General features: G+C 32.8%; 4 protein-coding genes across 5 annotated transcripts; 2 read left to right on the top strand and 2 right to left on the bottom strand.

The window, feature by feature from the left end:
* The first annotated feature begins 25,895 nt into the window (after window positions 1-25,895).
* LOC123697965 (neuropeptide receptor 22) lies at window positions 25,896-31,350 on the top strand. The gene is made up of 7 exons (XM_045644538.1): window positions 25,896-26,024; window positions 28,256-28,559; window positions 28,864-29,042; window positions 29,183-29,305; window positions 29,668-29,862; window positions 30,639-30,812; window positions 31,088-31,350. Exons 1-7 carry the CDS (start codon window positions 25,953-25,955, stop codon window positions 31,304-31,306), a joined length of 1,266 nt encoding a protein of 421 aa, XP_045500494.1. The 5' UTR covers window positions 25,896-25,952; the 3' UTR covers window positions 31,307-31,350.
* A 124-nt stretch (window positions 31,351-31,474) lies between these two features.
* On the bottom strand, window positions 31,475-34,427 carry LOC123698164 (SET domain-containing protein SmydA-8-like). Its single transcript, XM_045644762.1, has 3 exons — window positions 33,035-34,427; window positions 32,710-32,894; window positions 31,475-31,726 (listed from the first exon to the last, which is right to left on the bottom strand). The coding sequence occupies exons 1-3, from the start codon at window positions 34,311-34,313 to the stop codon at window positions 31,595-31,597; spliced, it is 1,596 nt and encodes a 531-aa protein (XP_045500718.1). The 5' UTR covers window positions 34,314-34,427; the 3' UTR covers window positions 31,475-31,594.
* Window positions 34,428-35,039: 612 nt separating this feature from the next.
* Window positions 35,040-40,655, top strand: LOC123698060 (SET domain-containing protein SmydA-8). Of its 2 annotated transcripts, none has more exons than XM_045644655.1 (6): window positions 35,040-35,111; window positions 36,275-36,320; window positions 36,756-36,940; window positions 37,649-37,774; window positions 37,979-38,101; window positions 39,093-40,655. In XM_045644655.1, exons 2-6 carry the CDS (start codon window positions 36,279-36,281, stop codon window positions 40,192-40,194), a joined length of 1,578 nt encoding a protein of 525 aa, XP_045500611.1. In that variant the 5' UTR covers window positions 35,040-35,111; window positions 36,275-36,278; the 3' UTR covers window positions 40,195-40,655. The 2 variants fall into 2 exon arrangements, with proteins under 2 accessions (XP_045500611.1, XP_045500610.1); XM_045644654.1 differs by lacking the exon at window positions 35,040-35,111 and adding an exon at window positions 35,120-35,234.
* Window positions 40,359-47,397, bottom strand: LOC123698061 (transmembrane protease serine 9). Its single transcript, XM_045644656.1, has 6 exons — window positions 47,221-47,397; window positions 44,787-44,964; window positions 43,750-43,866; window positions 43,340-43,506; window positions 41,464-41,615; window positions 40,359-40,565 (listed from the first exon to the last, which is right to left on the bottom strand). Exons 1-6 carry the CDS (start codon window positions 47,282-47,284, stop codon window positions 40,359-40,361), a joined length of 885 nt encoding a protein of 294 aa, XP_045500612.1. The 5' UTR covers window positions 47,285-47,397.
* Window positions 47,398-64,469: the final 17,072 nt, after the last annotated feature.

Below are 64,469 nucleotides of genomic sequence, written 5' to 3' on the forward strand. Positions count from 1 at the left end.
GGCTATAATATGTAAGCTATACAAATGCAACTATCTAGCTTTGTGAAGATTTTACAATGCATTCGTATCTATTATACTATATAGGGTAACGGGTACTAACCTTGGCACCCCCCCAGTGATTGAGGTTTAACATGCAATTATTATGTTTCGCTGACTAATTACCAAAAATAAAATTTACCAAATAATGCCCCCATTATTTATGGGCAACACTAAATGGTAGTTATGAATTTTAATAACTCGTAACACGGAGAAAAAAAATCTTTTCTGTCATGCTTCCGAGCGCAACAACTTTATCGTTCAATATTTGTTTAATTTTATCATTTAAAGTCTTATTAATACAGCTAAATTTTGATTCCAAATGGTTCCTAATATATTTTACAATCAAATGCCATAAAGTGTCGGTCACTATTTTAAACGGTTGATTTTATTCAAGCGTTAAAAGTCAGAAAATTCCTCTAGGTGCCAATCATTGTACCTCTTACCCTACTACAACTGGTGTAAGACTGAGATGAAAAAAGGCAATGAATTTAAATGCTATATGGTATAAACAATTATAAGTTCACTTAATTATATAAACCAATATGATATTTTAGTAGTGTTTGAACTAGTCAAATTCACACATCGACTATATCGTCCACTACCCAAAAAAAAAAAACAAAGAACAAAAACAAAATTAGCAGTACATAAAGTGTAATTATAAATTCTCCACCCGGCAACAGGAACAATGAAGTTAATCCATCAGACCAGTACCTCGGGCGTGGGCAGATAAGACAAGCGCCCGTATTGTATCCCACCCCGTCTTGGCACCCGCTGGACATAGAGCAACCACTTTGTAGAACTGAAATTATAAGACTGGCAACCCTTTCAGTTGTACTGAACCTTAAATGAAGAACTAATGTAGAATTGTAATTGCAAAGTTATAGTGAATCTAAATTGTATATCACGCTGATTGTAGAACTGTTTTTGTATAATTAGAGCTCTTACAAGATTGTGTAGAACCTGATTTACTGTAAGGGTTAAACTGTACTGTCTCTTCTATAGTACAATATTTTTTACATTGAATAACTGAAGTATAACGTACCTATAAACAGTAAAAACTTGTGTGTAAATATAATAATGGACAATTATTTCAAATGTCGTCAAGGAATCATAATATGTAGAGCAATTACGTTAATACAATTATAAACAAGCAGGTATTACAAAAACTGTTTTAAAAATGTGTTTCCTACAAAATTCAACTCGTACGATACACATACAAAGCAAGTTCCCCTCAGAGGCACACCCTCGCTGGAATGAACCAAACCGCGTACTTGCATAATCTCCCAAAATAATCGCAAACCGATGTCCATTCCTTAAGTCCACCCTTCTCAGATTGTGACATTCACCTGGGCCTGCTATATGAATATTAATTTAAAGCATATCTTGACCCTTAGCCGGGTAAGAAGCCGACTTGTCGTATGAATTTCTTAGAGAATTATTAATTATAGGCGCTGTTTATTTTGTATCACTTCGCTTTTATGACCGGCTAGTTCGTGCACGCGGGTACACTCACGTAATTTTGAAATAGATTAGATATAAATGTAGTGTCGTAATAGGTCACCTGTAATTATAAAATATAGTACGAATGAAATTAAAACAAAGCATTTGCTATTTATTGCGTAATTTTAATTAATTTTGGGTTGATTGAGAGTTAAGTAATTGATGTAATGTAGAAAAAAATATAAACATTTTATTATAAATACATTTAAATGTGCTCTATTTCTTAAATAGTCACATGTTCATTTATACAATCAATTGAAGCTGATCCATTTGAGTAAAACTCTTTCAATCATAATTTGTATTTCCATCCATAAACTTTTTGAAGCATAGAAAGTCGGGTGTGACTCTAGTATATCACAAATCCTTTTCACTGAATGCGATATCCACGTTATCGCTGTCCACTCGCAAACTGTCAATATTAAACATTAACAATAGCGTTCCAAATTCGAAATATATGTCGCAGTTCCATCAAGTTCCGGTCGAGTTTGAATGTCCAAGTTGGACTTCCGGCCGCAGCCAACATGGCGGCGTTATCTGAAGAATTAACTGGCGATAGTTATTCAAATGGGCATAAGGGGTGATAAAGCAATTGAGTACAATGAACATTTTGTTATATTCAGTATAGTGTATAGTTTGTTATTGTGTTCTTTTAAAGAGCAATAGGTATAACTTTTATAATATTATGGAGGCAAGAATCGTTTGCTAGTATTAGATAAGCTCCGAAAGAATAGAACTGATTTTTAAATCTAATTAATTCTTCATCTGAAATTATTTCTCAGAAAAGCGTATCATTCTTAAGTTGCCTTAAAGGATCTATAAAAATAGTTATTAATGTATTTTACTTTCTAGACACAAGACTTCTAATACTTTAAAATCCATTTCAAGGCCTTGATAAAATTTATTATCAATATTTTGTATGTAGCTAAAAATTACTTTTCTCAAAAATTTCAAACCCTTGCACTGTGTTTCATTACATCAAAAAAATTTCCCTGTGCTGTTTATTGTATTTATCGATCAAGGGATGTATTTAAAATGTAAGAGTAGAACACCCACGTGTTAATTTCTTATACTTTTTTTTTGAAAAAATGGCAAACTTTAGGTGAATTTTTCATGAAAAATATTGAAATGTATTCTGAAATCGTAACGGTCTTAGATATTTATTTTAAATAAATATAGACTTATAAAGCATCTTTGGGCGCATATAATCCAGTTTTTATTTTTGGAAAACTACCTCCGAATACCGAGAAATATATTTTTTTCAGATTTTCGTTTTTATTTTTTTTCTCCCTAAAAACGCAAAAGTGCGGCTTGTCACTAGCATAGAATTATTGCTCGTAATAAGGCCTATCACTCATAAAAAAACCACGCCGCACTATTGCGGTTTTTAGAAGGAATCCAATTTCTAAACATAGTATAAGGGTTGTCAATAAATTTGACCATCATTATTATTATTTTGTTTTATACTATATTTTTTACCATATTACAATAAATGAGATATTTAGGCATGAAATCTAATGACCTGCTTGGGAACCCTTTTTTTAATTTTTTTAAAAATTTTTAAATTTAAATAAATAAATAAGTAATATATTATTATATTTATAATTAATATATAAATTCGGGCTTGCGATGTGATAAGTATGTAAGTTATATCTCTTTTTATTCCTTGTATATCCACACTTAGAAAAAAAAACTTGTTTGACCTTTTTGCGACAACCCTATGTTGTGTTTTTTGACCTTTTTGAAAATTGCGTATTATTCCCAAAAACCGCAATAGTGTGGCGTGGTTTTTTTATGAGTGATAGGCCTTATTACGAGCAATAATTCTATGCTAGTGACAAGCCGCACTTTTGCGTTTTTAGGGAGAAAAAAAATAAAAACGAAAATCTGAAAAAAATATATTTCTCGGTATTCGGAGGTAGTTTTCCAAAAATAAAAACTGGATTATATGCGCCCAAAGATGCTTTATAAGTCTATATTTATTTAAAATAAATATCTAAGACCGTTACGATTTCAGAATACATTTCAATATTTTTCATGAAAAATTCACCTAAAGTTTGCCATTTTTTCAAAAAAAAAGTATAAGAAATTAACACGTGGGTGTTCTACTCTTACATTTTAAATACATCCCTTGATCGATAAATACAATAAACAGCACAGGGAACTTTTTTTGATCTAATGAAACACAGTGCCTTGGTATATCTTATTAAAAAATAATTTGTACAATATAATGTTTCAGTCGCAACCTATGTGCACATAGAATAAATAAAAACAACGAAAACATTGACACAGTTCTTTTTCAGTTAATTTTCTTGGTTGCATTAATTTAAAAGAATAAAATCATGTCTTATAACAAAAACTTAATGATCAGATATAAAATAAAACGATATTCGCGATTAAATATAAATTTAAGCTCTAATTCACTTGTTAATGAAACAAGTTATAGATTAAGGAATTTGCCAAACAATTTGAGAGGTGCCTTAATTATTTTAATTACGAACTTACCTGCTCTATATAATTACATCCATAAGACAATTCAGGGGGCCCAATCCAACGATATTTCAAGTTTAAGTTAGAAAGGTGAACAGAAGGGTTATATATAATTGTCCGTTGGGTGGGGTGTCGTGGGGTGGTCAGTGTTTGTGATTTGTAAATGGGCTCGGACCTTAGCCCTTCTTAGACGAGGATATATCACGCGCTGCGAAGATAACTTTGTTACTGGATGTATATGGAGCCGATAATACCGCCTTACTTTGAAATCTTCCGAGTTAAATCCGTCATAATTTTGTTATTTGTAAAGATATTTAAGCAAAAGATGCATCGATATATTATTTGATATAATAAGATAATAAAGTGTGTTTAGTTAATTTTATCTTACAAAAATAAGTCAATTATTATGCTTAGCTAGCATTAATATTTTTATACAGATTAAAAACCTGAACCTTAGCTGTATAATTAAATACTAATATTATAAATCTCGAGAACTACTGGTCCGATTTGAAAAATTCTTTCGGTGTTAGATAGCCCATTTATCGAGTAAGGCTATAGGCTATATATCATCACGATAAGACCAATAGGAGCGTAGACACGCGGGTGAAACCCCGCGGAACAGCTAGTATTTTATAACAATATAATATGTCTGAACTGAACTTATGTTTAACTTTAAAATAATTATTGAAGTGTTTTAAGACGGAGCCTTAACGATAGCTTACTCAATACCTTGAGTAACATTATTTTGCGTATTTAAGAGAAATTTTCAGAAAATGATTGAAAACAAATTGTTTCTTTCCGAATAGAACTTAGCATAAGTAAATTCGAAACTTCCATACACATGAATCACTCGTAATCGCGTGTTACTTAACAAGATTATCATTTATCAGCTCTATATAGATCCAGTTAAGAAATAGTCCGCTACAATCGTCTGACGAGATATCTTGAAGGGCACAAAGGTTCCCGCAAATTGCCAAAGTAAGTGTAACGTCCGAATAGAAATACATTATCTGGATGGGAAGGTTGGCGATCGGGAGATTTATTAGTTTCGGACTCTGTAGGCCCTGCTCTATTTCCTATGGTTTTGTAATCTATGCTCTATATTTCATAGCTCTATGGTGACCAAGGTGAATTATGCAATGGTGAGTTCGTAAATAGGACACTATGTGAATATTAAGTAGAATTTAATGATATTCACGTGATATTGTATTTGTATAAGAATACGAAACAAAATATTACTGATAATAATTGTCAGTGTACATTTTTAATGAGAAGTCAGGTGTTAATAATAATTAATGATAGAGGAATAAATAATTAAGAAGACAATTAATTACTGCCCTGTAGATAAGTGTAAATTTTATGTTTACGTTTCCCAATTTTCTAGCATCCATTTCTTACGCAAAATAAATCATTTGAATCGTAAGCTAAAGTCTAAACATACTTTTTCATTTCTTTCTTTACGCTTTTTAAACAATTCCAAATACGACATTGGTGCCAAAATATTATCAACATGAAGGCATCGATCCAATAACACATTAAGTATTTAATATTATTAACTACTGAAAGTTTCTTCTTTATTAAAACCACCATCCTTTTGGCATAATCCATCCATTAATATACGTTAAACCTTTCTTACAAAACAGTGTACACCAAGCTCACAGCATTATAGTCGATCTAAATTCGTCATCATAACATTGCTCCCCTGATTCGATCCAATTCAAGCAGACGCACGCGCAGCCGCTCGTGACTGCAACAGACATTTTATTACCATAATTTAAAACAAATATCTGATTGTGTGTACTGAGCATTAAAGTGTTAAACGTAGGGATGTATCTTGTAGGTTAACTGACGTTTAAGTAGTTGGTTAAGGCCAGGTTAAGAGTTTTAAGGTTTGGGACAATTGAGTCTTTATATAGTTGTAAAAATATTTATAGAGAAGTGAAAATCGTGGTATTTGAAATCGTTTACGATTGCTCCAGTAGCTATCGATGCTATAGCTTAAATTTTTTCTTTTTGTATTACGTTGATTTTTTAAAATTTAAATAAAAAAAAATATTTTCTTTCTCAGCAAACATGTCGCCAGCCATTGGATCAAGATTGGTTCTTGATCCAATGGCTGGCGACAAATTGGCGGAAATCTTTCAACCAACTTATTTCTTATAAATATTCCTGTTAATCTGTAAACCACAGTTAAAAAGCTCATGGTACTGGTCCCCAATAAACATTATTTGCGCGAGTCACGCCGTGCAGCCATCACGGCACACATGGGGGCCGCGGGCACATATCCGAGCTTGTGTGAATTACAGTGCAGGGGACAGCGGGAGATTCTGATATATTATCTTATTTGGGTAATTGGGTGGGCTTCACTAAATTTGATTATGTCATCACCAGGTCGTTGATGTGTATTTTTTTATTTTAAGTTTATTATACACTTAACAGTCTAACAGTAGTGTGATAAATTATCTTCTAACCTTTTGATCTAAGTTCTAGTCATTTCAACTACTTACAACTTAAATCACTTTCAACTGACGTTAAATTAAATGATAAATATAGTAATAATAAATATATATAAATATGATAAATATAAAAATTGTTAGATCTATTGATACCCTGATCGTAATTCTTGTATGCAATGATATTTCAATAATAACATTTTAAAATAAATTTTAGCTTATCCAAACCAGCTCCCCGACTACACGAACTGTCGTACTAACTTCGTGCGGCATGCCCCGGGCGTGAATCTTAGACGCAATCTTTATAAGGTGGTAAAACATATATTTAATGGTAAACGTCTCACCAACGAGCTTTCTTAAACGCAACTGCGAGAGAAATTCTATGCGATTCGAGGTTTAATGGTATGTTAATGATTGGATACATGTTTGGTGTTTAAACGGGGTTTTAATTTAACTTTGTTAAAGCTTAGATCATTGTGACAGTGACATATTAATATGATTAAGTATTTTTTCATTATTCTAAAAAAGTGTAATAAAATGTTTTCATTTTTAAAGATGTTATATAGGACTATGTTTTTAATTACACACAGAGACATTATAGGCCGTTTAAATAAACAAACTAACATACTTAAAGTTCTACTTGAAATAATATTAGCATTTACTTTCATCCCTCTATTACTATTTTAAACATCTGTTAAAATATGCGTAAAGAAAAAGCCGGTAACAGGCATTGAGATAATATTACTACGTAGGTATGGAGGAGACACCACGAACAAAATCTGTGCGCCATTTTTTTTGCTCTAAGTTTTAAAAATTATTATCTAGTTAGGTACTTACCGATGAAAGTTATTCCTTTGCACTTTTCCGTATTATTTGTGCAATATCGTAACACACACGAAAGCATATTTGATGCGTTTCACTTTAAGACAAATAAAAAATGAGCGTGCAGTTACGCCATATGGCGTAGGTATTTTGAGCGGAACATAAGTGATGTAGGCGGTGTCGTCTCCATATGTTTAACTCAATGGTAACAGGCCTCTTAAGTGCGATACAAGATGATCTTTTCCTTAGTGCGTTATTAAATCATTGGTGTTAATATTTGTCATTTACCATTAGTTTATAACCACCACTTTTGGTCGTTGTTATCCCTTTAACGCAATAAATTTTAATATTGTATTGTCAATTTAAAAAAAGTTTCACTTCAGAGACGAGTGCTCGGCACGAGCACTCGTCTCTGAAGTGAAACTTCTTTGACAAGATTCAAAGTCACCAAATTCGTCGCCTTGCTTATCGTCGTCATAACGCGAACTTGAAATTTTACTTTATACTCGCCAAAGGAATTTCACTTCAAAAAAATTTAAAACGATTTCATACGAAGCGCTTACACTAGCAAATCAATGCATAAAGCAATTAAACAAAAGTGTCACAGACGTCGATAGCAAGATACGCAAGGTATATGAAGGCTGTCGCATACTTGGCGCGGCTGAACGGGAAATGCTGTGAGCGATAAGCCGAACGGACTTTGTGACGCTGACTGTCCGCGCGTCTCCGTCGGCGTTGGGATAGAGTGGACATGCTAGCTATTTATCTATTTAATACATTATACACCAATAAAAATTATGAAAAAATTATAGAATAAAAACACCTTAATAAAGAGACGCAGACAAGAATATAGTCTTTCCAATATAGTAATAATACAAAGCAATTGAACCAAAGCATTGACAAAAAAAAACAAAATCGGCGTTGAGATATTATAACGATATAAGAAAAAAACTCAAAACGTGAGACATAATATGTCATACAAAACATATTCAGTTGCACATACTAGTTACTAATTTTCTGTTTTGACAAAAATTTGTAAACAAAAATTTCATTCAAAAAAGTTTAACAGACATTACTTTTAAATAAAAATAAGCAATGAATAGAATTAATGCTCATAAGTTATCAACTAAGCAGCTATCGAAATAAGGAAGAGATTCAATCGAAAGATCAGCAACGTTTTTTTTTTTTTTTTTTTATACATAGATAGGCGGACGTTTGACCCCAGTCCCACCTGATGGAAAGTGGTGACGAGATCTAAGGTGGTAAGTCACGCCCGCCTAGAAAGTGCCTGTTAATTCGTCTCTTGAAAATTCCCATGTTATACTTCTCTGGAAAGACGGACGCCGGCAGAGAATTCCACTCTTTGGCAGCTCGCATTAAGAAGGAGGACGCAAAGCGTGCTGTGCGTGCAGTCGGCATTTCTACCAGGTAAGGGTGGTATCCCGCCGTGCGCCTGGACGTTCTTTGGAAAAAAGGGGAAGCTGGGATAAGGCCATGTAATTCAGTTGCACATTTCCCGAAATGAAGTCGATAAAAAACTGAGAGACTGGCGATTTTGCGGCGATGACCAAGGCTCAGAAGCCGGTTTTCGAATAGCCGGTCGTTTCCAATAATTCGCTTGGCGCGACGTTCCATAGCTTCCAGAACATCGAGGTGACATTTGGCGGTACCTGCCCAGAGGTGGCAGCAGTATTCCACACAAGATCGAACTTGAGCTTGATAAAGAGTTAAAAGCTGTTCAGATGTGAAATACTGCCGCACCTTAGCTAGTATGCCAAGTTTTTTGGCTGCGAGTTGAGCTTTGGACGTAATAAACTGGCCAAAGTTGAGGGTTGGCGATAGTGAAACTCCAAGCATTTCTAAGTTATCGGCTAGTTCTATCGACACACCGCGGAAAGAGGGAGTTAAGGTGAGGGGACTCCTTTTGGCAGAAAAAAGACACGCCTGTGTTTTGGCAGCATTAAACTTCACTAAGTTGGCATCTCCCCATTGAGATACTTTTTGTAGAGTCTGGTTTATTCGCTGCACCATGGCCTCTCTCTCGTTCTGGATGGTAACATTAGTTGCACGAGCATTTGACAGGTATCTCTCCACAACCGTACAATCGTCTGCATACCCAAAGATGTTTGATTGGAGAAGGTCATTTATATGTATCAGAAAGAGGGTTGCGGAGAGAACAGACCCCTGAGGTACGCCGGCGTTGATTGCCAATTGATTAGACGAGCAGCCGTCGATGACTACCCGAATAGATCGTTCCCTCAAGAAGTCGGCTATCCAAGCTGTGAGGACTGGAGGGAAGCCGTAGGAAGGGAGCTTGCTTAGAAGGGATTCGTGCCAAACCTTGTCGAAGGCTTTCGAGATATCCAATGATACAGCTAATGCTTGGCCATGGTTCTCAATGGCTTCTCCCCATAAGTGCGTGGCGTGTACTAGAAGGTCGCCAGTTGATCTTTTAGGGCGAAAACCGTATAGCCGATCGTTCAGTAGATCGTTGGCCTCTAGGTACGCGAGAAGTCGATAGTTCAATGCACGTTCCATAATCTTACATAGTAAAGACGTGATTGAAATCGGACGGTAATTGCACGGATCAGCACGGCATCCCTTCTTAGGCACTGGCTGCACGTTGGCAAGCTTCCAAGCCTTAGGTACAATTCCAGACGAAAGGGAAAGGCGAAATAGGCGCGTCAGAATAGGAGACAACTCGGGTGCACAGGTCTTCAAAACCACTGCAGGAATCCCGTCGGGCCCACTGGCTTTATTCACATCAAGATTTTGCATAATTTTTAATACTTCTTTGTTGGTAATACGAATTTTTGACATGTGTGAGCCACGGTGGGGTATTATCGGTTGACTTAAATTGGTATCGTCGAGATGTGAATTATTAGCAAACACAACAACGTTTAGGAAATTCTAAAATTAAATACCCTTCACAAAAATAATAGTCATAAATAGATAGTATAAATAAATGTTAATCCATCTTATCCACATTAATCGTACAGCATCCAATCCAGGGCGCATTGTTGCTCTGATTTAGAACGGCAGACATCTCCAAACTCTCTCACGTATTAATATATTCTATTCGATTCTATAATTCGCAGACGATGTATCGATTGAGATTAGAGTTTTGAGGCTTTATAGTTTGTAGTATCGAGTTGAACGTTTGTTAAATGGTAGGATTTTGATTGTAATGTGTTGTTGTTTATGGTTTTAGTAGCTAGGTAGTAAGTAAGACTTTTTTATTAGTATTGTCAATCGAGTAATGAGTTTAATTTGAACCTATGTTTGTATTAATGGCCTTACCGATCATTAGTTGTGTAGGTACTAGAATTTTTTTCCTTTTTGTACTGAATAAAAAGAGTGATCAATTAAAAATAAACTTTTCAGATCGTTAAACGAATTAAATGGAAAATATAAGTACTTAGTCCTGGAACAAAATTTGGAGTGGTAAAATATCAAATGGGCAAATGACAACTCTTTTCATTAGAATCTGTAAAGCAATGAAGTGATTGAATATTAAACAAATCTTTATGAAATTGATGAATTTGATTATTTATTACGATAATATTTGTATTGAAATCATCATTAATATCGAAGGTTTAACCAAGCTAAGTCCAAAGTCCAAGAACCTAAGAAATCTATACAATAGCAAATCATAATCAATATTCATAATTCATATCGCGGAAATGAAAATGAAAATTATTCACATGTCACTGTACCAAACAACAGACGATTTCCACCCCTCTCACCAGGGTATAAAGTCCAAAATCGTGTACCAAAATAATCCCATATCGTATTAGCATTCGCCGTTGTCCTAGATATTGTCTTTTCATATAAATCAATATGACACAGGCAGTATTTGTTGACTCGACATTTTCTTTACATTCCTTCTAACAAGATTGTTAACATCTGCTCAAATATCAAACACTCTTATTGCTATATGCGTCGAGTGCAAAATCGAATGATTTTGACATATTGAGGGTAGTTTTAAGGTTGTTTTGTGTGTGTTTTATCTAAATCGGTCAGTTGCCATCGTGTGGGGGCAGCGAATGCGATTTGAATATGTTATGCTGCTGTTAAATGCAATTATCAGGTGTTTTATTGAATTACCGTCAGATTACTATGATAATATTCTCAGTTCTTGGTAATTTTATTGAGTTTGGAATTTATGTTATTTTCATTATTAGAAGTAAAGATTTTTCTTTGTTATTATGAAGACATAATATATTATGTTGTATTCGAAATGGGATTATTTTATTGGGAAAATACATAACAACGTAGAAGTATTTTAGAAATCAGAAACGTACACAATAGTGTACCTACCTTTCTGATTTTTAAAATACTTATAAATTATAATATTTTTGCTACAATAATATCGGAAGGTAAAGGTAGGTAACTTTTCTGTAGTTTTACAATATAGAACTTATATTTTGTTAAGTTATTGGTAAATATACCTATATACAGAGGCCTTAAAAAGTTTTTTCACTCAAAAATTTCTGAAACAGAATGTCTCTTTCAAAGATAGCGTTATATAGATAGCGTTGAGAAACGTTTTCTATCCAACAAAAAAACCTTCCTTTTCAAATGCAACTCAAATCCTTCCACTCCATCACAACTAAATGACTAAAAACATGACTCCACCATTTTAGCAGATATTAATCTTTAATTTAAACTTAACCGCAGCATTCGTAAACAATTTGATTGTATTATACATTGAACATTCGCCATATTCAATGCACGACTAAGCCACGCCTATTAAACGACAATAATTATTATAACACACATACAAAAACACTCACACAGGTATATATAATGTAAATATACTGATTTGGTAATGGAATAATTTAACATATATCTATCTTAGATTATTAAGGGCTAGAAGTATTGCAATGTTATACGGTCCGATAGTAAAGTGGTAAAGGGGCTATATTTTTTCTCCCTCTCAGAAAATTTGGTCACCTACTTATCTATACATAATTATAATAAATCTGTAGAAGGGTCAAGTCTGTACATTGAAAATGTTGAAAAAATAAATGGCGGGGGATGTTACTGGATCGATACCAAGCCCAAATATGTGATTAAAAAATTTTTTGTCTGTCTGTCTGTCTGTCTGTCTGTCTGTCTGTCTGTCTGTCTGTCTGTCTGTATGTTCAGGCATCACGTGAAAACTAACGGTTCGATTTCGATGAAACTTGGTATAATTATACCTTATTATCCTGGGCATAAAATAGGATACTTTTTATCCCGGAAAAATACATAGAAAAAATATCTTAATTTTTCTTAATTTTTCCGCGCGGACGGAGTCGCGGGCGGAAGCTAGTAAATAATAAAAATACTATGAAATAAACGAATCACAAATGCACAGAGTTGAGAATTTGTTTCTTTGTTCATGTAAAAAGGCCTACAGCTGTAATATTGGTATATTATAGATATATTCTTATAATAAACGTAAAAAATAAAGCTTTTAAATATTTATTATAATAGAAATGTGCATTCTTCTATGGAATTGAGGTAAATGATAATGTATGTAGATTTGCAATATTATTATGAGGTTTCATATTATTATATCACATTATTTGTTTATTTAATTCAGATTCTTGGAACGAAATGAATTTTGCCACTAGGGTAGTGCTATTATTTAATTTCAACATATTAAAATCATAGTACCTAGTTAGGTATACGTAGATATAATATATTAACAACGGCTGAAAAGAATCATTAAATAAAAAAAAAACAAACCAATATAATTGTCCGATTTGAAACAGTGTTCGAAATTCGAAAAGCGCGGCAATTTAGCAATTAACGAGGTCACAGATCACTCGCGTGACATCGATGAAATGCAAATCCGCTACCGAACTACGCAAGGCCCGTTATTGCAGGTGTATTGAACCTTTGTATTACTGCAGTACTTTTATCCTTTACCTAGTAAAAGTTACCTTAAACCCAGTGTGAAACAGGTATCTAATATATATTTTAAAATAATTATTGTAGATGCAAAGGTATAGAAGGTACCTAGGTAGGTTTTGATTAAGTACAATATTATTATTGTCTAGAGCAGAATAAATTAAATTAAATGAATTAATGAAATAAGCTAAAATAAGAGTAAAAAATAAGCTCTACTTTTTTATGTTTATATATTATTGTTATTCGGATTAAGATTACCTAGTTGATTAAACGTTTTTCTACGTCAATTTAAAATAGGTAATCGTCTTGTTTCATAAAGTTCTCTTTTTACTTTATAACATGAACTAAATACATATTGTGTATTTCCAATCTAGTTAATAAAGTTTAGTGGGAAAAAAATATGAAGTAAGGTCGCGTTTATGTTTCTTAATAAATGGTTTAAGACCCCTGTCCGATTAACCGCGCTATGGTAAAAACGTAATTATACACACGAATGCTCATGATTCACGAAATATTTGAATACTGTTTTACATACATTCGCTACGCTGAAACGGTCACAATCCCGTTAAATACAACCAAAAATGAACCAAAAACACACACAATAAAACTTAAATTCAAACAATTTTTAAACTACAAACTCGCCGTAAAAATATCGTGAACGCATCTTTAGAACGTGTTTTCAAATTTAATTTTTAATCTATGCTCGTATAATAGAGTCCGTTTTGGTCTGTGCTATTTTAAAAAAACGCGGGAGGATTGTTTTGTAGTCTGTGGTGTGGTCATAGAGTTGTATTTAGTCTGTGCTTTTTGACGTTTCTTATGGGATAGTGACGCGTGGGAACGCTCGGGAGCGAAGAAGCGCGCGTGAACCAACGATCTGTCCAAAGATACAAAATTGTAGCAGGTTTGTTCTTGCAAAATAATAAATGTTTATGGATTCGTGTGATTAGATACGTTGCTCGAATTATGAACATGCTCTATTGTGCTAAGCAAATGCTCGACGGTTGGTTTTGTTTTATTTTTTATCGCAATCCTTCACATAGAAGTTGAAGGGTCGTGACGTCGTTTAAAAAACAAGCTTAACAGCAAGTAAATACAGATAACATTATTTTCAAATAATAACAAACAAAAAAAGGTAAATAAAATATACAATACTAGTGGTCCGCCCCGGCTTCGCCCGTGGTACATATTTCGTAATAAAAAGTAGCCTATGTTCTTTCTGAGGGTCTAAAGATTGTCTGTGCCAAATTTCATCAAAGTCGGTCCAGTAGTTTTTGAGCCTATTCATTACAATCAAATAAACAAACAAACAAACAAAGTTTTCAACAAACAATCAAAGTTTTCCTCTTTTTAATACTAGTGTAGATAGTGTAGAATGTAGATTATACTATAATTATATTTTCTCTGATTGTTGGGTGCCTGGTAGAGATCGCTACCTAGCGATAAGGCCGCCCTTTGCTGTTTCTGTAGTCTTGTCTTTGTTATATGTATTTATGTATTTTCAGTGCAATAAAGTATAATAAATAAATAAATACAATTGTTATTCATTTATCGCTTTAATTCGATTATAGGTACTTTTCGTTGAATTAAGAAAAATATCAGTAATTTTAAAAAGTTTTCAGCTTTTCAATAATCATCATTACTTATTCTTATCATACACAAAATAAATATAACTGATAATAATTATGTAATAAAATGCAAAAATGCATGAAATATACATAATAATTGTACAAAGCACCTCTTTCTCGCAAGTCGGTTAAAGGCAAGCGCCTTTGATGTTTGATCGGAATTCAAGACCAATCATATGATAAGTGGATAAATAAAAAGCATCCACACAATTAACAGTCTCTGTCTGTTTATCCTATTATCTAGATTCGAGAACAAAGCCACTGATTAGTGTTGTGACGGGCTGACATCTTATTATGTCGATATGTTATCTGTAATCAGATATGTTGGTACATCACTAGAATTGAAGCATTATGATTTTGTTAAATGGAATATTGTTTTAAAGCGTGGGATATTGACCCGTTCATTAAGGAAGATATTATTTTGCAAAGTTATAAAATACTAGTGGTCCGCCCCGGCTTCGCCCGTGGTACATATTTCGCAATAAAAGGTAGCCTATGTCCTTTCTCGGGTATCAAAATATCTCCATACCAAATTTCATGCAAATAGGTTCAGTAGTTTAGATGTGATTGAGTAACAGACAGACAGACAGAGTTACTTTCGCATTTGTAATATTAGTAGGGATTTCAAAAATGTGATAAAATGTTTTAAATTAAAAATATATTTACTCGTTGTAACAAATCAAATATAGACTAGATAGGTACCTAATTAGATTAATTAGTTTTCGAGTATATTATTGAGAGTAGGAAAAATAACATAGCATTAAATTATTTTATAATAACTTAAAGAACATAATTAATATTATTATCTCAAGTGATGAATTTCCAAAATATAATATAGTTCGATGAATATTCCTATAAATATTAATTTCAAAACACAATTGTATTTTTTCCCTTGTCCTTGCATTTCTTACTTATATTTTTAACTGATATACATATTTTTATTTATTCTCTGATTAAGGATCAATACATATAAAATATAATAGTGAAGGAAATACCAGCAATATCCACAAAGCCTCCTATCGAATGTACTAGCGCCATCTAGTGGAGAGTAGCCGAACTATTTCATGAATTTTACAGGCTATTGTTGCGTTTAAGTGCTATTGTTTCTTTTAATTATTAAAAATTGTGCCGAACCTCTTTTTACATATTTTGGCGCGAATATTCATTTTTGTATCAATCGATGAATGATGAATTTTTTTTAGAATTTTAAATATTTCGTCTAAAATGTACGTGACCACATGTTATTTTTATGCCAGCTAAAGCAAATAAAAAGAGATTTATCGGATTACATATTCAATTAAATCTACCTTTATAAATGTAGATTTCCCTTTTCAGTTCCTATTACCTAAATGTTCATCACATTATTGGAAGGAAGGAAAATTAATTCAGTTTTCATTACAACGAATCCAAATATATTTTAATACATATATAATAAGAATATTAGAAGAAGAGGCGAAGAAGAAGAAGAGGACGATATACAAATATTTATTGACATAGAAATAACTTTTTTATAATTTTAACTTAAAATAATTAATTAATGTAGGTAAAGCTACAATAGAAATTGAAAAAGAAGAGGATTTTTCCTTTTCCAATGTACATACATGTATTTTCCATCTATTATACCAATAGTCTCATAAACGCGAAATTTTATGTTGGTGTTTGTAATTTTTACACAAAAATGACTAATCAGATGTGGATGAAATTTTGTATTAAAATAGATTAGTCTGTATATGAACTAATATTATCAAATATCATACTCTCTACTACATATCTCTATTCTCTTATCACGCAAGTGAAAGGGCAGAAGTTGGTGTTTTAAAAGTAACTAGCTGCACTTCGCGGTTTCACCCGCGTGGCTCCGCTCCTGTTGGTCTTAGCGTAATGATATAACTTTCCTCAATAAATGGGCTAACTAACACTGAAAGAATTTTTCAAATCGGACCAGTAGTTCCTGAGATTAGCGCGTTCAAACAAACAAACAAACTCTTCAGCTTTATAATATTAGCATAGATTATCCAACCATCCTGTATACTTGTTTACTATAATTAAAAAATTGAACCACCGTATTTTTGTCTAATTCCACATAAATTATAAAGTATAAAGATATATTTACACAAATAAAGACTTATATTTACCACAATTCCCGCGCCTTAAGATTGAAGGAACACTGTTAATACGCACTCACCCGTTTTGAATACGTCTTCGATTCACGCTTAATTTTCACATTGTGTCTCGTATACAGGATGATTTATTTTTTATTGTGTAATTAAAATATTTCGTGAATACATTTTTTATTTAAAAAAATATTCATATGATGTGTGTTATTAACGTTCATAGTATTTTCTTAACAAATTTTTCATATTCTATAATATGCATTATGTGTATTTACATCATCTTATTCGGTTAAATTATACATCATAGTTCAAATTTAAATATTAATGTCCTGAAATCTATAGCTATATGTAGTTACATAATTATAGGTACATATAGCTAGAGCGAATTTTCATAATTTAACTAAATTGATATATTTTTCCATTAAATTTTTCTTATTTATGTGTGGCATAATTATAATATGTTTATTCCGCGCTATAATATATCAACTTCAATACTTACTCATAAAGTGGAGTCCCCTTACCCCGCGGTGGGGTAAGGGGCAGATGCATTATGCATACATCTGTTTCATTGAACGATTTTCTTTAGGGACAAGTAGGTGATCAGCCTTCTGTATCGTACCAGACCGAGACATTTTTTTTCTTCGTCTCCACCGGGAATCGAACCCAGGACATTTTGGTTCTACGCTCACGCGTCAACCACTGTACCGAGGAGGCGGTTATACTTACTCATACATAGCGTAATTTACTCCCTTAAAAATCACATACATCCATAAAAAAAACATAAACACAGCTTACAAAAACCTACTTTATACAAACTCAGAGACCATAAAGCAGACAAACTGAAACGAATTTTTCTCAGCAGCTTTGAAAAACGTATGAACGTAAAATATGTTATTTGTTTAGCGGAATGAATTTAGATCACCCTTGAGCTGGTGTTTTCTTAGCATTAGCGTGAGACGGTTTAAATCCCGCGACTATGCATGATAGGGTTGTCAAAAACATATTTATTTGTGTTCGAATTATGATTACGCATAATTAAAGTACATAGAGGTTGGCAAAGATATAAACTAAACTTATTGTTATTTTATAATGTATAGCAATCGAAAAGTAGTGATTTTCGACAAACAAGTTGTGGTATTGCAGAAATTGCAAAGCTCAAACCATCAATACCAATCTAAACTGGATTAACTTTCTAAGAATTATACTTTTGCCTCAACGTATATAAATGACAACCAATTTTCAATACTTAAACGACACACAACCTACCTATCTCCAAAAAATTTACGGATATTATCTACCTATTCTTAACAATCCATTGTCCATCTTATTAGCCACATAATCTTCAAAATCGGATAATCTGTTCCCTTAAATATAGTCTGTTTTGACACACTAGTTAACAGAAATGTATTTCTAGAAAATGTTGTATCGTTTTCCATTTAAAAACGTTCGCTATCGCAGCCCTATAGCCACAAAATTCGCCACTTATTCCGCGTCGCCTCCCCTCACAATAGCACTGTATGTTATAATTTTTGCTTTCCCCAAATATATTTGAACAAAAGACGCCGTAATGAATGTATAGGAAGCGTGATTAAGCATTGTTACGTTCGAATATATTCCTGCTAAGATACTTTTATTTCTTATTTCGTATGCAAAATAATGGACTGGATTGGAATTCTCACTATTCTTGAGTTTTTTTGTTCAATGTAATAACTGCAATGTGTTCGCGAAAAATTATTTCGCGTTTTAAAATAAGATGGTATATTTTTATTATCAGTGAACGATACAATTGATACCTATATATTATTATCTTCTATAAGATCCTGCGTAGAGATTTAAAAAAGGCTCAGTATAATAAAAGGCGGATAACCTAATGATTGAAAAAATTATGTAAAATGCATCTTGTTTATATACCAAGAAAACATGTCTATACCTGTGACATTTTTGAATAGAAAAGAGGAAATAAATATTTGCATGGCATATCGATAATATTAAACTTACTTTTGAAAATATCTGCAACCAGGCGCTCATTTCATGCATATTTTAAGTTCGTGAATCATATGTTTCTTTATATTAATAAAACTTCCTCTCTTTAAATCGAATTAATATTTTCAACATCAATTGAAACATCATAAAACTTTCACACGAATTAAAAAGTACATAAACAATTCACAACAGACCACCTCTGACGAAACTTTCACAGTATTACAGATACTAATTCTTTTTCAATTGTAGCTTAATTTGCAATCTCATTATTGTTACAAGGAAAACGTTAATACAATACGCAAATGCTAGTACATGCATTGTATTTAAAATTAAGTAATTTGGTACGTTGTTAGTTTAGTAATTGTGATATACCCAGTTAGGCGCCTTTTTAATGTTTATCATATTTCTCAGAAGCTCGATTGAAAACTGTACCTACATAAATAAATTATTAAATACGGTGATCTGTGTGGGAATGAATTACGATGATACAGATAATACACACACATAGGTACACATCGTAAACACATAATATTATACGAATTGTTTGTATATCACCCATTGATTTTTTAGAGGTTAAAAATAAAACCATCAAATACGTACATACAACATTATAATACTCTAGCTGTGCCGTAAAAGAAAATATATTTACATCTTACGTCTTGACCGCACAGGAACTAAGCCGATGGCACAGGATCGATACCACAGTTAATTTTTCCTGCCATTATGCATATTCAAAATATTAAGTAGTTCTAATAATTATTCCATATTACATTCGTTCATACTCAAAAATATAGGTAGGTAATAAAAATAATCAACCATAATATAAAATACCGATCCTCTAAAATATGAAAATACGCAGAAAACATAATAATTAAAATAACAATAAAAATAAATACCTTATCACTCTCTCCCACGTCTCCTTTCCATCACAAACTCGGATGGAGAGTACACGTCCACAAAATATGTACTTGAGATTAGGGTGACCATTATGTGGAAAAATAGGGTATATTGATTTTATTCTGTTTCTTTAAATTGCTACGTTATAGTTACTTTACAGGAAACGATGATGAAATTAACTATTCAGAACTTTTACTTATATCTACTGTTTTAAAAATAATTGTTACAAAAAGTACCTAATAACCCTGAACAGCAAAATAATCATACCAACTGCTGAAAGCCGCTGCCAGCTGCTGCAAAATGTTTGTGCATACATGACGATAAATTACATTTCAATTTTTTTGTGACTCTGCCATAGCTACGTGTCGTTTAATTTGACCTATAAAGTAATTTTGAATGAGTTTCTAGTGCATCCTTATGCAAACTTTGCTACTAATCATCACATTACATCATTTAACATCCCAGCCAATTCATAATTTGTTTTTTTTTTATTTTATTTTAGCAACCACAAAACTATTACTCCTTGTCGCTACAGTAAAATTATTTCTGTATTATATTATTATTATCCATAAAATCCAAAACGAATGTACACCACACCGAAGTAAGAAGGCAATTGTTCTCAAGATTGGTTTAAGCCTCCGCATGTGATCTTAATTAATGAATGCGAACGAATGACTAAGCTTATTTCGTTAATTTATTTATAACGGAATGAAAGGAATGAGGGAGCCGACACAATGTGTAAAATTGTATACGATTCCACATTTTGAATTTCGAATCGTTCGAGAAATTTCCAAGTTGTCGTAATGGTGGTGTCACACGATATTTAAAATTTAAATGTATAATATACAGTGGCAAAAGTAAGATGTTTCCTTTTTTTGGTAAATATAACTATTTTAATTGCATTTTAACATTTTTTACATAGGTACTAAGAAACTTAATCCACTATTGATTTTTTTTTTTATAAGTACAAACCTTGACTATTACAAATACAAAATAATTATCCAATTCGAACACAATCGCAATCGTGACTTACATATACATAAATTTGGCGAATTTTATACCTACTGGCTACTGATAAAAATAGATTCACAAATCAAGTTTCTTTATTCAAATCTACTATTTATGCATCACTCAATGGAGCTAAAATATCTGACTCACAGGTTAATATTTCTGCAGCGATAACTGATAAGGCTTCGTTGAACATTAATGCTCTCTAGTTACCGTATGAATATTTCAAATGAACTCGATGTGCCGATAATGTGAGCTTTTTGTAGCGTCAGCAAAATATTGCCTCGATTTTAATGAATTTAAATTATAGTACCTACTAAATAATAAAATAAATCATAACATTATATATTATCGTGATATTCCACATGATTTGTAAATAATAGCGAAAAAAGTGAACAGGACTCAAGTAATAATTATGTAAGCCTAGCTCATATTTATAATAGTAATAGCAGACTGGTAATTAGGAGCGAACGAGGATAATGTAAAACACAACAAATTTACGGATATTTAATTAATTATTTATTATGATTAACTCGTCTTTGAAATTTGTCTAGTACCTACAATGCACGATATCTAGATTCGTTGTAATATTTCAGCTATTTATTATTATTCCTACTATTGTACCTACACATTATGTGCACATTTTATGCTTTTTTAGAAAAAAAAAAATATTTACAATTTACCTACAGCAGTTTTTTTTGCTATCGGTGTTCCTTACAGACTGCAGGTCTAGTGATAAGGAGCGCACACACTACCGCCTCAGAATCCAGACATATTTTAAGTAAATTTCCAGATAAAATATGAAAAAGTCAACTTGAATGGTTGGTTGGAAATATAGAGAATTTTACGCTTAAATATTTCTTACTTTACCGCGAAGTTGTTTTGTCTTTCGTTTCGAGTGTAGGTATTTAATGGTATTGTTCTTTTGGTTCTCTAAAATATATGAAATGTATACATAGGCTCTTTGTGATACAATTATAATTAATAAGTCACATTTTAAAACCTTCAAAAATACCACTACTGTAGTTGACACGAATACAGAAGTCTCCATATCATGTCCTTTTTTGGGTTGTAAAATAAATGCTGGGTCTGGCCCGGCATTACCCGCGGCGCAAGCCACCAGCAATCAGAAATCACGTAAAATTTTACAACAAATAAATATTTTTTGTAATCATTCCTAAGATTACCGGATTCAAATAAACAAACAAACTAAGCTAATAAGCTCTATATTATTATTACTTTTACATCTCAATAAAGATGTGCAAGTCTGTCTCTCTATAATTTTCAATCGCAACTGAACAAAACCTACAACTGAACGAAATCAGCATAACTCACGTACCTACCCAGTTTCCACTTTACGTCATTTCATTCAATTATATTTAATTTCTCGTTCCGTGTGTCTCTCAAGATTTTTCCCGTCTTATTACATTCGGTCTGTGGTTCGCATTTAGCATCGTCTGCTGAAAGTATGTGCATAAATATTACGTTCATATCTCATTGTCTTGCTTCATTTGTTTTGCGAATCGTAGACGATTTATTTAAAGTGACTTTTCTTTAGGTATTGATGGTAATAAGACTACTTTCATGTTGTTAGTTTGGTTACGTCTTATATATGTAATTGATAGATTTATGTATAGGTATTAACGATATATATTGGGGCTGCATATTAATTTTCCATTAGGTTATAAGTAAGATCTTCGTATTCGTTATGGACTTCGTATTTGGATTTGTACCTATTATATACAATTTTTTAAACGAAACAATTCATTTTATACCTACCTAGATAATAATCTGCTTCTTTTCTTCGAATCTGTAAGGAATACTTAATTTTCTAACCAGATTTTCGATACCTGCCTTTAACGGCTCGATGAATTTAAACTGAAAGGAATAAGCTGAAGTATGTATGAAGCAAAATAAAAATAAATCGATCCTAATATAATTGAAAATGTTAAAAAGTAATCACAATGGAAATTTAGTTTTGAATTTTCACGATATCAAGTTTCTTGTTCTTTAATAATTGCTTGTTAGAGTTTTAAAATAACATAGATCTATAAATATCTAGACAGAACCAACCTAATTGCGTAAGAATCTGTTTTACACTAGAGGCTTTTTACTCTTCTATTATTAGTAGATATAACAAAGCAATGTTTATCGTTGATCATTATCATATAGATCATTCAATACACATAGGTAATATTTAGTTTGATTACTTATTCTGAAGGGATGATATATTTAAAATTCAAAATAAATTCATATGTTAACATTTTGTAACACATTTTGCGTTCAGATCAGATTTAGTACACAGTAAAGATTGTAAATAAATAAAATTCATGTACTTAATGTATAAATTAAGTAGGTAACAACTTTTTGCAAAAACTGAAGCTAATAAAACATTGAAGATTTATCTTTTCTTTACTAAAGGTAGGCTTCGTACATAACTCTAAGGTACATAATTATGAACGTAGTGCAAAATCCCCAGTTCCCTTATGAGGGGTAGAATTTAGCATCTGTTTCACTGATCGATTTTCATTACGAGCAAGTAGACAATGAAAGATGCAATAATCGCCTTTCCCTTTTTTATTAAATTTCAAATCGACCGATCGAACTCGATTTTTTATTTTTTTTTTATAAACACTAGACATGTAGCAAGGTATATTATTTCTATCTAATAAAGTATATAACTAAACTCTTTCGTTAGGACTTGACTGATTTTTATGAAATTATCCATTAATAAATAAGGATGCATATTGCATAGTGTGTTTATTAAATTAGAGATTGACCACCGAGCGGCCCAATGAGACCGCGACACAATAGATTTTCTATTGTGTCTGTGATTCCGGGGGCTGATGGGCAACATAATATTAACACTATTAGCCAAATGAGGCATTGCGGTACGTCTGTCTGTCGCAAATTGACTGCAATTTTGTGTGAGGAGACATAAATTATACAGTATGTAGATTTAATTATGGAAAGCTAGCATTAAAATATGTCTAGACAATGTCGATTATTTTATGTTTTATTTAGCTGAATTGTTTATTATATGTATAAAAAGTGTATAAATATGCCAGGTGTTATACTTAAATTTTAAACATCTGAGCTTTCATCCATAAAATATTATGTAGAATTTATAAATGAATTATTTCTATTAGTATTACTAGTATCTTTAATAATCAATATCTGGTGGACAGGATTATTCGACTATCCTAAATAGTTGCAAATAATATATGTTTAGAATAATAGCAGTACATATTATGATGACCATAGATTTAAACAAAAGTGCCCACTATATTACCCATTATGCTTTCATGTGAACAATAGATCGTATAAATAATAAGCAAATAATGCATATCAAACTTAGAAACAATGTGATTTCTCATGTAATTTGTAGATTGTAGATATACCAAATTAAATCGCCATTAGATATGTATATGTGTGTTTTGAATCCGGTTGGAGAGATCTTAATCTTCGTAACTCTATGGTAATTTTCACTAAATTGTACTTTTTTAATGGGAATTAAATGTTGATGCTGTTTTTATTTGATTGGCACTTGAATAGATAGAGTGAAGAAGATTATCATAAACACTAACCAAACTGGAGGACTAATTGAAAAAAAAAATTATTAACAATAGTACTTAGAACAGTTGTATAATTTTATAATATGTAGGTATATTATTATTACCACACCACTTGGCATTGCGGTTTTTTATATAGGAATTCTTTAACAACCAAAAAAACATCGATATAAATTATAAACTTACACTACACTATTGGAATAAAAAAAACAAAGAATATAATTTATCGAACTTGAATTTTAAAAAATGTCATTATTTGCATTTAAAATTTGAGCCATCTACAGGAAACTGTTGAAAACACTGAAACATTTTCAGGTCTCACGCCTTTGAATGCTTCAATTAAATTTCAATAGATGGCACTTTTTCAAGTTTTATTGTTATATTGATTATTTTATAAAGAACATAATTTTTACATTGTAATATTACAAGTTTTTTTTGCTTTACTTTATACTTACTTATAAATTATTAGTTTTCAGAGTAATTTTTAACAAAAGCCCAAAAGATTAAAAAAAAATCTTAATTAAATGGCACTTAAGTAGGACATTGAATTTTATTTTTTTCTTATACCTAGGTAGGTAACGAGAATTCCGCCCGCGGCTTCGCCCGCGTTTTCTAAGGAAATCCCGCATAGTTCCCGTAGGGTTTCCGGGATAAAACCTATCCTATGTGTTAATCCAAGTAACCCTCTATATGTGTGCTAAATTTCATTGTAATCGGTTTAGTAGTCTTTGCGTGAAAGAGTAACAAACACACACACATCCTCACAAACTCGCATTTCTAATATTAGTAGGATTCGCACAAATGTAAGGAAATTAATAATCTTGAAACTAACTAGTATGTTACGTAGGTATTAATCCTTTTTATATAAAAAAATGCCTTCATAGGAATCAGAATGTAATAAATAAATACATCGATTCTATTAATAAAATGTGTCGTCTTATCTATCCTTTGTATAATGTCCCAAAACAATACATTTAGCTACAACATGTTGCAGGTAAAAGGGAGGTGTTGTCTTTTTAGGAAATAAGCAAAGTTTTAAATAATGGTAATGATTTTGTGTAAAATTATTGATATTTTTGTTTACAAACAACAATTAAATCTCCATAATGGACTTCTTTAAAAACATCTTCCAAAATCGCCATGTAGAATGATTCCAATTATTACAAACAATAACTTTTTTTTTTTAACTTAAAAAGATATTATCTGGATCCAAAAACGTTGTTATTGTCTTTACTTTTTACATAGGTACCTACTGCTTATATCTATAAAACTATTAGGCCACTCGGCGTTTAGTATAGTGTGGCTTATAAGCAATTCTACGATACATATCTAAATAACTACATGTGCATAAATCAGTGTCTTCACTGGTTAGCTACCTAGTAAAAAAACTGTATTTCACCTATCTACAACACACGTTGTCAACATTATTAATCCTGCGATAAAAATCCTTTCAAACTAATGGACTACTGTATTATCTCGAGTGCGATTTCACTTACATGTCTCAGTTCGTTTTTGTGTGAAAATATAAACGGTCCAATGTAGTTCGACATGTATAGCGACAGAGGTATAGATGTAGGTATACCGGCGTTTCTGATCAATTGGACTGATGAATTTGTTGACGTGAGTATCAAAAAGCTATATTTAGAATAGGAATAAAACATATTCAGGTAATTTATATTTTTTGGTTTTTATGGCATTCAAATGCTTTATAAATATAAATTTATAAAGAATAGAAAAAATTCGATCACGAGGCGGGACTCGAACCCGCATCCTTCGCGCCATTCCGGGGCGGATGCCTAACCAACTCAGCCACTCGTGACCCGCCTGAGTAATCGAATTTATTCTATTCTTTCAGTTTTATGTGTCTTAAGGGACACACCGCGCGCCATCTATTGAGATGATTTAACAACCATCTCAACTAATATGAAGCACTTTTCAGTGAATACAATATTGTAACGATGGAACACAACCTTTTCTTGAATTTATATTTTTTGGTTTTTATGGCATTCAAATGCTTTATAAATATAAATTTATAAAGAATAGAAAAAATTCGATCACGAGGCGGGACTCGAACCCGCATCCTTCGCGCCATTCCGGGGCGGATGCCTAACCAACTCAGCCACTCGTGACCCGCCTGAGTAATCGAATTTATTCTATTCTTTCAGTTTTATGTGTCTTAAGGGACACACCGCGCGCCATCTATTGAGATGATTTAACAACCATCTCAACTAATATGAAGCACTTTTCAGTGAATACAATATTGTAACGATGGAACACAACCTTTTCTTGAATTTATATTTTTTGGTTTTTATGGCATTCAAATGCTTTATAAATATAAATTTATAAAGAATAGAAAAAATTCGATCACGAGGCGGGACTCGAACCCGCATCCTTCGCGCCATTCCGGGGCGGATGCCTAACCAACTCAGCCACTCGTGACCCGCCTGAGTAATCGAATTTATTCTATTCTTTCAGTTTTATGTGTCTTAAGGGACACACCGCGCGCCATCTATTGAGATGATTTAACAACCATCTCAACTAATATGAAGCACTTTTCAGTGAATACAATATTGTAACGATGGAACACAACCTTTTCTTGAATTTATATTTTTTGGTTTTTATGGCATTCAAATGCTTTATAAATATAAATTTATAAAGAATAGAAAAAATTCGATCACGAGGCGGGACTCGAACCCGCATCCTTCGCGCCATTCCGGGGCGGATGCCTAACCAACTCAGCCACTCGTGACCCGCCTGAGTAATCGAATTTATTCTATTCTTTCAGTTTTATGTGTCTTAAGGGACACACCGCGCGCCATCTATTGAGATGATTTAACAACCATCTCAACTAATATGAAGCACTTTTCAGTGAATACAATATTGTAACGATGGAACACAACCTTTTCTTGAATTTATATTTTTTGGTTTTTATGGCATTCAAATGCTTTATAAATATAAATTTATAAAGAATAGAAAAAATTCGATCACGAGGCGGGACTCGAACCCGCATCCTTCGCGCCATTCCGGGGCGGATGCCTAACCAACTCAGCCACTCGTGACCCGCCTGAGTAATCGAATTTATTCTATTCTTTCAGTTTTATGTGTCTTAAGGGACACACCGCGCGCCATCTATTGAGATGATTTAACAACCATCTCAACTAATATGAAGCACTTTTCAGTGAATACAATATTGTAACGATGGAACACAACCTTTTCTTGAATTTATATTTTTTGGTTTTTATGGCATCAAATGCTTTATAAATATAAATTTATAAAGAATAGAAAAATTTTTTTTTTCTTTATTAGGTTGTGTTCCATCGTTACAATATTGTATTCACTGAAAAGTGCTTCATATTAGTTGAGATGGTTGTTAAATCATCTCAATAGATGGCGCGCGGTGTGTCCCTTAAGACACATAAAACTGAAAGAATAGAATAAATTCGATTACTAAGGCGGGTCACGAGTGGCTGAGTTGGTTAGGCATCCGCCCCGGAATGGCGCGAAGGATGCGGGTTCGAGTCCCGCCTCGTGATCGAATTTTTTCTATTCTTTATAAATTTATATATTCAGGTAATCTTTCATCCATAAGGAGCCTTAGGTTTGGGCCTTGCAGTCATGAACTATAATTTGCGACTGAACTGAGCAGAATGTTGAGTAGCATGCCCGGTATGTGACTAGTGTCACATGACACATCCTTTATAAAATTAAAATGAGAAAGAAAAATTTATAACCCATGGGACATAATGAACATGCGTCATAATATTATAACAAGTTCTAATGTTTTGCTATTAGGAAACATTATAATGTAGTTTTTTGCACTCTTGGTTGAATATTACTCCTACAAATTACAGATAGACACATCCCGATACCCCTTCCCGAACACACTATGGTACGTGAAACCAGCCAAGGAGATAATCCTGAAATCCTCAGCGATGCTCATCATCGGCGTCATTGGGATATTCCTCAACTCCATCATCCTGATCATCCTGGTGAAGAACAGGTGGCTCTGGACAGCCAGCAACTTCCTGATAGGAAACATGGCCTTGGTGGATATGCTGACATTGCTCTTCTGCCCATGGTTCATGCTGGTTAGGGATTTCTACCAGAATTTCGTTTTGAAAAACTTCGGCTGCCGCTTCGAAGGGTTTTTACAAGGTATTATTATGTAAATTGTTAGTAGTAATATGAGTTGAACGATATCATATAAAAATGGTTAAGAAATATACTAGTTATGTCTTTGAAAAAGAAGTTAAAAAATATATAATTAAAAAAATGGGCGAACGATGTTCGATGGCAATGATTTTACATGCATTGCAGTGTTAATTCAAATAGATATCTTATAAAAAATAGCACTCTGCAAGCTGCAACCCAATAAAAAATCTGCAATATATCTTTAGTACAATAGGGCCCGTATCTTTGAATAAAGTTAATATACACAATCTACAAATATTGTTTCCAGCAACACTTCTGCTAGCCAGCGTAGGTGCAGTAATGCTTGTGTGTTACGACCGTCTGGCTGCAGCCGCGCTGACTTCTGAAGCCAGAGTCACCAAAGCATTTGCTCCCAAGTTGATCATTATAACCTGGGTCGTGTCTATGGCCATATCATTACCCTGGATTTTGAGAAGGAAGTACATGGTAACGTTTATCACGCAAAATTAGTTCCTGCTTGTCTCTTTGTTAATGACTCTACCCATCTAGACTAGAGGATGCAAAAAGGAAAGGATAGCAAGCATAGCATAGTATGTTATAATAATTTTACACTAATTTGTTTTTAGGAACGTCAGTGGATTGATTTTTTGGAAATGTATTGCGTTGAAGATAGAAATTTCTTAGAAATTTATTGGCATTTTATTTTGCTGTTGTTGGTGTGGCTTCCACTCGGAGTAATGGTTATCACAGTAAGTATTCAATAAGTAAAAAAATGCTAATATTATATGCAATTACATAATATTTCCCTCAACATCGCAAGATACAGTGAAGATTTGTCGAAGAATACAATAAAGGACGATTTTCGAAGGCGCTGATACTAATCAAGAACATTTTTTTAATTGTATCTATTACTGTAAACTTTTTTTAATGGTAGTAAGCTCATAAAAATATCTGCAGTGTGCTTCAGGACGATAAACGGAAACACTATGATGCGATACCTCATACCAGCTTTTCTCTCTTCTATGATAAAAATGCCTAGAATTCTAGGAACGACAATTACTTCGAGGAGTTATATATTTTTATATATTTTCCTGATTTTACTTTTTTTTAGTATGGAGGTATAATCTGGCGTTTAGAGTGGAGTGCCCGGGAGCTGTCCTCTCGCGGAGGAGGTCAGATAGTTTCTAAGGCAAGGGGAAAGGCTATGCGCGTTACTGCTATGGTTCTACTGGCCTCTACGATATGCAGAGTGCCGTATACTGTGCTCGTTTATTGGAGGAATAATTTATCAAAGGAGATTAATGCGGTAATTTTCATTTATTGGATTAATTAATTTATGACTCTTCTTATCACAATATTGCGATACACGGATGGTGGATGGTTATTACATAGACTGTAAGCTGTTTACATTTTCTCAGGAAGTTAGGACTGGTTACTGAGAAAAAGTCATTTCAGATTTCATGTTTATTTTTCCTATAGTCTTGATATCCTTACCTATAATATAGGTAAGGAAAGCAAGCTATGTGTATCTTAGTTACCTGTATCTACGGCAATGTCCCAAAAAACGGACCAGCTATATTTCAAATATTTTGCTATAGAATTAATTGAATATTTCATAATCTTTATAACAAAGACAACATACTTAGTTTATCTCACCTGAAAGTTTAATCAATAGAAATCAAACCCGGAAACTATTTCATTTAAGCTATTATTGACCAGAAACACAAACCATCACTAATTCCGGGAATAAGGGATTCAACAGTCACCTAGCACACGAATTAAATGTTCTGTATAATTGGCATGTAGGAGAAAAATAAAGGATTGTTATCGTACTTTCGCCGACGTAGTCAATTTTCTAGAATTTTTGGAACGTTAAAGATTTACACGGCAATAAGTACATGTATAAATACTAAAAAAGCTTTACGGACAGAAAAGCTTTAAGGGCTAAAACGTAAAAGTGTTTTCGTTTGTTTAATTCAATCATTCCTTAATTCTTAATCTACCTATCCATTGCTGGTATTATCGCCAATAACATTGTAAATGTTTGTTTGAATTCAATATAGGTAATATTAAATTTTTTAGGTGCAAGGTGGCTATGAAATCATGTGGTTCCTAGCAAGCTATCTGATGTATCTAAACTGTGCTATCAATCCTTTGATCTACGGCTTCACTAATGTCAGATTTAGGCACGCTATGGACAGAACCCCAGGTCTTGCCTGCTTTAGGTTTGGCTCCTGGTGTTGTATCTGCACTGTAGTGAGTATTTTTTAAATATTTCTTTTACATTATTGGATTGGTTTTTCATCCATTGTTGTCTAACGATAGCTACATCTTGAAAATAGTTTAGATATGGAATTAGTTACAGAAGGAGACCAAACAAGAATAGATGAAATCTTTGAAAAATGTGCGGCTTTTCTACGGCTACGCCTTTTGAAATATGACCCAAAACACTTATTAAATCTCAAAATGAAGTGTGGAATTGTAAAACAATTGATTTGGATAAGAAAGTAAATCAATATTATTTTTTACAGGTCGCCAGAGACTCCAAAGACTTAGATGTAAAAAACGTTGAACGAATCTACGTTATACAAGAAACACCTGTGCCGAATAAGAGATTTAGACACGCATTTAAAAACTTCCTGCACATTCATAAGCAAACATTGGAACTAAGCGTTCTCAGAGTAGATGAAGTAACGACAAAGCCTACGAAAGTAACTCCTTTGAAAATGGAGCATTGTATCGAAGTATAGACATTATTATTATTATTCTACTTTCTATACCTTTTGGGAAAATCTTTTGAGATGTTTATTAAGGATCATTTCATCTAGGTTTTACTGTCTTCATGTATTGTTATTATCAAATATTTTTATATAATAACACGATTGTTTAATATTTTAAACAAATAAAGAAGATACGAATCTAAAAAAATCTTTTTATTCATGTTATTAGAAACAATCCGTTGTTTAATTTACAAATTCCTTATATTTTATTCTGTATCATATAAAAAGTGAATACTGAAGATGATAGGAAACTTCTAATCACCCGGATGTTGTATCTATCAAAGAAGACAGTGTCTTCACCTTTTCTTCTAAAGTATCTCTCATGTGAGCCTCAACCTTAAGAATATTTGTAGCCTCTTGGAGCAGCACCATGCTTTCCATTAGTTGATCCTGAAAAATATTATGTAAAGTGTTAACTTGTATCAAATTAGCAATTTGTAGTAACTTCAGCTTCTAACTAGATACTTTTTATTACTACTACTTTAGCACACATCAAAGGACTTTTTATCATAGACTTGAATGAGTATTTTCACATAGAGGTGTATTTGCTTACTGTGTCATAAAATATTGGACATTGGTTTATACTTTATTTAATAAGCATTTCTGGAGATGAAGAATTTTCGAGAGAACGATGCAATTTCGTTATCAATTTTTTATTCTTATCTATTGGGCGTGGTTTGCTTTTGCAGTTATGAATATTATTTCCATTACTCGTCGTATTTGTATTATATAATGATCTCAAAGATTATGTATTTGCCACATTACATGGGTCTGTTTGTATGTCTGTCACAAAGTTTACAATAGTACAAGTGTTTTGCTATCTGTCTCAATTTTCTTATGGTGTCTATTAATAACAAATAGGTTAACTTCGTCCATCATGCTTTACGTTTGGCAAAATTCCAAAAAATTTCGTTATAATGTATTGGACATCCAAATAATTGAATTTAAATGTATAACACGTGCTTTAAATAATGTTTATGCTCTTTAAATCTTCGTCGAAACATACGGCATGGAAACAGTTATCTATATATATAAAACTTAAAGGTGACTGATATAGTGATCTATCAACGCACAGCCTAAACCACTGGACGTATCGGGTGGTATCGGGCTGAAATTTGGCATGCAGGTAGATGTCATAACGTAGGCATCCCCTAAGAAAGGATTTCCCGAAATTCTTGCGGGAACGGGGAAAAACGGGGATGCACGTACAAAGTCGTGGGCGGAAGCTAGTTTTAAATAAATCGCGTTTCCGCCGCGGATTATTGGCTTTAAAGAACAAATGTAGGTTTTGTAAAACCTACCTATGTGTGTTATCAGAATAGTTAAATAATTGTAGGTTTTGTCAAAGTATCATTATTGTTTAAAACTATTACCTGAGCTCCAGCTTTAGTCAGTTTATCAGCTTCAAATTCTCTTTTAGTTTGCATGACCATAGCAGCCTGCAATTCTAAAAGTATTGTTCCTCGAAATTTGGTCCAACCTGGTTCTAGTTTATCTGCTACTTCAAGGAGTTCATGACAAATGTCCACTTTCCTTTCTAGTAAGTCATCTGATAGATCTGTGAAACATATTAAACAAATATTGTTAATAACGCTACATTTTATACGATGAATATAACTGGAATCATTGGTCAATGATGTTTAAAACTGGAACAAATAATCAATATGAAAGTACATGAACAAATGTTTTGTCATTTACCTGATAATGTATATTTCTCATAATTTCCATAAATCTGCATCAACGCCAACTTTGATTGAATGATCAAATGATTTTTCGGATGTAACGTATGGCTGTACATTTTGATAAAGTTTTCGTACTCCTCAGGATCGTTCTTATTTAACTTCTTCAAGTCTTCTTTCAATGCGTTGTTACCCCAGAACATTTGCCTACTCTGAATACAGTATCCACACGATTCACATTTCCATGGAGCTGTCTCATTCAAAGGATCCGTTGATACCATCATTGGCTTATTTTCTAATTTCCCCTCCGCACACAGCGAACAATAAATGTTTCCTGTATATGTCCCGAATTCAGTTGGATCTTTACACCTTTCACATGTACAATCAAAGTGTTTGGTACTCTTCAAATGTTTCCGTCTATCCAATGTACCCCACAAGGATTGAGTGTACGTTGCAGTTATCATTTCACCTTTTGCGATAGGCACAGTTGCAATTAAGGCAAATATATAATCGTCTCCTATAAAAATGTGCCTGGTATTTGGTTTACAATTATGGTTTATCATCGATGCTCTTGTGTATATTGCCCTGAACCTGCTACTACCATCGGCTGACCTAACATCAAACGAATTTATATCAAATATCGATGCTACCTTCAGTATTGTTTCATCATCATAGGGTAATTTTAGCACTTGTTTAACAAACGTCACTAGATTCGTTTTAAACACTTGATACAGCTGTGTGTTAATCCGATCTTTCAAATGGGATTCCAAACTCATAATATTCTGGAATAGTTCAGGATTGGATTCCTTTAACATCAAAGTTCTTAGAGGAGCGATCACACAATACGCAGCCTCTGCTCGACCTGGGGCTACGTACTTTATATTACATTTGTAGTTATTTGCTGTCATAAGCTTACACTCCCGTCTATGTACTTCCGTAGACTCACATTCAAATCCACATAAAGGCCAATTGCACGAAGAGCATTTGTAATAATCTAGTGACTCCCCATCTTGTATCGGATTCAACTTTTTATTACACGACAAACAGTGAGGCGTGCTAGCAATTCTGGGACCACTGATAGCAGGCTTCTCTTTCAATATAATCTCTCCTTGTTTTATATCCCTTGAAGCTACTAAGTATCGTCCTAGCGCTTCCGAATGGTGTATCTCGAAGGTCCGGCATTGCGATTTGTGTTCTTTCCACGCGCATTTTTGATGAGCTCTTGAACAGTAGAAGACGGATTTGCACCCACCACACGTCTGGTTGGCGGGCTGTTGACATACCTCACATGCAGGCATTTTACATTACTCTCTTCACCAAAGGTCAAAACACGTTCACCGCGAATGGTATCTGATACAATACTCGACAGAAATAGATTGAAGTAATTATCACAGAGAACTAAAGACTCGGCCGGTTGCCAGAGAAATGAATTATTTCGAAAGTCGTGCTCGTCAGACGCAGCAAACTTTACGATCGTCAAGCAGAATGTTTATAATGTTTGGCGTGAGATGAATTAGAGCTTTCCGATTTCGTCGAAATAGTAAATCGAATACTATAATTATGTAACTTTATGGATACTGGTACGTTTACTGTTTAGCAATAGAACGGTAGTAGAATATTAAAGGACGTGCGACGTAAAGTAAACGAAAACGCTTTACAATATCATAATGTGTTGAAAAACATGAAATGGAGAGTTAGGTACTCGTACAATAATATTCAATTTAAATTTAATGAAAAATTAATGCAGTGGCTTTTGACCTAAAATATGTGCACAATTGAAATTCTTTATAGTTAGTGAGAATGCGGATAATCTAAAATTGAGAACCGGATACGCTAACGTATGAATAAGTAAATAAATAAATACCTATAGAAATAAGTTACACATAAAAAAACATACATTTTAAAATTATGAATGAATACCTAAAACACAGTTCATCGAAAAATGAATGAATGAACAACGTAATATATTCAGAATAGCTTATATCATATTAGCGGTCGTTATGTAAACTCTTTAGTTTTCAGCGCGACAGAGAGCGGTGCGCTCGCGCATGTTCAGAAGAACTCTACTTAATAAGTGATAACTGATAAGGGATAATGTAAGTAAATTACATTATCAATTATTTAAACATATAAACGAAATCGTTTGACAAAACTAAACAATGTTATTGAGACTTAAAACTTCTGCGCATCTGGACACTTCCAGCCATACTTTTCAATAGGTAATTTTAAATATTTTCAACCAAATGCCTATAAACCTATTTGAATAGAGACATGAGTCCTACATAGAATAGGGAATTTTGTTGTAGATGCAATTTTTTCCTGGGTAGAATATTCTGGATAAATTTTATCGTTAAGCTTTTTTTTGCTTTTGTGATCGAGATAGGTACACTTGATGAGGAAGCCAAATCTTTTCTTTTCTGATTCGAAACAAACGGTCTCTAGTTTTCGTTGAGTTGTGATGAATAAAAATTACCCTAAACATAACCATATCTAAAATTATATTCAACTATGTTTGTTTATTTATTTATCGAGCAAGGCGTTTGGTTGCGGTCTGCGGACCAGCAATGAAAAATAATGTAAAAGCGGAAAAATGTCTATATATTTTGGATGTAAAATATTATGAAGTTATAGGGATCAGATAATATCCATGCACATTATAATATAAACATTGGTCTATATTTATAAAACGCAGTCCAGATTCGCAAGTAGTTAGGTAGTTCGAGTTTCATTACAAAAATAGACATCGAATACACTGGAAATTATGTTGCGAATAGCAATCATAAATCATTTCACATGATCTTTTCTCAATATACCTATTATTAAACTGAAGAGTATGTTTGTTTGAATGTACATATTATAATCTCAATAATTGCTGGTTCGCATTGAAAAGTTTTCTCTGGTATTGGATAATCAATTTTTAGGGGGCATTTTCGATTAATCTGGTTATGGTTAGGTTATATTTTATTTTTTTATTTTATTTTACATACATTAATTATATGATGAAAGTCTAGCATTAACAATATTTGTTGTCTTTGGCAGGATGCCACTGCTAAACTAGGAATACCAAATAGATCAAAATGCCTTAGGGATTAGATTAGAGAGAACTCTTATTACCTACCTACCTAAATATTAGGTACAAGGTTTAAATTACAATGCAGCTAACAAAATATCAGCTAGCGAAACCATACAATTATACCGAATGTAAAATATGTAAAACATTTAATTAACCTTGTTTTAAACGAAAATTTTTTTTTTTCAGAATTATGGGTCAAACCAAGGGTCAAACTAAAGATTTGCCTTATGAGGTAAGGACAAATTACTTTTGATTTACCTGCCATCTAGTGTGTTTATTTGAAACTATTGATACCGTGTGAATGGTTCACTGGAACATGAATTACACGTACGTAAAACTTTTCATAGATGGCGCTTATTAAAATTTTTAATATTTGGTTTAAAAACAAGGAAAATAAACGAATTAGTTTTTTTATTGATATCGTTATAAATTTTATAATAATATTATAAATAAGTACTAGTATTATAAATGAGAAAGTTTGTGAGGATGGATGTATGTGTATACTGTATGTGTATGTTTGTTTGTTTCACGCAAATACTACTGAACCGATTACAATGAAATGTAGCAGACATAGGTCTTATCCCGGAAATCCCACGGGAACGGATTATAACTGGGTTTTCTTTCAAACATTTACTAGTATTTATTTTAAGAATATTTTCGTTTCTAGGTTAAATCATCTGAAGAATTAGGGCGATATCTCGTAGCATCTCGAGATTTAGCCCCTGGTGAGATTATCCTCACAGAACCTCCAATTGTTTTTGGACCCAAAGCGATGCCGGATCCAGAAGCTAAGATGCCTTGCGTTGGTTGTTATAAACCTATATTTACCGATGTTGGAGAGCGGTGTTCTAGGTAATATCATCAAATTATGTTAGATAAATATTATAATTCAGTGTTTTCAATTAATTATATAGGGTGTCCCACTGTTGGTATACTAAGCTCAAAGAAAGTTATGCATACGCTGAGTTCGTAAAAAATACTTATAAATTCCAGACGCGTTTTTTTTTCAAATAGATGAATTCTTAAAACTCTATGTGTACACCCGTAACAAGCAACCCGCCCAACTTTGCCACCAGCACGTGTATTTAAAGATTATGATTTACATAGAGCGAAGCGGTATATGCCAGCTGCGCGAAGCTAGTAAAGAAAACGTCATGGATTCTGGTGAAAAATTTATCAAAAAATTTTAACGTAATTATGTTCTTTAAGTGTTTTTTTCGTGATCAGTGTATGCAAAACTACAAGTTCCTTAGCGCTTATTATACCAATAGTGTGACACCCTGTATAGAACCTAACTAGTAGCTCTTCGTCAACTTTGTACAATACACAACTAAAATAAAACTATACATCTGTTTTCCTACCATTGTATAAGTAACGAAGTATACCATAAACTATGTATTTGGACTTCTCTATTTTTTTAGGTTCTTGTTTTCAATTACCCACTACCCAGACCTACATTCATTAATAATAAAAAAATTCACCCCTAAAGGTTCTTTAAAATAACCAAACAATAGAAATCAACAAATAAAAAATAAAAAAAAACATTTATTTATTTTCCAGTTGCGGCTGGCCAGTATGTTCTGGTAACTGCCCAGGTCTAACAGACCCTCGGCATCACGGCCTCGAGTGTCAAGTGTTGAGAGCAAGACCTGAATGCGTACTTGACAATATGGCGGATTATTATAGGTGATGATTTTTAATTAATGTATTCAATCAAAGAAAAAATTGTCGATAGGGATGCGATGCGGGCTAAGATGGCACTTCGCACGCACTTCCATAGTACCCGTTCACTCTAAAAGTAAATCTACGTTATATTGTGCAATGTCTGTGTCTGTGTCTGTGTCTATATCTGTGTTTGTGTCTGTATTTTATTTATTATATCCTTTACAGGCACGACGCCCTCCTACCACTACGCTGTGTCCTACTGCAGAAGACTGATCCCGAAAGATGGCGACTGGTGCTCGACCAGCAATCTCACATGGAGAGCAGATTACCAGGCTCGGAGGCATATGAGTATGTGATTTTTGTAGCTGTAGATATAACTGAGGTTACCATACTAAATCAGTATTCATTCCCGTGTGTGAAAATGACACAACTATAAAGGTCCTCTATCACCATCACTTTCAGACACTGGTATTAATACTGCTTTATAACCTCATGGTATCCCTCCAGTATAGAAGCTGCCTTCTAATAGAATTTTCCTGTAGCTACTACATATACAAATTTATATGGCCTATATCCTGATATTTCCGCACAACAAGAAGCCTGTTTCTTACTAGGTAACAGATTTTATTCGAATATATACATAACATTAACTTGTAAACATTTTGTCATGTATTATGTAAGTAGTTGCTACCTTGAACAGACCTCCTAAAAATTTTCCATTTCAAAATTGCGAACACTCAATTCATCATTGAGCGACTTATTGAATTTTATATAATTTTATTATCAAGTTACTGTCGAGAGAGAGAGAAAGAAAATACCTGGTAGAATAAGAAAAGTACCTTTAAAATACAGCCTTCGATAACTATCGATTTTCAGTTTCATTAGATTTATTCTAATTGATTTGGGAACATTCCGTTGTTTACATAGGTACTGAGTCTATTATTTTCCTCAAATATACTTACTGTACCTTTCAAGTCCTTATCTATAACTACGATAAAACCTAGTCAGCCGAAATAAATTTCATCAAGGCCGGTTCATTGCTCGAAGTCGTAAAAAGGGAATAAACTAACGCACTGTGACTCACTATTAACTCACTTTATCTATGATATTGACCGATTTTTATATTTTGATGATGAATGACGACACTGACTGTAGATACTTTTAGGGTGTTTTTCCACTAATAATGCTAAACGCTTCAAACTAAATGAAGCGATCCGATTGGTTATTTACAAACACATTCTTCGCCAAACATTCTCGCACACAATTGATGGAAAGCACCAATATGTAGCTATATATTACATACATACACTTTTAAAAATACTTATTATTTTATTTACAGGGAAGCGAATGAATTCATCGTCGAGTATCTCATCAACAATTTCATCGATAAACTCGATAGCGGCGTTAAAGCAAAATATCTTCCAGAAATTTCCAAAGAACTGTTACATAGAATGTGCGGTATTATCGATACAAACGCGCTCGAAATACGGCTGCCTGAAGGAAGTGAACTTAATGGATTGTACGCTCAGACAAGTATAATGGAACACAGTTGCATACCAAACACAAAACATACTTTTACCGTGGATACCAAAGATAAAAACAATCTTTACAATATATCAGTAAAAGTGGTCATTCCTATATTAAAAGGTGAACATATAGCAACTATGTACAGTCACGCGTTGTGGGGAACACAAGCAAGACGACAACATTTACGAGATACCAAATATTTTTCATGTAAATGTCCACGATGTAGTGATCCTACTGAACTCGGTACTTATTTAAGCGCTATGAAGTGTATGGGCGATGGTAAAGAAGTGTGCGATGGGATTCATTTACCAGAAGACCCGTTAGATGACGAAACAGAATGGGCCTGCAGTAAATGCAAAGTGAAGTTAGGTAATTCTCAAATCAACGGTTTAATAGCTCAAATGGGAGAAGACGTGGATAATGTTCTTATGATAGGTGGATCGGTGCCGATGTTAGAAAATATATTGTGTAGGTTATCAACGTTTTTACATCCGAACCATTATCATATGTATTCTATAAAACATTCACTCGTTCAATTATACGGAAGACAGTCCAGTTACATGACGGAAGATATACTAGATAAAAAGATTAAAATGTGTAAAGATCTTATTTTTATAACTAAAACATTAGACCCGGGTAACGCTAGACTTAGCTTATATAGTGCTGTTTTACATCATGAGCTCCATTCAGCGTTAGTACTTAAATCTAAAAAAGTTAAGAGTGATGGAACGAAAATAACAGTTGATGAAATTAAACAATTATTAGCAGAAGCTAATAATTCTATAAACATAGCATTAGACGCACTAAAAGATGATATTGAAGAAGCATCAGGTAAAAAACTAATTGACGTTATTGCTAAAAGCAAAAGTGATTTCGAAAGGTTTTGCAAAGAAAAGAACATAGATTTGTTGTAACATTTATTCATTGGACAAAAACATTAAAAATAAATAACATTAAAACTAATATCACAGTTATATTTGTTTTGATGGTAACTAAAAGCTCAAATGACTACTGTTGACTGTAATTTTAAAAAGAAAAATCTTAGAAAACTAAACTAGACTAGACGCTAAAACTATTGCTAACTCCTAGAGAACTTAAAGAAAGATTTTAAAGACCTAGTAGAATCATCAGCTACGCTTTCTTGGATCCACGCTGTGTATCTAGATATCCTTGTGTAGATACCAGGCATTCTGACTCTAGCACAGCCACTACCAGTCGAGACTACTCCAATAACCATGGTCCTGCCGCTGTCGCTCTTCATCATGAGGGGACCACCGCTGTCAGCCTGTAATTGTGATTAGACGCATTTAGTACGCATTGTAAATACTTTTATGTTTGTGTTTGTAATTGAAATAAATCTTAAGAAGTATTGAAATTGTGTATTCATTTGACCACCTTTGTCTTTGTGCGCTTTAGGTAATGATAGAAATTATTTAATAACATAATTTTTACGAGGTACTTTTAAAAAGCTCTCATTTCGTTGTTTAACTTCACGTTAACTTATTAATTACGTAGATTACAGAATGAAAACTTAAATTTCCATATAACTATTAATCTTATATATAAAAATGAATCGCAAAATGTGTTGGTAAGCGCATAACTCGAGAACGGCTGAACCGATTTCGATAATTCTTTTTTTATTATATTCCTTGAAGTACGAGGATGGTTCTTATGTAGAGAAAACGTAAATATATACCACGGGCGAAGCCAGGGCGGACCGCTAGTTAATAATACAAATTCCATTATTAGAAGATACAATATATTCATTAAGAGGCCTACACCACCGAAACTAGCGCCACCGAACATTTTATTTTTTTACTCCTTAACCAGATCAAATTTAAAAAATCTAGCTCGGTACTTTGCTAGTATATTACTTGTAGTATTTTTGGTATTACTTTTCACTATTCTAACTGTTCATTATTCTAGAGAACTTTTGATTATCAAAAGTTCTCCTAATTTACCGAATGCAAAATAATGAAAAGTAATACCAAAAATACTACAAGTAATATACTAGCAAAGTACCGAGCTAGATTTTTTAAATTTGATCTGGTTTAGGAGTAAAAAAATAAAATGTTGGGGGGGCGCTAGTTTCGGTGGTGTAGTCGCCTTAAGAGATTGAGTAAAGCTGTTATTGGCAACTGTGACCCGCATTATCTTTGTCTGAAAATATAATAAATACTTACCCAACAAGAGTCCCTTCCACCTTGCTCATGACCTGCGCACATTTGTGTACCGATGATAGTGACCTTACTGCCTTGGGACTTGTACCAACTGTTGCAGTCGTCGTTGTCAACAACAATCACGTCAGTCTTTTGGAGGATGTTGGGTCTTTCACCTGTTGAAACATACAACAATTTATAAGTTATGATGGTGATGATGCATGATTGATAATAATGCCTATGATATCAAATGCTGCAAATTTCTAGGGATATGTATGTGCAGTTTAAATGTAACTGTCCCTTTAAATGAAACTGGTACCTGGTGCATTCAATAAGTACCTAGCCTCATCACCAGGGGGCGCTATTGTTTCAAAATAGGTTTACCACAATGTAGCTCATTCTTTTTTAAGTATTTTTTTTAATTTTCATTCCAATCCCTTCATTTGTTTTAATTTGACAACCTATGGAAGCGAATGTATCGATCGGTTTTACAAAAATGGAAAATGAGCAATATCGTTCGGTGATTTGATTCCTATTTTTGGACGGGAAAGAGCGTATCGAAATCAAAGGCCGCTTGGATGCTGTGTACGGTGACTCTTCTCCATCGATAGCCACCCTCAAGAATTGGTTCAACGAGTTTGCACGTGGCCGTACGTCGGTTTTTCATGAACCACGTACAGGTGCACCAAAAACAGCTGCTACGGAGGAAAACATTAAAAAAATCCATGATCTCGTATTGACAAATCGCCGATTGAAGGTTCGGGAGCTAGCTGAGACTGTAGGCATTTCAGAAGGAACAGTCAATCTTATTCTTCACGAGGAACTCGGCATGAGAAAGCTGTCGGCGCGATGGGTGCCGCATTTACTCACACCGGAAAACAAGCGCAACAGTGAGCCCACGTCGGAGACGTGTTTGGCGTTGTTTAAGCGGAATCCAGGGGAGTTTTTGCGTCGATGAAACCTGGATTCACTGGTACCAGCACCAGAGACCAAGGAGCAATCAAAACAATGGATCCAGACCGGGGAACGTACTCCAAAGAAGGCGAAAACTGTAAAATCGGCCACAAAAGTTATGGCCACCATTTTCTGGGATTCACAAGGAGTTGTCTACATCGATTACCTCGAGAAGGGTAAACCAATTACAGGGCTTTACTATGCAAATTTATTGGACCGATTCGACGCCGAATTAAATAAAAAACGACCCCATCTTGCTAAGAAAAAGGTGCTGTTACACCACGACAACGCACTGGTTCACACGTCTGCCGTTGCCATGGCCAAATTGGTCGAATTATGCTACGAATTGCTGCTTTATCCACCGTATTCTCCAGATTTAGCCCCTGGTGACTTCTTTCTGTTTCCTAATCTGAAAAAATCCCTCGCCGGGAATAGATATGGATCAAATGAGGAGGTTATAGCTGCCACGGAGGCCTATTTTACAGAGTTTGAGAAAACATATTTTTCGGACGGGTTAAAAAAGTTGGAGCATCGCTGGACTAAGTATATCGAACTAAAAGGAGACTATGTTGAAAAATAAATTGCTACTTTTCCAAAATTTTCGTATACTTTTTCTAGGCTAAGTATTTATTGAATCGCCCTCGTCTTTCATTTATGTTTAATTGTATAAGTGTTATTAATGCGAATGTTGTGTACACCTATAATTATTGATAACTAACATTAGATACAATTAATTAGATAATGTCTTCTTATATATAATGTAATGTGTATTTATTGTTGTGTGTTCCATAAATTAAATAAATAAATAAATTCTTATATTTGCGAATTTATATCAATTATTATTTTAGTTTTCAATTATTCGGTGATCCGAAACTATGGTATGGTAATTAGGCTATGTGGCAGACAGCAGATAGGACATAAACAATATTATGTAAAATTGACGTACCGATCCCTCTATCTTCATTAGTAAATCCCCATCCAGCAACTGTAGCTAACTTTCCACTAAAATCTGGAGCCAATGGCTGAGGCAGGCATGCCGGTCGAAGCAGATTACTCCAGACCAGTTGACGAATGGTTTTTAGTAGAGCAACGTCGTTGGTCTTTTTCTTACATCTGGAAATTATAAGTTCTTATGTAGGTGGTTAGTTCTGACGCTATAGTTATGTGTGTCAAAGATTATTTCCTTTGAAATTATTTTAAATATTCGTTAACTTCAGCTTTAGCATGAAATCTGAATGTTCATATTGATTTAATCTCAAAGGAATAACTTTCCCTAGTCTTTTGTTTATGGTTCATTTGTATGTGGTGTAAAGAGAAATTTAAATTCATAAATCTCTTTTTGTGTACAATACTTACCTGTATTCAGGGTGTGGAATAATTTTTGACAAAGCTTCGTTTCGTTCTGACGTGGATATATCAGTGTAGCCCACGACAGCAGACAGTTGTTTCGCCTTGTAGAATTCATCGAACACACTGTAATATGTTTTAATCGGCTTAGTAGTTAATACAATTACATTTACAAGTTGTTCTAGGTATTGGCATGATGATCTGGATCAATATATAGTGTTTCTTGTAATAAGTTATACACAGCCAAAAGAGTAACGCCGTGCATATACAAAATTTCTCGAATACAAAGCGAGACAAAATTATTGTAATGCATTCGATTCTGAAGCTATCCAAATATTAATATATTTGTACAGCTTCTGAATCGAATGAAACTTGTGTTAGCTGTAAAATTACCCCTATATAGCCCCAAAATTGGCACAAACATCAGCCTCACATTAGTCAATCCCACCTTTGGAAACTAGTATTGGCCAGGATCACGTGTAGTGACAGATTATGTGATAATCCTGCACAAACCTTAGTAGATAATAATATATTAGTATAATTACTATACTTATCAATAGAAAATAAGAATTGTAAGTACCAAAGGACTGATAATAATTTTCCTGTTCTAACATCAGTTCTCACTACTATTGCACAACTTAATTATATCTAAATAATAACAATGATAAATAATTTATTTGTGAAGAATATTTATCTCAATATCAAAATAAGACATAGGGATTATAATAAATAGACAATATTATTACAATATTATTACAATAAATAGACATTTAGCACACCTAAAATAATAAACAAAAACGAAAAGCAGCAGAATCCATATCTAACTACAACAATTGCTATAGGTACTAATACCGTAACTCTATCGGTATTAGTACCGAAGGATAGCCCATATCCTTCCTCGATAAATGGGCTATCTAACACCGAAAGAATTTTTCAAATCGGACCAGTGTTCCCGCGATTAGCGCGTTCAAACAAACAAACAAACTCTTCAGCTTTATAATAATAGTATAGAAGTGTAGATAATAAGCATTGATCAATAAGCTCACCTGCATACACAATGTCCAGCTGTCAACAGCCACCTATCACTGATGACAGTGGCTCCACACTGGTGTGTCCCCTGTCTCCAAATACTGGCCGCCCAGGGGAACTCCGCGGGAAGACTGTTAGTACCACCCACTATCCGAGCGCTACGGAATGTTTGGGCACCGCATTCTGTGTCCGCCACTGTGGAAATGTATTTTTATTTTTTATTAGGGTAGCAGTGCATAAGCTTTCGGGTAAGATAATTTTTGAAAGTTTTGTCACCCTACCGCACAACTGTTTCTCCCGAAAGCTAGAAAGTAGCTGAACCGATTTGTCTTATATTGATATTGAGATAAATATTCTTCACAAATAAACTCCTACTAATAATATTACTTTAAGATTAACGCTTTCTGAGCTTCATAAATTTATAAAAAAAGCAGCTGATAACAAATGAAGGATGTTTTCAATAACGAACGGACCAATTTTTAAGCATTAATAGCTGTAAAGGGCTGAAAATGTGTAAAATTTAAAATATTTTTTTTACAAAACAGTAAATTCGGATCTCAGCTAATATAGTTAAATGAAAAAATATTTTGTAGAGCCTTTTTATTCTACCTCTTGTTTTAATTTAGTTACAGTTATAGCATTTCTTACGTGTGAGATGTATATTGTACCTGCTTTTTTAACCGACTTCAAAAAAAAGGAGGAGGTTATCAATTCGGCCGGTATATTTTTTTTTTTTTTTTATGTATGTACACCGATTACTCCGAGGTTTCTGAACCGATTTACGTGATTCTTTTTTTGTTCGATGCGGGATGGTGTCGAATTGGTCCCATAAAAATTTTATTCGGCTAGGCCTAGTAGTTTTTATTTTATGAGCATTTTTGTCTGTACTCGATGACTTAATTTCAATGTAGCAAGTAACTTTGATTCACTTCCCGGTAACCGATTGAGCTGAAATTTTGTATACGAATGTAAATTGGATAGCGATGAAACATTATCATGACATGGAGCTGATCTGATGATGGAATCGGAAGGTGGCCATAGGAACTCAGTAATATATTGACTCAACTTTATCGAGTTTGGGCTCGTTTGATTCGTGTTGAAAAATACACTAAAAAGTATTAAATAAAAATAACTGCGTTAAAAACAACCGACTTCAAAAACGGAAAAGTAAGAAATAAAAAAGATTTGATATTATTAATTACTACATATTATTTTTATGTGCTATTTATTAAATAGGTTTGAAGTCGGTGCCAAACACTAAGCACTTAGTATTAAGCCCATGCACCGACATCAAACCTTTTTAGTAAATAGCACATAAAAATAATATGTAGTAATTAATAATATCAAATCTTTTTTATTTCTTACTTTTCCGTTTTTGAAGTCGGTTGTTTTTAACGCAGTTATTTTTATATAATCCATACTAATATTATAAATGCGAAAGTAACTCTGTCTGTCTGTCTGTCTGTTACTCAATCACGCCTAAACTACTGAACCAATTTACATGAAATTTGGTATGGAGATATTTTGATACCCGAGAAAGGACATAGGCTACTTTTTACCCCTTGACATAGGATAGGTTTTATCCCGGAAATCCCACGGGATCGGGTTTGCGGGTTTTTCTTTTACAGCGCGGGCAAAGCCGAAATGAATCGCAAAATGTGTTGGTAAGCGCATAACTTGAGAACGGCTGAACCGATTTCGATAATTCTTTTTCTATTATATTCCTTGAAGTAAGAGGATGGTTCTTATGTAGAGAAAATGTAAACATGTACCACGGGCGAAGCCGGGGCGGACCGCTAGTTAAATTATATTTGCATACATTGTAATGATTTATAAGCCACGTGTAAGATAATTATAGAATCTTTTGTTTACACTCTCTATTATGTATTGAATATTTAAACGAGATGTAACGATACAACACGATAAAGTAAATTGTTGTAAGTGTGTATCCATTTTCCTGTATCTTAGGGTTCCGTAGAACACTGACCAACCGTTTAAATATTATAATCACGGAGAATTTAGAAAATCGATCCATAAGAGGTATCTAATAATATCGTAGGTAAATTAGAAATAACATAATTACGTAAATTAAATGCAACATTCAATATAATGTAGCGGTGTTGTTTATTCAAAGACGTATTTATTTAGTCACTTTATATGGAAAAATGCCCATTACCTTTTTTTAATTATAGCATTCTTCATATTACTATAATCGATATAATATACGATGATTTATTGCAAATATTGAAATGGAATAATCTATCTTTTAAGTTAACTTCATACACTTTAACTACCAAAAATCAAAATGCTAGGAAATGTAAAAGAGCTTATTTTCACGAAATATTCAAAAATTAGATCATATTTTATTTAGTAAGACAGGAAGCCCACAGTACACTGGCCCATAATTCCTCCGAAATTTTGACCTAATTTTCATACAAAACTAGCACTTACGGTTCACGTAGCACAATCCAAAATCGAGAACACACAAAAAGCACAACACAAAAACACGACCCATTTTCACTGGTGTTTCCTTAAGCCTGACTCGCACAGATCCTCAGAGAGTACTTATATTTCCCTAACCAGGTCTAGGATGCAGCTGAGGTAGTACTGCACACTTCGAGTCACATACGGAATATATTTAAAGGATTCTATGATTTGTTTGATCCTCGCTGCTTGAAGGCCTACCCCTATAATGGAGTAGTGATGCGCTATGTCGATAAATCGATGCATCGACGATTTCGAAGTAACGCTCTACATTTTTATACAATGATAATTGTTCCTTTATGTGTATATGATAGAATGCAAATCATATAACATTATCTTTATCAATAACTGAAACAGTTTTTAATGTCTTCCGTTTTCTAATAATTTGTTTATTTTTATTTTAAAGTAACGTGTGCTATTATATTGAAACACCTTTAATCCAATATCATTTTTTCGAACACTCAAATCCTTAAGGATGACAGGTAGACTTTGTATAATTTAGATTTATAAATTCCAAATCCGGAACACATCCTCAATTCCCTCTTCTTAATATTAAAACAATAAATCACAAAGTACACAATTAACCTTTCACTATTCACGACAAATCAATTCCTATTTATCGACATCACATTTCTGTTTATCGACAAGTGTAGCGTCTAACAACATCACTAGCACAAATTCACTGTCAGGTTCGCCGCAACCTCGCCTGATAAGCTGATAACCGTCACGGAACCACTCATTAGCGATAAATGACAATACATTATCGAAATATTTCAATACAATGTCAAATTCTATGGTGATAGGATGAGTAGAGTTTAGATGTTGGTGTACTATTGATAAAAATACAGGATTCTTATATTATATCTCAGACTTAGCTTATTGTAGGATTATAATATAATTTTACACTAGCTATTTTTACTTATCTGTCTATTTAAACCGACTTCAGAAAAGAAGGACGTTCTCAAATCTCAATTCGGCCCGTTTATTTTTTCCTACAACAGTAGCGTACATATAATGTGTAGAAATTGATAATATAACATTAAAAATAGGAAATGGTATGTAACTAATCTATCAAAAACTAATTTACTATGTGGTTATTTTATTATTTATTTTATTTTAATCTTTAGTGGTTCAAAGGTTAGCGTTAATACTACACAAAATATAAATGAATAAGGTTATAAAAATGATAAATATCAAGAAGTACGGTTTATATTGTACAATGCATTTAATTGCATTAATTATGTCTACGTTATGAGCGTGGAAATAGCTAAACCTCTAACTATTGTGTAATGATAATAACCATGTAAAAATATTTTACTGTATGATTAACAATATAAAAATTAAAAAATAAGTAAAACAATACAAAAAAAGATATTAATCTCTAGCATTAGCAGCTTAATGAATCCGTAAATATGTTGGTTTTGTTTTGTTAATATTAAAATCCGTTTTAGCCTCGGAGATCATTGTATTTTTGACGGTCAAATAACAGAATGGAATAAGAAACAATTTAGCACAGTATTAGTAAATTCTATACGTATAGTTAAAATATATACCGTGAAGGTTAGCCTATTTCTGTATTTCATTTTATAACTGGCATATTATATGACAGAAAAAGTCAGTCCACTTTTTTCCATGAAATATAGTCACCCTACTACACTTCCATTACTCTTTAGTCGGCCAAGTGCAAACCTAAGTGGAGCAGGTGCATCTTGGCCTACTTAACTGATTTGTTAGATAATAATAAATATTATCCAAGGGTATGTATACTCTTATGGACTAAGTAATACTAAAAATTGGAAAAAATGTCTAGGTCGAACATATTTTGGAATCGATATGAAGGTTTTTTAAACTGCATATTATTTTTATTAAATATGTGTACTAATTTTAAGGTTAATATTTTAAAGGAAATTGTTTTTGAATAAATAAAGGTTCATTTCAGCAACACTGAAATTATTTTGAAAATATTTTCGGTTAAGCTGTGCTTTCAGTACTGTTAAGAGATCCTTACAACAGAGGTTTTAAATTCAATGTTTTGATATTATTTGACCAAATCAAACACCTATACCAAACACGTTTAACCTAATTATTTTCAGCATCAAGTAGATTAAACAAAAAAATCTCATAAAACATATCCTTACGTTTGTTTATGTTAGATTTAGGTTTAAAAATAGACTTTGCTAAACCTAAATCTAACATACACTGATAAAAATCGTCCTTCCGATAAGTTCGGTACACGGAAATAGAACGCGGAAAGAGTTTGGCATGGTGGTGACGACAGAGGTCGTGTGGAGGTCATCGTCTACTTGCCAGTCTGGTAGCGCCCGCATGAAGAGACCACGCCCATGTAGGTAAGGAAGGGCAATGGAAATCGATTATTGGAATTTTAATGATAAGTTTAATAATAAAGTATATCTATAGTATACGCAGGATCGAATCCCGGTTCAGTATATAATTTTTGAAGTGAAAACTTCTTTAGCGGCGTTGGGTATAAAATCTTAAACTCGCGTCAGGACACGTGGCCTGATCGAAAAAGCGTAAGACGGATTTTTTTTTAGCCCTTATATTCCATGCGTAAGACGGATACCATTCCAAAATATCAAACATGCTGAACGTTAATACTTAATCAAGTTTTCACTTTTGCCGGCACTCCCGGAGTGCAACCCGTCTTTTTTTGTAGTGAACTTTTTTTTCAAATAATATTTTTTTCATGATAATGGAAAATATTCATTCTGTCTAATATATGGCAATGGATTTTTTTTAAATAAATCGAGTAGTTTTTGAAAAACTTTCATAAAAAATAATAGATTAGTTAGTCGCCGACTTACCTGATGAATGGTCCAGGGTGAACACAAAAAAATAAAACTTGTCACTTGAAAACAATAATTACCTATGGTGGTGAAAGGTTTTTTTTTAATATTGAGTAGGGTATCTAATTATGACGCGAATGAATGTGACATAATGCACATGTGCGTATTTAAGCTGTACTTTAACTGAATTAAAAAATAAAGATTTGTAGAAAAGGTATTTACATAGATGCAGCCATAACCTACCTCAATAAAGAGATGTGACGATGTCCTCATAATTCAATACAATTTGTATTGCAATCTTTTATTTACATTTCATATTGACCTTTCTGAATCCTAACAAAACAGGGATTTTAAGTATAGGAATACTTAACTTGACTACTTCAATTCTTGACTAGTATTTGCAAGATATTTTGTCATTTTTGGTAGGTACTGGTAAATATAATAAAAATTTGAAAAACGGGAAGTATATTGAACGAGTGAAAACACGTCCTAAAATATACTAAACATGTTTAATTTCAAAATGAGTGATATAATAATGTAGATAATTAATCATGTCAATTGCGATATCTCCAGCCCTTAAGTAATGTAATAGTATTAATTCGAAATTTGTTTATATTTCATTTGATTGAAAGCTATTTAATGATAACTTAAAAGGATTTTGACTTCGTCATATAAATTAAATTCTGTTTTGCATCTGGAAATAGATTCAGGAAGTGTTTGCATTTGCAGATAGTATGAATTGATGTATGATGATGAATGTACTTAAATTTTTAAAGGAATTGATATGTCCGTTAAATCTTTAGTATTTATTTTTGATTCTCCTCCTATTATTAACTGCTGAAAAAATTGGACAGACGACTCATAAAGGGTTAAATGGGGGACGGAAATGCTTATAGTTTGTAGATGGGATCTCACTCAGAAAGTAAATAAATGTATAGCTACTCTTATAATTTTTATGAGCTCTCAAAAATTAACTTATAAAAATGTAGATAAAAAAAAACTATACTTAATGTATAATTTTTTATTATATCGTATCTAAGTATTTAAGATCTCATTACAACGACTCGTAATGCTAAGCATAAGAGAGTGCTCTACAATCGAAAAATTTTATAATACTATCTACTACATAATAGCCTGAGGTTCATATAGTAAAAGACACGCGGTTTATGAATCAACAATTCCTGGCACCACGATCCACGGACCAACCTCCAACAAAATCGTCCACGCTTGACAAAGGTCGCGTCATACAAATACATACAAATTATATAACATTGCCCATCACACGCAGAATACTGATCGAGATATGTGTTACATTGTCACGGCTAAGGGCGGCCAAGTGGGACAATGTCAAAATGCAGAATGTATGTTATATTTATTAATGTCAAGGTTTATAGCGTTATGACAATAGTGATTTGAACCCACGTCTTCCGATAAAGGTGCAAAAATTTAAATAACAATAAAAAAATAAAAATTTAAAATACATATTAGGTATATCGGATAATATGGTAAGTGAATGTTAAGGTTTTTGAAGTGAAACTTCTTTAGGCGCGTTGAGAGTAAAATAACAACGTCGCGTCATGGCAATACCATCACGTCATGGCAATACCGTCTTATTAATAGGTATATCTTGCCTAAAAAGGTTCACTTCTGACACGTGTGATCGGCACACACGCTCTTTTTTAATAATAAATGGTAATAGAAGCAAGGAAGTTTGATGTGGCGTTTAGATTATGTGAATACAGTAGGTATGTAATGAAAAAAGGGCTATATAGGAATATCCGTTTGCATAATATATTATTGTGTATCTATGAATATCGAGTTTTTTTAAGTATAGAATTTGACAAAAATAACTTTAATTCAATACTGTAGGATACTGATGTTTTTTTTCTCGATCTACCGTTTAAACTTGATTGAGTTGATTACTTTCTACCCTGGTTGCCTGAAAGAGATCACTACTAAGTGATAAGGCCGCTTATATAAATAATTTCTATAAAGAAAGCTGTTTTAGTTACACACTTATATTTTAAGAAACTCTAAAAAGGTGTAATTATTTTTGTTTTGTTGGATTTGTCCCAACTAGGATTGGGTTAGTTCTTCGAAATAATCACACCAGGAAATAATGTTATGTTAAATATTCTAAATAGTCTTTTTAATATTAATGATTTATTATAGGGAAAATAATTAACATAAGAACTTACACTCGACCCACTATGTCTAAGGGCTGTTGTGAAAAAATGCTAATTTTTTGCTACGTTTCTGTTTTTTGGAAAATTTAATAGAGATAAATTAATATATTAATTAATATACCTAACACCTTAAATTTAATAATTTTTACTAGGAATACCTAGATAGCAAAAAAACCTTATCCAATAAACAAATTGATACATTATACATTATTATGCTTAAATAATAACATTATCACCGAAATTTCTTTTTTTTAAATAGGCTTACGTTATACCAATAAACCGTACATTTGCTTTTCCTTTCTGCGACTCCAGGCAACAGCCAACATCTTAATTGTTTTTTTAAACCCTAACTAAGCATTAAAATAATCTTATCAAATATTCTGTAGTTAATTATAACCAATACCCGCGGCCCCATCATTAAAGCGGCTCGACGGAACACAGTGGGGCTGGGGTTTTAGTCGGTAAGAATCCGACATAACCCACGGCTCCTTCCCCGGGAGCTGTGGGTATCTTTGGAAGATTTCCCCACTTAAAAAAAGGTAATTATAACATAAAATCTTTTCTTAACATAAGATAAAGAGAACTATTGAAATGTTCATTAAAAACAAACCACATTGAACAAGGTAATAATAGTAAGCTAATCAAGACACTTTAGAAAATAAGGTATTACAAGAGAGTAAATAAACGCAACACTCTAAATAAAGGAAAATGAACGACACTATCTTTAATCTCACCGCAATATAAAAGTTTATAAAACAGATGAAGAAACTTAAACAGCAAAGGAAATCCAATAATCAGATACTCCGAGAAAGCAGTGCAAGCAAAAAGCCCAACTGTCATGTCAAACAACGCATAATCGTGTACCTTGTAACTAAATAAAAACTTCTTCTATCATATTCATATGGAATCCGCATGCAACAGGTTGTTTTTACCCACCATTGACGAAAGCCGACTGAAGGCTATTGAAATTGTAAATAAGCCCATGTTTATATTATCAGATTCAACGGTTACCTAAACAGGATGTTGTATCTCCGAATTTTTTTACTCCAAGCTGAAATAAACTTTATCAGATCACCCTGAAGTTGATTTTCCTTCGCAGTCCATTTACACGAGCAAGATTTAATTCAGTATTAGACCAAATCGATGACCTGTCAATGCGCTGATCAAAAGAAGTAACGCTGTTGGCAGGTGAATCTTGAATTTTTAACAGTGACGTTCTAGAACTGAACAAATATTTTATTGATAAGGCCAATGACGTCAACGTTGATAAATCGACTCGAGTTTTGGGTTTTGAGTTTCCACATCTATTGCATTTTATACATTTTTTACGTAAGTTTTGAACTTACAGAGATTGGGTACTGAGATATGTGTTGTGATTTTATTTTAAAGTACCCTTATATACTAAATTATATATCTTTATAATATTATATGTACTAATCGTTTAAAATATAAAGTAATATATTTAATCTGTCACGAACTAAAACATATTATTATGACTGTATTGAATGGAGATAGCGTCCGTCCTAATTCTGTCATGAACACAAGCGTCCGAATAACTATATTTATTTTTGGAAATACAATTTGAAAAAATATAATACATTGTGTTTTTCACTTAGGAATTTAAGTATTGTCGATGGTTTTATAACATGTAAAATAATATTAAAGATACATTTATTAATCTTTTAAGTTGAAATGAAAATGCTTAATGACAATGAACATTATAATTTCATATATAGTTAATAACTTTCTAAAATAATTTAATACTTTAACGTTATAAAATATTAAATTGCAGTGCATTATAAACCTTCTAAAATACAATTAAACAACAAAATAATACAGATAAAAACGAGGACTCTCCAAAAATAAATCTCCCAAAAGTGATGAATATTTGAACGTGAAATTGATAAATGTGAATACATATTTACGTTGATAAATTCATGCACTACGAACAAACAGATTTACATACATGGATGCTATTCGTGTCACACTGGCATCCATAGCATTTATTATACGATAAGAACTGATATAAAGAAACCAGATTTCAGTATTTTCTGTATTATTATCTACTAGCTGTGCTGCGCGGTTTCACCCGCGTGGCTCCGCTCCTGTTGGTCTTAGCGTGATCATATATAGGCCTACAGCCTTCCTTGATAAATGTGCTATCCAACACCGAAATAATTTTTCAAATCGGACCAGTAGTTCCCTAGATTAGCGCGTTCAAACAACAAACAAATAAACAAACAAACTCTTCAGCTTTATAATATTAGTATAGATAACCTTTAAAGGTAAGAGGAATCAATTTAAAATGTACCAAATAAATAAACTCCCAAAGAAATAGGCCTATTTGGAAACTTTATTATCTCAGGTGCATGCATACGTAGAATTAATTAATCAGTTACTTACCAAAGGATTGATTAATGTCTTCTGTTTTAAATAACTCTTCTTTCAATTAAGAAAACATATAGCATACTTTTATTATTTATCACGTAAGTAGAATTTATATATGCTTCGATACAATTTGTACATATGAAGCGAAAGCAGACGAAAATAATTTACGCCCAAGATTATGGCTTCATAACGTTTCTTTAATGAAAATCGATGTATCTTAATACCTCATTGAGATTTAGGATTAGCCTTTATCTCCTTTATCTCCAGTTCACATTTTACATTTCTTTATAATAATACTACCGGTCGCGGCTTCGCCCGCTGTGTCTACAACCTAATAAATTATATACTAAAACCTTCCTCTTGAATCACTCTATCTATTAAAAAAAACCGCATCAAAATCCGTAGTTTTAAAGATTTAAGCATACAAAGGGACATAGGGAGATAGGGACAGAGAAAGCGACTTTGTTTTATACTATGTAGTGATCAATTTACAGGTTAAAGTGAATTCGAAATTTCTTTTCAAGGCATGAAGTTTTACCAATTAAATACTTTACTAATATATTTTATTCATTTTTATTCATGTCAATATTTTATTTTATTCATTTTTATTCATGTCTCTCGGCTGCTTAGGATATTGCTAAAATACAAATAATATTGAAAAAAGGTACCTGTGAATAATCAAATTCAAAATGCTAATGCGCATGTTAATACGAAACTTTCATATCTGAGCTTTGCCGAAAGCTTGCGGGAGTCTGTTTTTGCCGGTTTAATTTAAACGATATGCTTCCAAAGTATTTGTTTCGTCGCATCATTTTATATCGTATTTATTCATAAGCATCACTTTTTCGTCGTGTCGTGGATTGTTTTGATTATATCGTGAAATTGTGTTTTGGCAAGTTTTTGGCAAAATGCGAAGCTTCTTTTTCTTTGTTGTGAGATTATTATATTTTTTTTATAGACTTCTTATTGTAGAGTCAGAACATAGACTATGTAGTTTATATTCCGTTAAGTAGTTTATATGAAACTTGATTAATACTTCAGAAAAAAATTGAGTCTATTACATTTAGATTATACATATTAGAGTGGCTTACATCACACTTATTACTTAGTTGTCATAGAAACGTACTTTTACTTGTAAACCTTGTAAATAATATTTGAGCCATGTCATCCTTATTATTTGCTCAGATGAAGTCGAAGCAACCGCTTAGCTGTATCCCAAGAAGCTTATATCTAATACACTGGAGATTCCAGTATGAACATTAACTTGTAACAAGATAATATGACCTTGAATGACGCCTGTATGTTTTTTATCCCTTTCACACCTAACTTGGTCACCCCCACAGAAAGAGATAAAAAAACATACTGGCGTCATTCAAGGTCATATTTTCTTGTTACAAGTTAATGTTCATACTGAAATCTCCAGTGTATTAGATATAAGCTTCTTGGTTGTACCTTATAATAAAACGTCAATCATATGTTACGTAAAATGTCCCTTTACAAGTACTATATTTTTCTCGCATCTACAAACACCCTTAACCAATGGTTAACTGTTACAAAGTTGATGTTAATATATTTACCGTATATGTCCATCAGTTAAGTAAAGAGTGATCGCTTTTTAAACATAGCCTACGAGCGAGTGTCATTAGCACGGCAAATAAATGTATAGGGAACATTAATTTTTAATAGTGTGTAATGTACCTTATTTGAGAGGCTTTAATGTAGGGCTGTGCAAGATTAACATTAATTGCAATACTGAGAAATTATGTTTACTTTTACGATTTGATATTCTAGAAAATAAATAAGTGAAATCGTTTTAAATAAAGTAGAATCTGTGAATTGTGGTTATGATTTCTATGTAACAATACGAAGTTGAAAACATGAAACTTTTTAAACATTCAAACAACCCTCTCTTTTTTGCCTCTACGTCAAATAAGATATTTTAAATTATGTTTCTTGTATCGAAATGTGCATAAAGACGATGAGTACCTTAATTTCAGTATCATCTCTAGTGCACCTTTTGCTTATTAAATCATCATTCACGTTCCAAACTATTTGCGTACTACAAGTACCTACTAGAAATTACCATCTTCACAAAATACAACTTCTTAGTAATATAAGAAAGACTAGCTGCTTCGCGCGGTTTCACCCCCGTGGCTCCACTGCTGTTGTTCGTAGCGTGATGATAATTATGTAGCCTATAACCTTCCTCTATAAATGGGCTATCCAACACCGAAAGAATTTTTCAAATCGGACCAGTACTTCCCGAGATTAGCGCGTTCAAACAAACAAACAAACAAACTAACTAACTCTTCAGCTTTATAATATTAGTATAGATGTAAACATGCAATAGACTAAAGGTCATTGCCACATAAGAGCTAATCGGCGGTAGAGCACAAATGCGAAAATATAACCGGTCCATGTGAATGCACCTTAACGAAATCGTCCTATAATTATTTTAAACGGTGTATTTTTTACGGAATTATGAAACAATAAGGGTATAATCCTGCGAGACTTCACGGTTATTTGATTATAGTGAATTAGTTAATGCCGCCAACTGCTGTGTTTATGGAATACTTTGTAAAGATTCAGGATAGGTTTTATTAAATATTTTGCAGGTTTAACGGTTTAAAGCAACGGCTTTCCTAAAGCGTTTATTCGTTAATGGGTTGTTCTCAGAAAAGTGGCAACATAACCTGCCGAGCAATTTTTGGAGATTACGAAAAAATCTTTAAACGTAACTTATCTGGTTATGTACTATATTTATTAAAAGAGATTTTTATAATGGAGTCCTTGTAATAAGAATAAGATTAAAGTAAGCAATTTTCCTTAAAATAATTTTGTAATGTCATATTCTCAGTAACTTGTCGTGTCCGAAAACGAAGTGTTCAACTTTGAGGTGAAATAAAAAAATATATACTTAAGAAAAACGTGTAAATATAATAAAATACTTTTATATATATAGTAACAATCAATATTATTAAAACAATAACTTAGAAAATAATTTTATAGTTGTTCATATTCAAATTCTGTCCGGACAATTTTTCTCCATAACCTGTCGTTGCACATTATAACATATTTCCCGAATACTAATTAATACGTTGGCAAAATCCCTTTCCCTCCTCACTCCTCCTTTCCTCACGTTAAAAAAAAAGTTTCATTAAATATCTTGCAAGCGTTTATTCGTTAATAACTATTTCACTATACTACAACACAAATGAATACTGAACGAAGTTCGAAAATATTATGAAAACTTACAACTTTAATGTTTCTTAATTTTCATGTCCTACAGTAAAATTTAATTAAATATCACTAATATCCACTCTCCACACCACACACACAAACACACACATCACACACCTCTTATACACAATCACACTTTTTGTTACATAAATATTATTTCTATTTTAATGTCCAAGACACAGGCAACAGCCTAGTTTGGATCTCCTGTAATACTGTAATGCTCTACTTTTTTGGTTAATGAAGATTTTTATTATTATTATTTTAGCTAGCTAGTCCAGCCCTTTTTAATGTTTCCAATGATTTGAATATGTAGGTACGTACTTGTGGATATGTTTTTTTTTAATACAAGTCTCTATAGGTAATTTTAAGTAATAAATACACGCCAAATTTATAAACTTTAGTAAAAGGAACAACTTCGATTTATTTTAGAACGAACTAAATTAAAATAGTAATTAACTTCAACCGTGATTAAAGCTTAAATCTATATACATTATTCGTGTATTTTAACATACTGGCTGTGCATCGCAGTTTTCCCCGAATTGCTCCTCTTCTATTGATCTTAGTATGATATTATATAGCCTATAGTCTTCCTATATAAATGGGCTATCTAACACTGAAAGTTTTTGCACGCCTCATAAGCGAAGCGTTGAGGTGGGTACTACTGTCACTTCGCGCAAAACATCTGATTTTTCAAACTTAAAATGTCTTTATGTATCATACATTGCACTTGTAAGATAATACATACACACACATATTAAGAAAAAACACTATTTTTAACGTTCATGATATTTTTGATGTTATTTTTGTTATTTAAACTAGTTAAAAAACAGTTTAAAAAAGTTCTGTCTTGGACGTCCGTGTGTCTGTATGTGCGGAGGATTTTCTTGTTAACACGATAGCGACCGAAATACTTTACTAATCGAGTCTTTTTTTTTCTCTTACGCTTGAGTATGCTCAGGAATAGAACCCTTTCATTTTTCAGGGTCTGATTCGATGTGGTTTAATTGTTATTAAATAAACAAAAAAAATATCGACTTTTTTTTTTTATAGTGTACTCAAAATTCACCATTATAAACTCGATTCTTTATACTATAAGCCAAGGTTTAAAAAAATAAGTTGGTAGTCAGTCCCTTAAACCTGCGCAGTTTCACATCTAGGTGGGGCCACAAGAAAAATAGCTCAATTATTACGGTACCGCTTTCTTTACTTTTCCAAATGTTTTATTTTATTTCATTTTTATATTTATAGTCACGTACTCTTTATAAATAATCAATTTTATTGTAAAGGATGAGATTATGAGGCGTGCACTTTTGGATTTTCCAAACTATTTTTCAAATCGGACCAATAGTTCTTGAGCTTAGCGCGTTCAACCAAACAAACTCATCAGATTTATAATATTTGTATATTAAACTTATCTATAACTAATATGATCCTTTGAAAACCTTTCTTATCTACATCAATAAATCGTGTTTAATTACTTTCACACGCCATTTCTTACTCGTTGTAACTGTGATATATCTATTGCGTATCAAAAATTATTCACCATTTTATGTGCATACCTTTATCGGTATATGAACAAACAAAACGTTTATAAGTACGGTATGAAATTATGAAACTGTTTAGTGTAATTTTAGACTCTATCTAGTAAAGGGTAGAGTTTAAATTGTTGTGATTCTGTTTGAAATATGTGTTGTATAACCCGCGCAATTAAAGGATGTGATTCAAAATGAAATTAATAATTCCTTTTGCATTCTTACATGTTCATTGTCAGTAAGGATGAAAAGTAGCCTGCTCTACGTTATGTAGAATCTGCATACTAATTTTCAAAATATAACCTTGTGTCAATAGGAATAAATGTGATCTAAAGCCTCATAGGAAGTCTGTGTCCCTGCAGTGGAACTGAAGATGATGATGATAATGGTGAATGATAGGATTTATTTATTTTTAATTATCTTTGTCTTCAACATGAGATTATACTATTAATGGTTAATTTTTAGTATTTCTAATATTTTTTTTGTTTTTGTTTGTCCTTACTGCAAAATTACAAAACCATCCTTTATTGGCACAGCTTATACCGATTTGCAGAAAGTCGATATGGTATCGAGCTATTAACGAAGGGTTTAGGGCGGAGTCACACTGACGCGTTGATTACACATTCGGCCGCCGAAAAATTCTTACTCGATTACATTAACAGTTTCCATAGCCGTCGGGTATTTTGCCGCGCGGCGCTAATAAAATAATTTCGTGCGTAATTTAAGACTGTTTAAGATGTCAAATTTTAAATTGGATGCGCGAAAAGGGTGCTTGATAATAAATTAATCGTTTCTCTGAAGGGATAAATGAATTTTGAGTTGAGCCGGCTCGTCGGCGATTGGGTGATTGATTGCGGTCAATTTGCGTTGGTGTTTTGAAAGACAATGTGGGTTGTTTTTGTTAACAGCTGCATGATGTTGTGTGCATCTTATACTGAATGTTATGTGCGAAAGCAGCTATTGGATGATATATTTATGACGTATTTTTAGTCGATCCTTTAACAAGCTTTTATAAATTTTTGAATGATTCTCTATACTTGTATGCTGAGAAATGAAACTAAGATTAATAAAAACACTACGATTAGTAGATAGACCAAGTGTAACACAGGCTTTACGGCATCTTTTTGCTTTATTAGTATTATATTGACCTTACATAAACTACTTTAATTATTTATAGAATTGATTCTTCGTTTTACTTTTAGATGCAATAATATTATTTTTATAATGGTAATAAAATTTATTATACATTATAGTAAATTTAAAATACAATGAGTATTAGCATATATTTTATATATATTTTATAGATACCTACTTATCAAAGGACTAGGATTATAACATAGTTATTATTTTATGTCCTAGAACAAATATTTTTTTTTGTATAGGACTAACCGCCCGCGTCAAAGATTCTTAAGAATCAATAATAACTTGTTGAGATATTACCTATAGCAAGTATTATCTTGTCATTCTTGCCATTTTTGTGACATGGAGACTTTCGCAGCGTACTTTTTGTTTTTTTTACGTTTAATAAATCTCTTGAATTTAAGAAAGAGTAAAATTTTTATTTAAAATGATTAAAAATGATACTATTCATAAAAAAACATAAATGCTAAGCAGTCTGAATTCAAATCTGGACTACTAAATCTATCTGTGTAGGTATAAACTATAAACCTTAGAAACCGTATAAACTTTCATCAAAATTCGATCAGCCGTTGTAAATAAAAGGTTAACTAAGGCTAAATCAATCCATGCAGTCATCTTTGTATCACAAACTCTTGTGTTACTCATGATTATAGTAAGATTTAAATTTTGCTTACAGATTTGCGCAGGCGCCAAGGTTTTAAAGTTAACTATATTAATCAATAATCACTTTCACTGATTCCATCAAAACAGATCCATGGGCGTAGCTAGCCATGGGCTCAAGGTGGGGCAACAATAAAAATTAATATGTAACTAGCAACTGTATGTACCAAGTATGTACCCAAAGTTATATCCAGATCTTCAAATGCCGGCAAATGTGAAGGCATTCGCGATGGCATTCGCGAAGGCATTTGCGAAGGCATTTGCGAAGGCATTCGCGATGGCATTCGCGATGGCATTTGCGGAGGCATTCGCGATGGCATTCGCGAAGGCATTCACAAATGCCTTCGCAAATGCCGGCGGTACGGCCGCCGGCATTTGAAGACCTGGATACCTATAATACGATACTAGGTTTCCGCTCGTGGCTTCACCCGCGCATGCAAAGAAAAACCCGCATAGTTCCCGTTCCCGTGGGATTTCCGGGATTGCGTCATTTTCCCGGGATAAAAAGTATGTCCTATGTCCTAATTGGGGCGTGATTGAGTAACAGACAGAGAGACAGAATTTTATAATATTAGCATGGTTTTTATAGGTTCACCTACAATGTAGGCTTTTGAATTAAACGTTTCATTTTCACTTTCTTCTAAATTGAATTAATTGTTTCCTAGTATAAGAGATGTTCTTCTGTTTGTATGTGGAAGGGATTACAAAAAAAAGCAAGCAATTAAACAAATATGTTACCATATAGGTTTCTATATATTCAATAGCCTATTCTTATTAACATACTCGTCGTGCTCCGCGGGTTCACATGCTGAAAAACGGCTAAGAACAGCTGTTATCCTCTATTTTTTTATAAATAAAGAACTTTGGGCGTTATGTTTTTACTAGATTTCTAGATTTCCGCCCGCGGCTTCGCTCGCGTTTTCAAAGGAAAACCCGCATAGTTCCCGTTCCCGTGGGATTTCCGAGATAAAACCTATCCTAAGTGTTAATCCAAGTTACCCTCTATATGTGTGCTAAATTTCATTGTAATCGGTTCAGTAGTATTTGCGTGAAAGAGTAACAAACACACACATCCTCACAAACTTTCACATTTATGATATTACTAGTTTTCTATTCATATATATTTCATTTTTAGACTTTTCTTCTTAGAATAGTAAAGCCTCGATTACGACTTATTTATTTATTTGACTTGACCAAATTCAGTAAGATTTAATACTTAAAATTATAAGTACAGTGGCCTTTAGTGAGTAACTAATTCTGTTCTAGTAATAAAAATGATCTTCAAACATTTTAGACATAAACACCTCTACTACGAATGACACAGTTTTTCGGCATTAATAATGTTTATACCTACATAATAATATATAGGTAGATTATAGATGCTGCTGCCTATAGATTTAACAATCGTACTTTTTTATACATTTTTTCTGACCACAGCATCTTATGTGATAATCTATCGGAAAGCTGCCAAAATGTTTTAGAAGCTTTTGCTTTTATATAGGTAAGTATGTCCATAATGACAGGAATCTGGTATACGGCTTTTTTGTAGTTACAATTAAATAACATCGATGTTACCCCTATTTGTAATCATCATAAACCCTCAAATTGAGTTAATTACAATTAATAATACCTTTTCCTTTATATAAAACAGTTATTAATGTCTACATCCTCGTTCCGTGTCGGTCCATTGTCACAGACTATATTTAAAATGGACGCGCGTCTCTACGCACTGGGATTCAACATTTTCTTCTGTCTAATTGCTTATTAAATTGATTCTATAAACTTACTAAATAAATAAACAAACTCGGGAACAAATTAATAGTTACACAAGTCCACTCGAGGTATTAACTAGGCAGTATTGTACCTATTATAAAGAAAATAGATACTTTTTATGTGACTGCAAATTGCACTGATTGGTAGTTTTAATCATAATATTATGATCAAAAAATTATATTTGTACGTGGTAGTCAAAATCTCAAAACATATTATAGCTTAATATGTCACTAATGAATAGTAAGCTTCCAGCAAAAAAGCTTTTGGCATTAAGCTCCTTATTCCTTCATGATATTCACTGACATTGTCCAAATACAAATATTTTCACATCTCCACATAATATTATGACCCATATTGAATCTTCGTTCGCATAAAAAAGCTCAAAAGTTAGTTAACCAAAAGCTCTATAATTACTAAACAGAATCGGCTGAAATTATCCAATAAGAAAGTCCACGATTTAAATTAATACATGATATTTTTATCGCAACAAGCACTGGGCTTGAACGTTTTGTACTATCTAATTGCACATTAAAAAGATTCCCGTTCCGATAGCGAGCAACGCCGGGCTATTATCTAGACTTGGTTCTATTCTTAGATAGTTTCTAACTGCATTGGAATTTTAGGTTCTCCAATCGTAGTTTTCTGTTAGTGTTTGTTTTTAGAATTGTTATTTTATTGGTGTTGAAATATGAGAAAAAAAGGTGTTAGGTACTTGGGTATATTTCATATTTATTAAGGAACACGATTGATTTTATTTCGTTGACGTGCTTTTAATTTTAATTTAAGTATTGAGTGGTTTAATGGACAAGATAAAAACATACGTGATTGTTTGTTGATACAATATATTATTATAGTAGACGGTCTTATGCGACCTAACTGAGTTGGATTGTAAATAATATCCAACTTTTCTTAATTATAATTAAAAGCCGAGAGAGAAATTAAACACAATATTTTTTTCCCTTTTTTGTCAATTATCTCTACAGCTAAACAGATCTTCATGAAATGAAACGTAAAGATAGATAAGATTTAAATTAAAAATACCAAGGTACCGAAATTCTTATCGAATGTATCAGATACTAAATATTATGTGTATCTCACACTTCCATAATACTCGGGTACCTACCATCATAAGTAAGGCACCCGGACCCGGTCCTTTGGAAGGCTTACGTGGGGACGCGGATCCAACACGCAGAGACCCTTTAGAGAACTTTACTGTGTTGTGGGACACTTATATTATTAATTATATTGTTATAGTTATTAATCATTGACAAAATTACGAAAAACTTAAAAACGTAATTTCCCTAATTTTGATATTTATGTAGATTGAGTAATAAAAAATATCAAATGTCCAATAACAATCAAGTTATTTTTAATTCGTCATTGGTACGCGCGAATAGTTTTACTGTAAGACGTCATATTAAGAAATATAACAGCCATAAAGCATAAATCATTGGCTGTTTCCGTATCAAATGTGAATCAAAATAGTTATA

This window comes from Colias croceus, chromosome 15 (genome assembly GCF_905220415.1).
Source record: "Colias croceus chromosome 15, ilColCroc2.1".
Taxonomy (NCBI): Eukaryota; Metazoa; Arthropoda; class Insecta; order Lepidoptera; family Pieridae; genus Colias; species Colias croceus.

Excerpts from the sequence above, each read along its gene's own strand:
- LOC123697965 (XM_045644538.1), top strand. The coding sequence starts at position 25,953 with ATGTATAGCGACAGAGGTATAGATGTAGGTATACCGGCGTTTCTGATC. Across the intron at positions 29,043-29,182 it reads TTTTGAGAAGGAAGTACATG|GAACGTCAGTGGATTGATTT; the intron begins GTAACGTTTATC and ends ATTTGTTTTTAG. Across the intron at positions 29,863-30,638 it reads TATCAAAGGAGATTAATGCG|GTGCAAGGTGGCTATGAAAT; the intron begins GTAATTTTCATT and ends TAAATTTTTTAG.
- LOC123698164 (XM_045644762.1), bottom strand. The coding sequence starts at position 34,313 with ATGCCTGCATGTGAGGTATGTCAACAGCCCGCCAACCAGACGTGTGGT. Across the intron at positions 32,895-33,034 it reads TGAGAAATATACATTATCAG|ATCTATCAGATGACTTACTA; the intron begins GTAAATGACAAA and ends TATGTTTCACAG. Across the intron at positions 31,727-32,709 it reads TGACTAAAGCTGGAGCTCAG|GATCAACTAATGGAAAGCAT; the intron begins GTAATAGTTTTA and ends AATATTTTTCAG.
- LOC123698060 (XM_045644655.1), top strand. The coding sequence starts at position 36,279 with ATGGGTCAAACCAAGGGTCAAACTAAAGATTTGCCTTATGAG. Across the intron at positions 37,775-37,978 it reads AATATGGCGGATTATTATAG|GCACGACGCCCTCCTACCAC; the intron begins GTGATGATTTTT and ends TATCCTTTACAG. Across the intron at positions 38,102-39,092 it reads CCAGGCTCGGAGGCATATGA|GGAAGCGAATGAATTCATCG; the intron begins GTATGTGATTTT and ends TTTTATTTACAG.
- LOC123698061 (XM_045644656.1), bottom strand. The coding sequence starts at position 47,284 with ATGGGTCGTGTTTTTGTGTTGTGCTTTTTGTGTGTTCTCGATTTTGGA. Across the intron at positions 44,965-47,220 it reads TGGATTGTGCTACGTGAACC|TGGCGGACACAGAATGCGGT; the intron begins GTAAGTGCTAGT and ends ACATTTCCACAG. Across the intron at positions 43,867-44,786 it reads GCTGGACATTGTGTATGCAG|TGTGTTCGATGAATTCTACA; the intron begins GTGAGCTTATTG and ends AACATATTACAG.